At 41.2% G+C, this 60,948-nt stretch overlaps 2 protein-coding genes and 1 long non-coding RNA gene across 3 annotated transcripts; 2 read left to right on the top strand and 1 right to left on the bottom strand.

The window, feature by feature from the left end:
- Positions 1 to 691: 691 nt before the first annotated feature.
- On the bottom strand, positions 692 to 14,527 carry LOC124263582. The gene is made up of 3 exons (XR_006894893.1): positions 14,414 to 14,527; positions 13,188 to 13,196; positions 692 to 703 (listed from the first exon to the last, which is right to left on the bottom strand). It is a non-coding gene; the product is annotated as an uncharacterized LOC124263582 (long non-coding RNA).
- A 4,900-nt stretch (positions 14,528 to 19,427) lies between these two features.
- On the top strand, positions 19,428 to 34,556 carry LOC124263601. The gene is made up of 3 exons (XM_046698252.1): positions 19,428 to 19,914; positions 32,072 to 32,230; positions 32,416 to 34,556. The coding sequence occupies exons 1-3, from the start codon at positions 19,428 to 19,430 to the stop codon at positions 34,554 to 34,556; spliced, it is 2,787 nt and encodes a 928-aa protein (XP_046554208.1).
- A 1,225-nt stretch (positions 34,557 to 35,781) lies between these two features.
- Positions 35,782 to 38,899, top strand: LOC124263600 (ankyrin repeat domain-containing protein 6-like). The gene is made up of 5 exons (XM_046698251.1): positions 35,782 to 36,038; positions 36,939 to 37,037; positions 37,143 to 37,176; positions 37,768 to 38,008; positions 38,884 to 38,899. The coding sequence occupies exons 1-5, from the start codon at positions 35,802 to 35,804 to the stop codon at positions 38,897 to 38,899; spliced, it is 627 nt and encodes a 208-aa protein (XP_046554207.1). The 5' UTR covers positions 35,782 to 35,801.
- The last annotated feature ends 22,049 nt before the right edge of the window (positions 38,900 to 60,948 follow it).

Genomic DNA, 60,948 nt, shown 5'->3' with positions numbered 1-60,948 from the left:
AGTGGCATACTTATAGAATTCTATAAATACACTCCAGGAATATACAGTCGAGCACCGTTGTCTCGATATTCATTGGACAAAGAAAAAATATCGAGTTATCCGAACTTCGAGACATCTGACCAGGGCAAATCATCTCATATCGCTATGAAAGGAAACAATTCCGCAATTTAGAAACAACTCCGCAATTTAGAAACAACTCAACAATCACATGCTAGTCAATCACACACTGAAAGGGGGCCAGCACTTGTTTTATGACAAGAAGTGTTTGAGCTGTGTAGTCGCCAGTAGTGTACCACAGCACCCTGGCGGGATTTTCAAGATGGCGGCACATCCGGGCCAAGATGGCCATGACGTTCAAGATGGCGGCCCATCCGGTGGATCTCGTGGGATCCCGCGAGAGTAGACGCATGGCGATGGGCGGACAAGCGTCGGACGGGAAGGAGAGAGATGGAGGGAGGGAGAGGGGGAGGGAGAGTGGTGAGGACGATGGCGTTCAAGTGTGTGGTTCAAGCTTTTTTTTTGTAACCCAGCTTTCTTTCGAGCGAGATTGGTGGCCCTGAAAAGGGCCGTTGGCATTGGCTGGTGAGACATCATGGCATTTATTGTCGGGGTGGTGATGGTGGTCCACTGGAGGTGGTGCTGCTGGAATCGTCCATGGGTTCAACAAACTCCAAGACGCGTTGAAGAACAGAGTGCATGGTGTCTATACGGTCTTGAACGAGGATGGCCTTGTCATGGAGTAGAGCCACTTGTTTTGGCGGTTGAGCTGACTGGTTGACGGGAACTGCACGTTTCTGGGCCTTGTTGGTGCAGTTCATACTCTTATGGTCCTCTTTACCACAGTGACGGCAGGGATGTGGGCAGTCGTAACTGAGATGGCCTTCGTTTTTTCCACAGTTGTAGCAGGTGTTGTTATCATGCTTGTTGTTGCTATCCTTGGCCTTCTTTGGGCATATGTAATGGCGATGGCCTTGAGCACCACACTCGGTACAGGTCACCTTGGGACAGTGCAGATAACTGTGGTCATCTGTTTCGCACAGGTGGCAACGGAAAAAGGCGAAGGCGGGAGGCGTCTGCATGCTTCCAGTTTCAGTGAACAACTGATGGGGAGAGCTGGAAAACCTTGAGTTTTTTATAGCTCGAGTCGATGACGTCACTTTGGCGCGAGTCGCCTCACATTGACGCTTGACGTCTCATAAGTGGGCAGACTAGTGTGTCGTGACGGCATAGGATGTGATGTCATGGGCATACCCATGGGCATGCACATGGACAAAATTCATGGGCATACCCATGGGCATGCCCATGGAGAAAATCCTTTGGCATGCCCATGAGAAAAAAATTGTGATGCCATTCAACACCAAATGAGCTCGTGGTGCGCACTGTCTTTCTTAGGACGACCTATTGTGATGTCATAAGGTGACGTTGCCTATATAAACCAGGCTCAGCGTGGGTCTTGGCAGAATGTACGAAGCAGAGGAAGAAGAAGAAGAACTTGAAGAGGCGCCCGTGCCGTACTGGTTGGAGCCGACGTCCCTACTAACACGCAAGAACTTTCGGACCAACACTCATCGCTATAAGCTGAAGTTCAATCCAGCTTGGTTGCAGACCTCCCCGTCGTTCTCAGAGAGCAGTTTGATGCTGTCTTGCTAGACCTGAGAAACAATGTGAATGGCCAAGATGGTTATCGCGTGGGATTGGCCTTGAAACATCCAGCCCTGGATTCAGACATCCCAATCACATTTCAGCAGATGGTTGACCTCCAGGGGGAACACATCATGGCCAAATTGGAAAAAGTACAGCAAAGCAACCACGACTTGTATATCGATGAGACCGTGGATATATACTTACTGCATGTAGAAGATCCTGCTCTTTTAGGTCAGGGACACGGGCGGCCAAGGCACATTGTCGGCTTAAACACTTTTCTGGAAAAGAAACAATGCATCGTACAAATCAAGAATGATGATCAACTCTGCTTTGCCCGTGCCCTGGTCGTGGCCAGTCACCATGAACACAAAGCCGATCCTGTGACCAAGGAATGGACCAAGGAATGGAAACGACTTTGCAAAAGTCGCAGTCCAGTCCAACTGAAAGCTGCCAAGGGCTTATTTCGCCAACTCAAGATCTCAGAAGGACCTTGTACAGGCCATGCCACGTGGGAGCTGTTCAGTCAACGTTTGGCGCCCTACTACCAACTCAAAATCTACTCCCAAGATGTCATGAATCGGCTCCTGTACAAGAGTGAAGTGCCTCAACCCACCAAGATTCTTCACTTGTATCATCAGCAGCAGCATTACAATGTCATTACATCCATGCCAGCTTTTACAGGCTATACCTACTATTGTGAAACCTGTGATCAAAGATATGACCACACTGAGGAACATCGCTGCACCCGAGAATTTCAATGCCACTGGTGCCGAGGTCCTGGATTCTGTGGTGATGTGGACAATGGAGGGCTCTCCTGTTTCCAATGTGGCGGGTGGTTCCGAAACCCTTACTGTTTTCAACGGCATCTGACGGCCCTCCACCAAGCATCCCAGCACCTGTTCGACCATCCATACTTGTCATCGATGCCTGGACAAAGTCAACGTGAGAAAAATCCAGGCCATGGGCTACCACCAGTGCGGCACAAATCGTAACTGCAAGATCTGCAACGAACCCTTGGAACCCAACCACCAGTGCTACATGACTGTCATCAAACCGCCCAAACAAGATGAAGACGGTAAAAACAGGGATGAAGACAAAGAACGACAACAGCGTCAGTTCATCTTCTACGATTTTGAATGTACCAAAGATCAAGGTACTAATGGTCCCAAAAGTGTCCCTGGCGTAAGGAAGGAGAAGGGCCTAGCTGCAACAAAGTGTTTCGGGGATCTAAGACCTTGAAGGACATGGGCAACTGGCTGATGCGTCTGGCGGAAAAGAAACAAAATAAACAGAAACGTTAGGCACCACACCAGCCGTCAGGCAGCGCCTCAAAACAACCCCAACCATCACAAGAACCAGATGATGATGATGATGTAGAAGAACAAGAACAAACAGACGATGAAGACGATGAGGACATTTCCAGTACCATTGACGATGATGACGTTTTGGTCATTAAACACAACTACCGTGACTCTGATGGACATTTGCTCCAACAGTACTTCCATCAACATTGTGTGAAAGCACCCCAGATCATACTTCGATGGAATCGCATCTTGCAGATGAATGTGGGGCGTCTCGTCTCCAAAGATTCATTCAATTTCTTCACGATGGCTCTGAAGCAGTTTCCAAAAACGTTTGCCTTGATGGAACTCAAGAAAGGTTACTTCCCTCACTTCTTCAACACCGAAGCTCACCAAGGCTATGTGGGTCCTTATCCTCCCGTTTCTACCCACGACCCTGACGGCATGCTTTCTTGGCCTGGTATTATGCACACACGGCTGAAGGGGCTGTCTTTGTTCTGGATGAGGAATTGTTGAGCTACTGTCAGAGTGATGTGGACATTTTGCGTCGAGGCTGTGCTGCATTCTGCAACATGTTCATCGAACAAAACAACGTGGACCCTTTCTATGAAGCAGTGACTCTACCCATGGCTTGCATGCTCACCTTCCGAAAACTGTTTTTGGAACCCTGCCCCATCGCCATCATACCTCCTCAAGGTTATCGCCCCCAGTGCCACTACTGGTCTCCACTGGCTCAACTGGGTCATGCACCAACACCCCGACCGCCACATCCAACATGCCCGGAACGGCGGAGAAGTAGGCTTTGGCTGTGCTGATGGCAGTCACTACATGGTGGACGGCTATGACACTGAGACACGCACCATGTACGAATACTTGGGCTGTTTCTGGCACGGATGTATTCGCTGTTACAAGACGGGTCGATGTGAACCCCACAGTACTATGGGTACAGCAGCTTGGGAACGATACCCTCATATGATGTACCGACTGGCTGTGTTACGTCAACATCCCTACATCGACCAAGTGGTGACCCTGTGGGAATCCGATTTTCGGAAAGAATAGAAAGACAAAGCTGATCTGAGAGCATTCCTGACCACACTGCAAGGACCCCATGCCTACATGCCTGAACCTTTGGATCCCAGAGATGCCTTCTTTGGAGCACACACAAACGCCACCAAGTTGTACTATGAAGCCAAAGAAGATGAAGAAATCAAATATGTGGACGTTTGTTCGCTGTACCCTTACATGTGCAAGTATGGCACTTACCTCGTGTTGCATCCTGAGATCAAAGATCATCCTCCCGTGGCTGACTTGTTCGAGTTATGGCCTCATCCAGTGCCGAGTCTTGCCACCCACTGACCTCTATCATCCTGTTCTTCCTTACCGCATCAAGGGCAAGTTGTTATTTCCTCTGTGTCGTGCTTGTGCTGAAGCACAGTTGGCTGGTTTCTGCCCCCACGGTGATGAAGACCGGGCAAGGATTGGCACGTACGTCAGCAAGGAGCTTCAGTTTGATGTTCAAGAGTGTGGCTATCAAGTGCTTCACATCTTTGAGGCTTGGCACTTTGACACGCTCACCACCTACGACCTTGACACTCAAAAGGGAGGCCTGTTTGCCAAGTATGTGAACAATTTCTTCAAGATCAAGCAAGAGGCCAACGGATATCCAGGAGGCTGTTCAGACCCAGATGCCTACATCAGGGAGATTCAGCAAAAAGGAGTCACCTTGGATCCTGCTCACATCCGCAAAAACCCAGGACTACGTGCCCTGGCTAAAGCTTGACTGAACAACCACTGGGGCAAGTTTGATCAACACATCGGGTTTGACAAGACCGAATACATCAGTTCCCCTCAGAGGTACTTTGCCCTCCTCCCTGATGAACGCTGTGTGGTGAAGGACGTGCACATCGTTAACGAGGAACTTGTGTGTGTCACTTACGAACCTCAGCAAGAATTTCACGACACTCATCCAGCACACAATGTGGTCATTGCAGCCTCGGTGACAGCACAAACCCGTCTCAAAACTGTATTCCTATTTGAAACCCATGGATCGGCGAGTACTCTATTTTGATACAGACAGCATCATCTACATTCACCGTCCACTAAGCTACAATCCTCCACTGGGGGATACTTTGGTGGAGCTGACTGATGAACTGGGAGGGGGCAACAGCATTCAGACTTTTGTCTCGGCAGGACCCAAAAACTATGGCTACAAGCTATGTCATCCTCGACCTGGCGGCAGTGTGGGCACCAGCAAAGTCCGAGGACTTACTCTGAATCACAGGGTGAGCCAACATGTCCACTTTGACAACATAAAGAACCTCATCTGTCAGAGGGATCAAGCCAGCATCAGTGTCCCATACCCACACAAAATCATTCGCGGAGGGCAACGCGCTGCTGTCCAAAAACACCACCAAAGAGTATCGCATGGTTTTCACCAAACGGTGAGTTCAGTACGACCCACAAGGCGTCCCCGTGGAAACACTCCCCTATGGGTACAAAGACTGAACATAAATCGTAACGGGATGCACACCACAGTGACGTCATAGCTCGCACTGCTGTTGCTGCCTATAAAAACGCAGGATCAGTCGAATGGGTCATCAGTCGCACCAGCTGAGCCGTCGTAGATGGCATCTCCAGGCAACCTCCCTTCTTCCTTCTTCAACTTGGCTTCACAGGCAAAGAACCTAGCTGCTGACATTGCCAATCTCCACAACAACATGATGGCTCAAAACCAGTTGTACAAGACCAACTACATGGATCTCCAGGACCGGATGCGTGTGAAGGAACAAAAGTTGCAGTCGATCATCCGCAAGCTGGCGGGCATTTATCCGAAAGGAGAGACACTGTATGGGATGATGGGTCGCTTCTGTGAGCTGACTGAGGAAGACTATTACTGGATGGCATATCACCAAGACCACTTAGAGCTCCTCTCCGACAGCGCCAACAACTCTGTTCGCTTGTTACTCATAGTTATCAACGATGCGCATGCCAAGGAAAATGCAGGGGAGGCATTCCTCAGCAAGCGGTTACACATCGTGTTCAAGTTGAGGAATGGTCGTCCTATGGCCTTGAGCAATGCTGTACTGTACATCAAGGTGCTTGACAAACTCCAGGTGAAACTCTGGGCTCACCCGCCGAGCTATGATCTTCGGCATGGCACCTGCACTCTACCCTTGTTCTCCAAAGATCCAGAGGTCACAGACATGACGCCAATACCCGTCCGTCGAAAAAGAATACCTCCCAAGGCCACTCCTGCCAAGACTTCTCCAAAGAAGAATAAGAAGCCGAAGAAGGAGGCCACCAACAAGGTCTCCACCAAGAAGGCACCCCTTCCCAAGACACTCACCAAGAAGACGTCACCTCCCGAGACACCCAATAAAACAATCGCCAGGCACCCCAAAAGCCTAAGAGTCTAAAAACACCCAGGACTCCCAAGAAACAGTTGGAGAATAGTGATTTGTGGGAGAACTATCAACAAGCCAGCCATGCTATTGAAGAGAGCAAGAAGGGTCAAGGGATCAGTCTTGCTAGCCCCAAATAGATACCCATGAAGAGTTACCTCCAGATCTTCAACAAATGTATGATCTACTCCAGATGCCTGTCACAACGGAAGCAGAGCAGTCGGCCTCACAGAGGACTCCAGAGATGACTCCAGTGATGGCTCCAGAGACGACTCCAGTGATGACTCTGCAGACGGATCCAGTGATGGCTTCAGTGATGGCTCCAGAGGAGCCAGATGCCATCATCGACATCCCCATGTTTAACAATGAAAATCACTTTCATCCAGGACAAATGGACTTTTTGCGTTGTTCTACGTGCAATCCCGATGATCACCTGAACTGGTGGTGATCTGTTGATGTATTGTTGATCTGTTCGTCAAGTTTTGTTCATCAATAAAATGTTCATTCAATTTAAATGTGTTGTGTCGTCTATATCTTCAGGAATCTTAGATCCTGGAGGTCATTTCCGGTGTAACCTGCATGGTGGTAAGACGTGTGTCATGGACTATGTCAGGGACTATGTCAATCACAGGGACAGACCTGTTGGATGCCATTGTCACCCCACTCAAGTTACGTCATCCCTTTACCACGTTGATTGCAGGCCCTACAGGGTCGAGTAAAACATCGTTTGTCAAAGCCTTCATGGAACATGTGTTTCAACCGGGCATCCTTGATCTTCCACCTCGGGGCATCGTTTGGGTGTATAGTGAATTGTAGCCCATGCATGAGGACTTGGAAGTTCTTACATCGAGGTTAGGGATACCCCTGACGTTTGTGCAAACCATGGGGGAAGCCAACACTCAGTTACCTGCAGGGTCTGGTGGTAAGGCAGATGGTTTGCCTGCGCCCCACTGGTTGATCATTGATGATTTTCTGGGCGACAATACCAAAGAGGAAGAGGCTGATATCCTCCGATGGTTTACAAAGAAAAGCCATCATCGCAACACGTCCGTGTTGTACTTGACGCAAAACCTCTTTGCTACGTCACCTCATCATCCACCATTAGTTTAAATGCCCACTACATGGTGCAGTTTAAAAACCCGAGGGACGCCTCTCAAATGGATCACTTGGCCAGACAAATCTTTCCAGGCAAGACGGCCTTCCTTTGGGAAGCCTATGAGGATGCCACCTTGGCTCTTTATTCCTACATGTATTTGTTTCAGGACTTGAAACCTACCACGGCCAAAGAGCACCGTGTACGTACCAATCTCTTTCGCAACCCCACCACCCTTTACATTCCTAAGTGATAAATAGAGCCGACCATCTACCCTACTGCCAGATGACCCAGAGCTGCCATGGGTGACAGACGGAAACAGGCCCGGCCCCGCAAACATGTTGTTGCCACAGGGGTGTTTAAACCAATCTGTAAAACACTCCTGACCACCTTGGGTCGTGATCCGAACCGAACAACATCGATCGGGTGTGCAACGGTTGTACGAAAGTCTAAGTGCTCCTCACTTGCTCTGCTTCCTCCTCCAAACAAAGACCTTCCTTAAAGCAGTTGTACCCTACAGCACCCTACAGACTGAATGTCAAGCGTCAGGTTGCTGTTCACTGGAAGTGTGTCTACACAGGTTGCAATGGTAGGTGCAACACTATTGCAGAACACATCGTGTGTACAACTCCTCACTGCCACCCCTCTGTAGAGAATGAAGAACACACCACACTCCCTGGTCGACTCAAGCAGCGTGTCCAAACCGACAGTTGCCTGTACAGCAAATATACAACGCAGAACTTGATTAACTTGATGAAGAAGTAGGTGCAACCGCCCCTGCTTTTGCCAGCGTTCAAGCAGAAACAGAGGCAAGACCATTCCACAATTTAATTTTATCTTGAAGATCGCTACTGACCACATGACATGTAAACAAAATGGCGTCTGTTTCTCGACTGGAATTATGAAATCAGTGAAACATATTCTGACAAGCTAACTCGGTAGAATAAATGTGTACATAGTGAGCTCAAAACAGTCAATCGAACGGTTTTCGAACTCCGTGCACTGCATGCGTCATATTATGACGTCATACGATTGTTAGCAATACAGCTTTTCGGCGCAGAGTTTGGCGGATACCGTGGCAGCAGCTAATATTTTTCCAGTTCCAGGAAACTTGTTAAAGCATCATTGACCAATGGAAGTATTTTACATGAAGGTGAGATAAGAAAGTTTTTTGACCATTATGTCAGTGGTTTCATACAAGGGCCGACGTATGTTATCATATTAACACACTGATGACATGATGACATCATGAAGGATTTATAGTGAACTTTCCTCTCCGGTTGGGTTGGGCATTAGGGGAATGGGTGCGGGAGTTTGTGGTGGAGGGACAATACCACCCCTGACCTTCCGCTTCTTATGCCCTTCAGTTTCCCTTAAGTACTTCAAAATGAGTTGTACGCTCACGAGAAGAAACCTATCTTTCACATCTATCCATTCATAATGTTAGTCCCTCACAGTTGTAAAGTCCACACAGTCGAGCAGAATATGCTTGATGGTGAACACTCCATCGCAAGAGACACACTTAGGAGGCCATTTCCATCAGTTTTGAGCAGAAAGTCACAAATAAACCGACTGTGGCAAATAAAATGATGTCATCACGTATTGATTGACAACCCAAATAGGTTCTATATATGATATTCTTTTTCAGCATTTTCCCTCCCTCATCCTCTATAACTTCCTTCCTAAGCTAATGGTACTCTCCAAGCTGGTGATTTGATAAGCTTTGCCACTCCTATGCCAATGCTATGTGTGATAACATCTGTCTGAACAAAGATACCATCCTCGCTGACAAATATATCTTCAAACTCCTTCACTTAGTTCCTTACAGTTCTACACTACAGAAAGCTGTCAGTCAGTCAGTCAGTCAGTCGTCACTAGCACAACACATTGTGTTTTCGGCAATCACAAGGAGAAATAACATCAGCGCCTCAGCAACGAGAGCAGTTTCAACCTTTTACTGGTGAAGTTGATCAAAGTCAATTACTGCTACAACGCCAAGTCTACAGGTACAAGTACATGAAGTGTACAGGTCCCAGGAACATTCATCCCAGACTCCATCGTCAACGAGTACAGCTTGTGTAGTCCAGAAAACACTAGTTTACAGGTTCTGGGAACATCAGCCATGACACCAGTGTCCACGAGTACAGCTTGTGTAGTCCAGAAAACACTAGTTTACAGGTTCTGGGAACATCAGCCATGACACCACTGTCAACGAGTACAGCTTGTGTAGTCCAGAAAACACTAGTTTACAGGTTCTGGGAACATCAGCCATGACACCAGTGTCCACGAGTACAGCTTGTGTAGTCCAGAAAACACTAGTTTACAGGTTCTGGGAACATCAGCCATGACACCAGTGTCCACGAGTACAGCTTGTGTAGTCCAGAAAACACTAGTTTACAGGTTCTGGGAACATCAGCCATACACCAGTGTGTGTAGTCCAGGTTCTGGGAAAACACTAGTTTCCACAGGTTCTGGTAGTCCAGAACATCAGCCATTCTGACACCAGTGTCCACGAGTACAGCTTGTGTAGTCCAGAAAACACTAGTTTACAGGTTCTGGGAACATCAGCCATGACACCAGTGTCCACGAGTACAGCTTGTGTAGTCCAGAAAACACTAGTTTACAGGTTCTGGGAACATCAGCCATGACACCAGTGTCCACGAGTACAGCTTGTGTAGTCCAGAAAACACTAGTTTACAGGTTCTGGGAACATCAAACATGACACCAGTGTCCACGAGTACAGCTTGTGTAGTCCAGAAAACACTAGTTTACAGGTTCTGGGAACATCAGCCATGACACCAGTGTCCACGAGTACAGCTTGTGTAGTCCAGAAAACACTAGTTTACAGGTTCTGGGACATCAGCCATGACACCAGTGTCCACTGAGTACAGCTTGGAACACAGTTTACATGACATCAGCCATGACACCAGTGTCCACGAGTACAGTTCCAGAAAAACACTAGTTTACAGGTTCTGGGAACATCAGCCATGACATCCACGAGTACAGCTTGTGTAGTCCAGAAAACACTAGTTTACAGGTTCTGGGAACATCAGCCATGACACCAGTGTCCACGAGTACAGCTTGTGTAGGTCAGAAAACACTAGTTTACAGGTTCTGGGAACATCAGCCATGACACCAGTGTCCACGAGTACAGCAAACTTCAGCCATGACACCAGTGTCTGTGTAGTCCAGAAAACACTAGTTTTTCTTAGTACAGCTTGTGTAGTCAGAAAACACTAGTTTATAGGTTCTGGAACATCAGCCTTGTCCACGAGTACAGCTTGTGTAGTCCAGAAAACACTAACAGATGGTTGGATGTTGTGTAATCCAGAAAACACTAGTTGTCAGGTTCTGGGAACATCATTCACCAGTGTCCAATATGCCGTTCTGCGGTATGCCACAGTAAGATGGTTGGATGTTGTTCAATATCGACTCTATTCCAACAATCCAGTGATATGTATATAATCGACTCTGGAGCAGACAATCCAGTGATCAACATCATGAGCATGTACGTAATTTGGATACGATAACATGTGTCAACCAAGTCAGCGAACCTGACAACCCAATCCCCTTAGTCGCCTCTTACAACAAGCATAGGTTACTGAAGACCAATTCTAACCTGGATCTCACGGGTGGAGACAACCATAGGGTGGCTGGAGACCAATTCTAACCCGGATCTTCACGGGTGGAGACAACCATAGGTTGCTGGAGACCAATTCTAACCCGGATCTTCACGGGTGGAGACAACCATAGGTTGCTGGAGACCAATTCTAACCTGGATCTCTCGGGTGGAGTCAACCATAGGTTGCTGGAGACCAATTCTAACCTGGATCTTCACGGGTGGAGACAACAATAGGTTACTGGAGACCAATTCTAACCTGGATCTTCACGGGTGGAGACAACCATAGGTTGCTGGAGACCAATTCTAACCTGGATCTTCACGACTTTAATCATCTGTAAAACAGCACTAGGGGTAATTAGCTCATGTAACATACATAACTTTGCACACTAACTGAATGATCACATAATCATAGCAGTAGCTGTGCTAAAGGTGTTCAACTAGGAAATGACAATTGGCATTATAACCAGGCAGTTACAGCATTTGTTCTGAGAGAAGCTTCCGGTGACGTTATAACGAGGACGACATTATATCCATATGGCTTCCGCCTTGCCGAGCAGAACACCTTTGAACATAACCTATTTTAATACGTGGCTACAATGGTGGCGACGTCAGCTGTCCATACCAATCCCCCTTGAACTGACCGTCCAACTTACGTTTCGTATAAAGACACTTCCCCACTCAATCATAAGTTGGCCACACAAGGGAAGACATTTCGGTACAAGCAGGCACATTGACAATTGTGTGTATTATGAATAAGTGCGCACCTCACATGATCTATGTATCTTATGATCTGCTTTATTGATGTTTGATACCGATCTTCTCTGAAAATATGTCAGGACATTTGTTACATGTTACTAATGAAATGCATAAGAGACACATCGTCCTCCTTCAAACAACACTGTCATGTGCCAATATTTGCCTGACTCTAATCCTTGCTCTTGATATCACATGTTCATGGCAATACTCACTGCAAAATATACACGCGGCCCTAAGTAAATTAAAAATCCACGGATAAGCACCATTTCGAGACAGACGTGGAATCCTAGAGTTCCCCTATCAACATTGTCTGTTCGAAGACCTTGTAGAGCTGATGGTTATCGATCACATCTGACAGCATCTGACAAATATCCTTAACGCCCCATTTAGATAACACCCGCTACGTCCTCGCCCAGTCTGTATGGATGGCAATGCTTGACTCCATATAAGCCGAGTTCTAATTCACCATCTGCATCGAAATGTCATTGACACTTTGAACCGTGATTATGAAAATACGATCAATCCAACTTAGCACCCATGGGACCTGTCGGGACGACCAGTGAGCACCACCAGGAACGCCCCCGTTCAAACCATTCAAACACTTTATCTTACCATTTTTCCGTAAACAATTTGTTACTCAATTAACCCCTCCGTTTAATTCCAGTACAGTCATAAACGACTGTTGCTTAACTTTTGTGCATGTGTATACAATTTTGCACACGTCACTCTATACTCTCGGCTACTACTCTGTGCAGCTGCTTGGACGGGCACACTCCAGTTCAGCCATGACAGCATGGAACTCTGGGTAGGAGAGTGTGAAGCGACGTAAACCAACGACAGGATTCGGACAACCATTAAACGCTAACGCTGTGGAGAAGCATACCCTGCTATCACTGTTAGACATCGCTGTGAGGAACTTGAATATTGTGTCGCAAACGGTCGTCACCACTTCCGACTGTTTCACCACCATGTTTTCCGGCTGCATTGAAGATTGTCTCGACTCTGGCCTCGTACGCGCATTTCCCAATGATACAGACTAATAAGTGAGTGTTGTTGTTTATGCTTATTTCTAATCACCATTATATCACTTTGAAACGTCTGGATATCTCGAGAAGGCTTAAGACTGAGGGTATTTTAATATAAATGCACAGAAGGTGACTGTGTTAAAGAACCAGTCGGACAGGGAACAAAGTCAGGAATAACTGACAGGATGTTGATAAGGTCGCGTTTTTTACCAAATGACGAGATTCAACAGAATAAATAAATTAAGGAACAATGCATATAGAATTGTTCTTACAAATTTTCACATGTATTTATAATCGTTCTCACACGATGCTTAGTACAAGTGAAATAGGCCTGTACAATTGAACTTGAAAACTCTTCTTTATTAATCATAGTGTGTGATATCAATGGATAACATATTTCCCAACGACATTTCTGACGACGTTTGCGCTATAACGAGGTGTGCTGCGGCACAATAGAGGATATTTCTTTAAGGTTCAAAAAGCAATAAAGCAAGGAAAATGATTAAAGTTCATTGTAAAATCATTTGGCACAGTTTCTTTCATGAGCTCTTTCATCGCGGGGACTTTAATATTACCTTACTGCATGTATTATACAAATGCTTAAAAAAATGTCTTTGCTAAAAACACCCTCGAAAATTATTTCATGTTTGTTTCCAGTAGAAATATTTCACAGCAAACAGATGTACCGAATTAATGCTTGTTTAAAACTAAGTATACAAGGGCAACTTTACACTATATTTCACCATCTTTATGGGTTAAGAATAATTCGTTTCCTATTGATACACGAGGCAGTAACTACAAGACGTAATGACGACAGGAAACTAACATTGTGAGATCACCTTCACAACAACTACTCTGTTGTATTCTCCTGTTAAACGTTATACTCAGGACCTCATGCAAAAAGGTGGGACACGCAGGTGGGAACATATAAATTTCACGAACTGAAATCATCAATCTATTTGGGTTGTCAGTCAATACGTGATGAGATCATTTTATTGGCCACAGTCGGTTAACTTGTGACTTTCTGCTCAAAACTGATGGAGATGACCTCCTAAGTGTGTCTCTTGCGATCAAGTGTTCACCATCAAGCATATTCTGCTCGACTGTGTGGACTTTACAACTGTGAGGGACTAACATTATGAATGGATAGATGTGAAAGATAGGTTTCTTCTCGTGAGCGCACAACTCATTTTAAAGTAATTGACCGGCAGAAGAAGCGGGGGTCAGGGGTGGTATTGTCCCTCCAACACAAACTCCCCCATCCCCCAATGCCCAACCCAACCGGAGAGGAAAGTTCACTATAAATCCTTCATGTCATCAGTGTGTTAATATGATAACATATGTCGGCCTTATTATGAAACCACTTACATAAAGGTCCATAAACTTTCCAATCTTACCTTCATGTAATATACTTTAATTTCATTGGTCAATGACGCTTTAACAAGTTTCCTGGAAATGGAAAAAATATTAGCTGCTGCCACGGTATCCGCCAAACTCTGTGCCGAGAAGCTGTATCGCTAACAATCGTATGACGTCATAATATGAGTCAGACACATGCAGTGCAGAAAAACGTTCGATTAGCTGTTCTTGAGCTCACTATGTACACATTAGTTCTACCGACTTTCACTGCTTTATTTAAACTGTTTTAAACATTAAATCGTTTGCACACTCAACTTAAATATAATTAACCATTTTTATAGCAGTTTTAAGTTTGTCAGAATATGTTTCACTGATTCTATAAACCCAGTTGAGAAACAGACGCCATTTTGTTTACATGTCATATAGTTGGTAGCGATATTTTGTACATTTAACATGGCGGTAAGATAAATGAACACAATGTCACCGAGTTCAGACTTAGCTATTGCAGACCTTGTCCCCAGTGAACTGACGTAATGGGTGTCGAGGGCGTTTCTGGAGCACATATGAGTGGTAGTGTAACCTTCACGGAATCCGTCCTAACTACATCCCCCTTGAGTTCATGCAGGAAGCAAATGTACTGTAAGTCCCCATGGTCCCTAGTATGGTGATCTACCTTAAGTCGTTTGCAATATACAGCCTGTTTTTATATTGTATTGTCATTTATAGTTCCAAATTTAGATTTAATTGCTAGTTTTAAATGGATATCTGTGATACACTAGTAGTTTTACTGTTCTTCGTCAACAGGTTCTTTAATTTCTCACTTTATTCATCTTTAATTTAATTATCAAATGTTCTCGTACCGATATGGCTGCAATATTGCCAATGTGACGTTAAAAAATAACTCACTCACTCACATCCCCCCGTGACTCAAAAGAGAACTTATGCGGTACAGGGAGATAGTCTTGACAACTAAAATGGAGAGAACTCTTCTGTTATTGTATGCCTTGCCTAATTAATGTGCTTAATAGGCCCGGCACGTTTGCAAAGCTCAATCAATGTTGTCGCCTCGCCCTTTGACTTTGTCATGGTGAGTGACTAAACTGGATTTTCTGGTCTAAGCTGCTTGCGCTCCTCGCGGCACAACAAATTTCAGTACAGAGGTGAGAGCACAACAGGCCACTTTGAACTCTAGGTAGGAGAGTGTGAAGGCCGGGAACCAGGATTAAAATCCACACAACCAATCTGTGGAGGAGTTTCCCTGTTACAAAAGTGTGCGCAGTGAGGCATCACTGTGTGGAGTCTGAATACTGCGTCGCAAACACAGTTAAATGTAAGACCAGTTATTCCAGCTGCATCGTATCTAGTCTCGATTGTGGGCCCGTCCATACATTTGCCGAAGATACACGACAAGGAGGACTGACTGACTGACTGACTGACTAAGTTTGGTTTTACGCCGCTTTTAGCAATATTCCAGCTACATCACGGCTGGGGAACACCAGAAATGGGCTTGACACCTTGTACCCATTTTGGGATTCGAACCCGGGTCTTCGGCGTGACGAGCCAACGCTTTACCCACTAGACTACCCCACCGCCCCACGACAAGGAGGAAGCGTCCAAGTAGAAAATGTCGACGGATGTATGCTGGTGTGTTATCCTCACTAAATCACGATTACCGACAAATGTCAGCCTGACCTCGAGAGGGCCTGGGACTGAATGTATTTCAATGTACTTGATGTGATGGTGACTGCGATAACGAAGTTAGAACAATGTGAGGAAGTAGAACTGTGAGGAAGTAGAAGGATGTTTCTTGGGTCTGGGTTTGTTGGAGCAATTTCACATAAGAATTCTGAAATATAGATTTCACTCACAGGAATCGTAATACATTATTTATATTCGTTTTCACCTTCGCGGCTTGTGTTGGATACAAGTAAAATCGGAATAGTTTGAGTTAAAACGCCCCATAAATGAATGACTTTATTGCAGTATAGGGGCCACAGGTCCATTATACAGTGCATTGTACAAATATATAAATGCTGATGGAGCGCCGCACAGTTGACAGGTGGTATAATAATAGTCATGGTTAAGTTGGTGACACAAACGATTTACGTTTTTTCATTGCAAGTAATACGTACTTTTCTAGACATTCAATGGTACATACATTATCTGATGTTAAAAGTAAATATAACTTATGTTCTGATGGAAATTGCCAATAATATCTTGATAATAGTGATTGTCTTCTATTCTGTTTCTACAGCTGGAAACAATACATAAAGGACATGGCCGTTCCTCTCTCTTTAACCCCAGTTTCCGCCCATTTCAATCATTAAGCAATGAGTAGAACATCTGAGAAAACAAAGTGCAGAGCGATAGATCTTTACTGATATACTAGACAGATCACTTTCAAAAACCACAGCAGTTTTAACTGACCGATACTAAGATAATTTAGAGTACTGATTTAAACTTTCGAACCACCGCTGGTTATCAATATCAACACACCTCTGCTTAAAAGATTGAATAAAGGAAGGTATACTGTTAACCCTTTGATCGGTCCACACGGACCCAAATCCATATTCAAAGAGGAGAGTTTTAACTCGAAAAGCCCAACAATAAATACCCTTGTTCGCTATGCATTTTTCATACTGATGAACATGATGTAGTATAACATTATTTTTTTGATAGAGTGATCTAACCCAAAACTTGATAATCTTGACATAGTGAATAACCTTGATGGAATATCGCCCAAGCTCTCCACGAGCTACAGTATTGGGAGTTGATCTACTGAGATGTAGTAGGCCTTTACATAATCTATTATGGAAAGCCTCAATATCTGGTGCCGGATGGAATCCCAAAATTCCACTGCCATATGTAAGCACAGGTAAGATTTTCACATCAAAAATATGAAATAAAACATCAAACGGTAGTATATCAAACTGAGAGATCTTAGACTTCAGACACTGCAAGACTTTGAGGCCTTGTTGAGCAAGAGTTTTCTGAGTCATATACAAGAACCCGAGCTAGCCAAATGGACACCGAGATATTTGTATGTACTAACTACTTCTAGGGATTTACCATTAAACCTGAACCACTCATAACATCTTAGACGCCCCCCTTTCCTGAAAACAATTACTTTACTTTTATTATTATTGACGAGAAGTTGCCACTTATTACAATACAAACACAACTTGTCTAGTCTCCTTTGTAATCCTTTAACGGTCCTATCAATAATAGCAATGTCATCTGCAAAAAGCAACATAAATAGCTGAACAACACCTATGGATATGCACCACTGATTGTCTTCACTCAGGAACTGAACAATATCGTTAATAAAGAATGAGAACAGAAACGGCGAGAGCTGGCATCCCTGACGAACCCCATATGCACAATCAAAGAAGTCTGTATATCCACTACCAAGAGAGACACAAGCTTTAACATGTGTATACATATTACTTATTAACCTGTACATTCGACCTTTAATATTGCCAACCCAAAGCTTATATAGAGACCTGTACGTGAGACAGAATCAAAAGCAGACTTGAAATCGATGAAGGCGCAATATAGCCTACCCCGATATAACGACAAGTACTTTGTTATGACAGCATTAATTATGAAAATATTATCGACAGTTTGGTAGCCTTTCCTAAACCCAGCCTGTTAAAACGCCCCATAAATATCATTACTTCATATTATACTGGTTCGACCGTGATTGGTCCTGCTGTGTTGAACAGACAACTCGTCTTCTCATGATCTACGTATATGGCATCAACTTGCATATTTCAACATGAGGAGACTGTTGCAGCTAATGACTAACGTCAGCTTATAGAGAATTGTCATGCGCAAAACCAGTCAATCAAGTAGTCGGATTACATGTTTTCCAGCAAAGTCCGTATTATTCGGACGGCCGTGTTTACTCGCACTATAACGAGGTGTGTTGCGCGGCACAGATATTGTGCATCCTCGGATTATGGCTTATGGTTAAGATAAACTTGTTTTGATAAGTAAGTAGGGAGTTTCACAGATGTACCCGTGGTTAACAAAAAAAGGACAAATATTTCTTAAACATAAAAAGCTCCATAGTACGAGGATATAAAATTCGTTTAAAAAGCAACTGGTGCAATTCTGTAATGTGACCTTTCCTTCTTTGTGTTTCCATATGTTTCCTTGATCAACAGGATACAAACCCGCAAAACCTGACATCTTTTACATCAGACACGTGAAGATCCGGGTTAGAATTGATCCTCAGCGACTAAAGGGATCGGATAGTGAGGCTCGCTGACCTGGTTGACACATCCCAATTGCGCAGGTCGATGGTCATGCTGGATTATCTGGTCCAGACTCGATTGTTTACAGACCGCCGCCATATAACTGGAACATTGCTGAGTACGGCAATAAAAAAAACCCCAACCCATCCCCCAATCCAATTTTGAATTAGGATAGCCGCCTTCTTCCTTTCATTTCCTTCCTTTTTGTTTGGTTACAGTGTTGCTGTTATGTGGCAGTGGCAGTGATGTTTATTATGTAACAATGATTCATGTGTAGTACATTTGTGGGTTTTTTTGTCGTATTTTCATAGACAGGAGCTGAAATTATCGATAATCGGAACTAGAAATCATGTGGAACCTGGAGGGTCGCATCATCTCCACTAATATTTTATCAATCAGCAATAGCTATTGGCCACCACAATCAGGCTGACGTGTCATTGTATTGTAGTAGCATGGGATTTGGGGTTCTTCAGTAATGGAAACCACAAGGCTTCAGTGTGTAAGGTGTGAGTTTATTATTCTGAGCTAAATCCATCAGGGTACAATTTCCTCCGTATAAATCAAACCCTGAAACATATGGTGAACAGTGTTAAAACCCCGCAACATATGGAAAACAGTGTAAATCATACACTAGGTTGAGACACATGGTGCACCACAGTTATCAACTCCTACTTCAAGTACCTGCCTCACATCATACAGTGCAAATCAATTCAAACCAATTTAAATCAATACAAATCACAATATTGAATTTACTTGTCCTTGGGTATCCAATTGCAATCTTTGTGTTCACTTCGTAGATACCACGTCACTAGCACCACACATTGTGGGACGTTGTCGGCAACCACAAGGAGAAATGTCATCAGCACCTCAGCAACAAGAGCAGCTCCAGCCTTCAGCTGGTGAAGTTGATCAAAGTCAAGGACCGCTATCTGCAACTACAAGTCTACAGGTTCCGGGAACATCAGCTATGACAACAGCGTCCACAATTACAAATTGTGTTGTTCCGAAAACAACAAATCTACAGGTTCCGGGAACATCAGCCCTGACACAAGCCTCCACAAGTACAGCTTCTGTTGTTCCGAAAACAACAAATCTGCAGGTTCCGGGAACAACAGCTATGACAACAGCGCCCACAATTACAGATTGTGTTGTTCCGAAAACAACAAATCTACAGGTTCCGGGAACATCAGCCCTGACACAAGCCTACACAAGTACAGCTTCTGTTGTTCCGAAAACAACAAGTCTGCAGGTTCCGGGAACAACAGCTATGACAACAGCGTCCACAATTACAGATTGTGTTGTTCCGAAAACAACAAATCTACAGGTTCCGGGAACATCAGCCCTGACACCAGCCTCCACGTCGTCTCTTAACCCCAGAATACCAGGATCTATTGTATCAGAGAGACACTCAGCCGAGTTGCCTGTTGTACCAGTGACTGCTGATTCTTCTACAGGTGTGTACTGTTCTATATACTTCAGGTGTGTACTGTTCTATATACTTCAGGTTTCTTGTACAGTTCTGCAGGTGAGTGTTGTGACGCGATAAAGTAGGTTCAGTTATGGAATACCTTCAATAAGATAATTTCAAAAGAGGTGGTTTGTTCAAAGGTGGGACTCCAGTAATATATGCATGTGCCTGGACATGAAAACAAAGGATTTATGTATCGAGAGCAAGAGGATTGTGTGAATATGGTTTGACGTCACTTTTAGCGATATCCCAGCAATATCACGACGAAGGACACCAGATATGGGTTCCACAGATTGTACCCATTGGGGAACTCGAACCCGGATCTTCAGCGTGAGTGCGTTGACCACAGCGCCACTCTATCGCCCCTATTTCTCGCTGGCCTGGTTCACACGTGTCATCGTATCCCAGAAGCGTAGGTCAATGCTCGTGGAGAGTCTGTTCCAGACTCGATTACTTATAGATCGCCGTTATACAGCTGGAATAATGCTGAGTGTGCGATAAACGAGAAACAAACAAATAAACACATAAGAACGATGGCCGATTTATTGCATTTACTTATCCTTGCAGTTAGCATTTACCTGAAGTGCACTTAGCACTCACTTGTCCGTACAGTTACCATTTACTTGTCCGTACAGTTAGCATCTACTTGTCCGTACACTTAGCATTTACTTGTCCGTACACTTAGCATTTACTTGTCCCTACAGTTAGCATTTACTTGTCCGTACAGTTAGCATTTACTTGCCCACACAGTTAGCATTTACTTGATCATACACTTAGCACTTACTTATCCGAACATGTAAGGATCTACTTGTCTGTACACTTAGCATTTACTTCACTGTACACTTAGCATTTACTTGTCTGTACACTTAGCATTTACTTGTCCGTGCAGTTAGCATTTACTTGACCGTACAGTTAGCATCAACTTGTCCGTGCAGTTAGCATTTACTTGATCGTACACTTAGCATTTACTTGTCCGTACAGTTAGCATTTACTTGTCCGTGCAGTTAGCATTTACTTGTCCGTGCAGTTAGCATTTACTTGTCTGTACACTTAGCATTTACTTCTCCGTGCACTTAGCATTTACTTGTCCGTCCAGTTAGCATTTACTTGTCCGTGCAGTTAGCATTTACTTGTCCGTGCACTTAGCATCAACTTGTCCGTGCACTTAGCATTTACTTATCCATACACTTAGCATTTACTTGACCGTACAATTAGCATTTACTTGTCTGTACACTTAGCATTTACTTGTCCATACAGTTAGGCATCTACTTGTCCATACACTTAGCATTTACTTATCCATACACTTAGCATTTACTTGTCCGTAGACTTAGCATTTACTTGTCCGTACAGTACACTTAGCATTTACTTGTCCGTACACTTAGCATTTACTTGCCCGTACAGTTAGCATTTACTTGTCCGTACAGTTAGCATTTACTTGTCCGTACAATTAGCATTTACTTCATCATACACTTAGCATTTACTTGTCCGTAGAGTTAGCATTTACTTGTCCGTACAATTAGCATTTACTTGTCCGTACACTTAGCATTTACTTGTCCGTACAGTTAGCATATTATTTGTCCGTACAGTTAGCATTTACCTGTTCGTACACTTAGCATTTACTTGTCCATACAGTTAGCATTTACTTGTCCGTACAGTTAGCATTTACTTGTCCGTACAGTTAGCATTTACTTGTCCGTGCAGTTAGCATTTACTTGATCGTACACTTAGAATTTACTTCTCCGTACACTTAGCATTTACTTGTCCGTACAGTTAGCATCTACTTGTCCATACACTTAGCATTTACTTGTCCATACACAGTTAGCATCTACTTGTCCGTACAGTTAGCATTTACTTGTCCGTACACTTAGCATTTACTTGTCCGTACACTTAGCATTTACTTGTCCGTACAGTTAGCATCTACTTGTCCGTACACTTAGCATTTACTTGTCCGTACACTTAGCATTTACTTGTCCGTGCACTTAGCATTTATTTACTTGTCCGTACAGTTAGCATTTACTTGTCCATACAGTTAGCATTTACTTGTCCGTACAGTTAGCATTTACTTGTCCGTGCAGTTAGCATTTACTTGATCCGTACACTTAGCATTTACTTGTCCGTACAGTTAGCATTTACTTGTCCGTACAGTTAGCATCTACTTGTCCGTACAGTTAGCATTTACTTGTCCGTACAGTTAGCATCTACTTGTCCGTACAGTTAGCATTTACTTGTCCGTACAGTTAGCATTTACTTGTCCGTACAGTTAGCATTTACTTGTCCGTACACTTAGCATTTACTTGTCCGTACAGTTAGCATTTACTTGTCCGTACAGTTAGCATTACTTGTCCGTACAGTTAGCATTTACTTGTCCGTACAGTTAGCATTTACTTGTCCGTACACTTAGCATTTACTTGTCCGTACAGTTAGCATCTACTTGTCCGTACACTTAGCATTACTTGTCCGTACAGTTAGCATTTACTTGTCCGTACAGTTAGCATTTACTTGTCCGTACACTTAGCATTTACTTGTCCGTACAGTTAGCATCTACTTGTCCGTACACTTAGCATTTACTTGTCCAGCTAGCTTTCCGTACTACTTAGTACACACGTAGCATTTACTTGTCCGTACAGTTAGCATTTACTTGTCCGTACACTTAGCATTTACTTATCCATACACTTAGCACTTACTTATCCGTACACTTAGCATTTACTTGACCGTACAGTTAGCATTTACTTGTCCGTATACAGTTAGCATTTACTTGTCCGTACAATTAGCATTTACTTGATCATACACTTAGCATTTACTTGTCCGTACAGTTAGCATTTACTTGTCCGTACAGTTAGCATTTACTTGTCCGTGCAGTTAGGATTTACTTGATCGTACACTTAGAATTTACTTCTCCGTACAATTACCATTTACTTAGTCTGTACACTTAGCATCTACTTGTCCATACACTTAGCATTTACTTGACCGTGCAGTTAGCATTTACTTGACCATACACAGTTAGCATTTACTTCTCCATACACTTAGCATTTACTTCTCCATACACTTAGCATTTACTTGTCCGTGCAGTTAGCATTTACTTGTCCATACACTTAAGCATTTACTTCTCCATACACTTAGCATTTACTTGACCGTACAGTTAGTATTTACTTCTCCATACACTTAGCATTTACTTGACCATACAGCTAGCATTTAGTTGACTGTACACTTAGCATTTACTTGACGTACAGTTAGCATTTACTTGTCTGTACAGTTAGCATCTACTTCTCCATACACTAAGCATTTACTTGACCGTACAGTTAGCATTTACTTGTCTGTACTGTTAGCATTTACTTGTCCGTACAGTTAGTATTTACTTGACCGTACAGTTAGCATTTACTTGTCCGTAGAGTTAGCATTTACATGTCCGTACAGAAAGCATTTACTTATCCTTCCAGTTAGCATTTACTTGACTGAACACTTAGCACTCACTTGTCCGTACAGTTAGCATTTACTTGTACGTACAGTTAGCATTACTTGTCCGTACAGTTAGCATTTACTTGACCGTACACTTAGCATTTACTTTTCCGAACAGTTACCATTTACTTGTCCTTGCAGTTAGCATCTACTTGTCCGTACACTTAGCATTTACTTGACCGTACACTTAGCATTTACTTGTCTGTACAGTTAGCATTTACTTGTCCATACACTTAGCATTTACTTGTCCGTGCAGGTAGCACTTACTTTCCCGTACAGTTAGCATTTACTTGTCCGTACACTTAGCATTTACTTATCCATACACTTAGCATTTACTTGTCCGTACACATAGCATTTACTTGTCTGTACACTTAGCATTTACTTGTCCATACAGTTAGCATCTACTTGTCCGTACACTAAGCATTTACTTGTCCGTGCACTTAGCATCTAATTGTCCGTACACTCAGCATTTACTTCACCGTACACTTAGCATTTACTTGTCCGTACACATAGCATTTACTTGTCTGTACACTTAGCATTTACTTGTCCATACAGTTAGCATCTACTTGTCCGTACACTTAGCATTTACTTGTCCGTGCACTTAGCATCTAATTGTCCGTACACTCAGCATTTACTTGTCTGTACACTTAGCATTTACTTGTCCATACAGTCAGCATCTACTTATCTGTACACTTAGCATTTACTTGACCGTAGAGTTAGCATTTACTTGTCCGTACAGTTAGCATTTACTTGTCTGTACAGTTAGCATTTACTTTACCGAACACTTAGCAATTACATGTCCGTACAGTTAGCATTTACTTGTCCGTACAGTTAGCATTTACTTGTCCATACAGTTATCATTTACTTGACTGAACACTGAGCATTTACTTGTCCATACACTTAGCATTTACTTGTCCGTCCAGTTAGCAATTACTTGTCCGTGCAGTTAGGATTTACTTGATCGTACACTTAGAATTTACTTCTCCGTACACTTAGCATTTTCTCGTCCGTACAGTAAGCATCTATTTCTCCATACACTTAGCATTTACTTATCCATACACTTAGCACTTACTTCTCCGTACACTTACCATTTACTTGACCGTACAGTTAGCATTTTTTGTCCGTAGAGTTAGCATTTACATGTCCGTACAGAAAGCAGTTACTTGATCATGCACTTAGAATTTACATTCTACACTTAGCATTTACTTGTCCGTACACCTAGCATTTACTTGTCTGTACAGTTACCATCTACTTCTCCATACACTTAGCATTTACTTGTCCGTACAGTTAGCATCTACTTCTCCGTACACTTAGCATTTACTTATCCATACACTTAGCACTTACTTATCCGTACACTTACCATTTACTTGACCGTACAGTTAGCATTTACTTGTCCCTGTAGTCAGCAGTTTCTAGACTGAACACTTAGCATTCACTTGTCCGTACAGTTAGCATTTACTTGTACGTACAGTTAGCATTACTTGTCCGTACAGTTAGCATTTACTTGACCGTACACTTAGCACTTACTTTTCCAGAACAGTAACAACTTACTTGTTCGTGCAGTTAGCATTTACTTTCTCCGTTCACTTTAGCATTTACTTGATCGTACACTTAGCATTTACTTCTCCGTTACAGTACAGTTACCATTTCCTTATCCATACACTTGCATTTACTTGACCGTACTTTTAGCATTTACTTGTCTGCACACAGTTAGCATTTACTTGTCCACACAGTTAGCATTTACTTATCCATACACTTCGCATTTACTTGACCGTACAGTTAGCATTTACTTGTCTGTACAGTTACCATTTCCTTGTCCATACACTTAGCATTTCCTTGACCGTACAGTTAGCATTTACTTGTCCGTACACTTAGCATTGACTTGTCCACACAGTTAGCATTTACTTATCCATACACTTCACATTTACTTGACCGTACAGTTAGCATTTACTTGTCTGTACAGTTACCATTTTCTAATCCATACACTTAGCATTTACTTGACCGTACAGTTAGCATTTACTTGTCTGTACACTTTAGCATTTACTTGTCCGCACAGTTAGCATCTACTTGTCCGTACACTCAGCATTTACTTGTCCGGGCACTTAGCAATCTTAATTGTCCGTACACTTAGCATTTACTTGACCGTACACTTAGCATTTACTTGTCCGTACACATAGCATTTACTTGTCTGTACACTTAGCATTTACTTGTCCATACAGTTAGCATCTACTTGTCCGTACACTTAGCATTTACTTGTCCGTACACTTAGCATTTACTTGTCCGTACACATAGCATTTACTTGTCTGTACACTTAGCATTTACTTGTCCATACAGTTAGCATCTACTTGTCCGTACACTAAGCATTTACTTGTCCGTGCACTTAGCATCTAATTGTCCGTACACTCAGCATTTACTTCACCGTACACTTAGCATTTACTTGTCCGTACACATAGCATTTACTTGTCTGTACACTTAGCATTTACTTGTCCATACAGTTAGCATCTACTTGTCCGTACACTTAGCATTTACTTGTCCGTACACTTAGCATCTAATTGTCCGTACACTCAGCATTTACTTGTCCGTACACTTAGCATTTACCTGTCCATACAGTCAGCATCTACTTATCTGTACACTTAGCATTTACTTGACCGTAGAGTTAGCATTTACTTGTCCGTACAGTTAGCATTTACTTGTCTGTACAGTTAGCATTTACTTTACCGAACACTTAGCAATTACATGTCCGTACATTTAGCATTACTTGTCCGTACACTTAGCATTTACTTGACCGAACACTGAGCATTTACTTGTCCGTACACTTAGCATTTACTTGTCCGTACAGTTAGCATTTACTTGTCCGTACAGTTACGATTTACTTCTTGATCGTACACTTAGCATTTACATCTCCGTACACTTCTGCATTTGTCCGTACAGTTAGCATCTACTTCTCCAAACACTTAGCATTTACTTCTATCCATACACTTAGCACTTACTTGTCCGTACACTCAGCATTTACTTGACAGAACATTTAGCATTTTTTGTCTGTACAGTTAGCATTTACTTGATCATACACTTAGAATTTACTTGATCCTACACTTAGCATTTACTTGTCCGTACACTTAGCATTTACTTGTCCGTACACCTAGCATTTACTTGTCCGTACACCTAGCATTTTTGTCTGTACAGTTAGCACTTACTTGATCATTAGAATTTACTTTTGATCCGTACACTTAGCATTTACTTGTCCGTACACCTAGCATTTACTTGTCTGTTACAGTTACCATCCTACTTCTCCAAACACTCAGCATTTACTTGTCCATACAGTTAGCATTTACTTATTCGTACACTTAGCATTTACTTATTAATACACTTAGCATTTACTTATCCGTACACTTAGCATTTTCTTCTCCATACATAGCATTTACTTGTCCGTACAGTAGCATTTACTTCTCCATACACTAGCATTTACTTGTCCATACACTTAGCATTTACTTCTCCGGCCGTGCAGTTAGCATTTACTTGTCCATACACTAAGCATTTACTTCTCCATACACTTAGCATTTACTTGACCGTACAGTTAGCATTTACTTCTCCATACACTAAGCATTTACTTGTCCGTACAGCTAGCATTTACTTGACCATTACACTTAGCATTTCTCTTACTTAGACGTACAGTTAGCATTTACTTGTCTGTACAGTTAGCATCTACTTCTCCATACCCTTTTACTTGACCGTACAGTTAGCATTTACTTGTCCGTACAGTTAGCATTTACTTGTCTGTACACTTAGGCATTCCACTTTTGTCCGTACAGTTACCATTTACTTGTCCCGAGTTAGCATTTACTTGTCCATCCATTCCTTCCATTGTCCACTTAGCACTCCTTGTCCTTTCATGTATCCACCATTCGCATTCATTTCCACCTTGTCCTTGTCCATTCCATTCCATTCCATCCACTTGTTCCATTTCATTTACTTCCTTCCATTCCATCGTCCTTCCATTCCATCCATTCCATTTACCATCCATCCTTCCATTCCATGCAGGTCCATTCCTCCATTAGTACTTTATTGTCCATACACTCCTTATCATTCCTTGTCCATACCATTCCATTTATTGACCTTCCTTCACATCTTGTACCTTTCTTCCTTGTCCATTCCTCCATTCACTTGTCCGTGCATCCATTTACTGTCCAGGCACTGCATCCGTGTCCATTCCACTCAGCATTTGCTTACCGTACAGCACATCTGTCCATTCCTTTACTTGTCTGTATTAGCATTTACTTGTCCATACATCAGCATCCTTGTCCATTAGCCTTGTCCGTCCACTTTAGTCTAATTGTCCACACTGTTTACTTGCCTGTACACCATTTACTTGTCCATACTCAGCATCTACTATCCGTACACACTTTTTTACTTGTGGGGTTTTCTTGCCCGTCAGCTAGCATTTTTTTGTCTATACAGTCTTTATTCCTCTGTCCGTACATTTAGCATTTACTGTCCGTCCATTACATACAGTTATCATTCCTTGACCGAACACTGAGCATTTACCATCCAGGATTTACTTCCGTGTTAGCAATTACTTGTCCGTTCAGTTAGGTCCTGTCCATTGGTCACTTCATATTTGGGATTCCTCCATACACTTAGCATTTATTATCCATACACTTACCACTTACTTTATCCGTCTTTAGTTTTACTCTGATACCATTTTTTTGTCCAGTGCATTTTGGTCCGTACAGTGTCCAGCTTGATCATGGTCCTACACTTAGATCATTTGTCCGGGTTGTAGCATTCTTGTCTGTACAGTTACCTCTACTTCCTCCAAACACTCAGTCTTGTGTGGGTCCTTATCCACTTAGTCTTATCCATACACTTAGCACTTACTTATTGCATTTTCTTTGACTGCACACGTTTCACTTGTCCCTGTCCATTTCTAGACTGAACACTTAGCATTTACTTCTGTACAGCTAGCATTTCACTTGTGGTTAGCATTTTGTCTGTCCATTACTTCATTTACTTGCCTGGGTCACACTGTTCTATTTTCCTAACAACTTACTCCGTGCAGTTAAGCATTCTTTTCCGTTCACTTAGCATTTACTGATCGCACTCCTAGCATTTGCATCCTCTGTACAGTTACCATTCTTATCCATACACTCCTGGCATTGCCTTGGCCCTGCATTCATTGACTTGTCCACACAGTTAGTCTGTCCATACACTTCGCGTTTACTTCCATTCTGTGGTCCATTCCTTATCCATAGCACCTTGTTTCCTTGGACTCCTTAGCATTTACTTGTGGTACACTTAGTGACTTGTCCATTAGCATTTCTGTCCATGTTTATTTTGACCGTGTTAAGGTCCAGTTACCATTTTCTACCATACACTTGGCATTTACTTGACCGTACAGTTAGCATTTACTTGTCTGTACCTTAGCGATTGACTTGTCCGCACAGTTTAGCGTCTCCTTGTCCGTACCTCCAGCATTCTTGTCTCGGGCACCTAATTGTCCGTACACTCCATTTACTTTACCGTCCAGTTAGTTCTTATATGTCCGTTCACATAGCATTTACTGGGTACACTTAGCATTTACTTGTCCATACATTTAGCACTACTTGTCCACATAGCGTTTACTTGTCCGTCCACACTTGGCAGTTAGTTTTGCTTGTCCAAAATACGTACATTGACTTGTCCGCATTAGCATCTTACTCTGTCCGTTGCATTTACTTGTCGTTGTCCACTTCCGCCATTTTACGTACAGTTAGTTTACCCGTGGCATTTACTTGTCTGTACACTTAGCATTTACTTGTTTTTAGCATCTACTTGGCGTTTACTTGTCCATTACATCTAATTGTCCTTACACGCGTCTGCCGTACACTTAGCATCTGTCCATACAGTCGCTGGGCATTTACTTGACTGTGGGGTTAGCCCATTTTACTTGACCGAACACTGAGCATTTACTTGTCCGTACAGTTAGGATTTACTTGTCCGTCCAGTTAGCAATTACTTGTCCGTACAGTTAGCGTTTACTTGTCGATACAGTTAGCATTTACTTGTCCGTACACTTAGCATTTACTTGTCCGTACAGTTAGCATCTACTTCTCTCCGTTCACTTAGCATTTACTTATCCATACACATAGCACTTACTTGTCCGTACACTTAGCATTTACTTTGACAGGAGCATACACTTTTAGCATTTACTTGTCTGTACAGTTAGCATTTACTTGATCGTATACACTTAGCATTTACTTGATCGTACACTTAGCATTTACTTGTCCGTACACTTAGCATTTACTTGTCCGTACACTTAGCATTTACTTGTCCGTACACCTAGCATTTACTTGTCCGTACAGTTAGCATTTACTTGATCATACACTTTTAGAATTTTACTTGATCCTACACTTAGCATTTACTTGTCCGTACACCTAGCATTTTACTTGTCCGTACAGTTACCATCTACTTCCGTACACTTAGCATTTACTTGTCCATCCCATACAGTTAGCATCTACTTGTCCGTACACTTAGCATTTACTTATTACCTTACACTTAGCAGCATTGCAGTTTACTTATCCGTACACTTAGCATTTACTTTCTTGACGGTACACGTAGCATTTACTTGTCCGTACAGTTAGCATTTACTTGTCCGTACAGTTAGCATTTACTTGATCGTACACTTAGCATTTACTTGTCCGTACAGTTAGCATTTACTTGTCCTTGCAGTTAGCATTTTTTCTAGACTGAACACTTAGCATTTACTTGTCCGTACAGTTAGCATTTACTTGTCCGTACAGTTAGCATTACTTGTCCGTGCAGTTAGCATTTACTTGTCAGTGCACTTAGCATATACTTGTCCGTACTGTTAGCATTCACTTGTCTGTGCAGGTAGCATTTACTTGTCCGTACACTTAGCATTTCCTTATCAGTACACTTAGCATTTACTTGTCCATGCAGTTAGAATTTACTTGTCCGTACAGTTAGCATTACTTGATCCTACACTTAGCATTTACTTGTCCAGCATTACTTGTCGTAGTAGCATTTACTTGCCTGTACAGTTAGCATCTACTTCTCTCCGTACACTTAGCATTTACTTGTCCGTACAGTTAGCATTTTCTCCGTACTTGACCGTACAGTTAGCCTTTACTTATCCGTATAGTAAGCACTTACTTATCCGTATAGTTTAACCATTTACTTACCTGTACACTTACCATTTACTTGTCCATCCAGGGAGAATGTACTTGTCCGTGTATACAGTTAACATTTACTTGCAATTGTCCGTGCAGTTAGAATTTACTTGACCGTACAGTTAGCATCTACTTGTCCGTACACTTAGCATTTACTTACCCGTACACTTAGCATATACTTGCCCATACAGTTAGCATTTACTTGTCTGTGCAGTTACCATTTACTTGTCCGTGCACGTAGCATTTACTTGTCCGTACTGTTAGCATTTACTTGTCTTTGCAGGTAGCATTTACTTGTCCGTACACTTAGCATTCACTTATCCGTACACTTAGAATTTACTTGTCCGTAAAGGTATCATTTACTTGTCCATGCAGTTAGAATTTACTTGTCCGTGCACTTCGCATTTATTTGTTCGTGCACTTAGCATTAACTTGTCCGTACAGGTAGCATTTACTTGTCCGTGCTCTAAGCATGTTCTTTACCGTACAGTTAGCATCTACTTATCTGTACAGTTAGCATCTCCTTGTCGTACAGTTAGCCTCTACTTGTCTGTACAGTTAGCATCTACTTGCCGGTGGTTAGCATCTACTTTTCGTACAGTTAGCATCTACTTGTCCGTAAAATTAGCATCTACTTGTCCTTACAGTTAGCATCTACTTGTACGTACAGTTAGCATCTACTTGTCCGTACAGTTAGCATCTACTTGTCCTTGCAATTAGCATTTACTAGTCATCATGCCAAGATTGTGGCACAAGTCATACAAAGCAAAACATCCAACACTATGTCCTGACTTCTCCGCCACTAAATACGCCTGGGTTTGTACGTCATAGTGCACCCAACTCTCAATGAACATATGCTGCCCTCATTCACTCGATCTTCGTAAATAATTGTCCTCCTGAGGATTCGTCCCAAAACTTTCAAAGTGAATTTCGACCTACAAAATTTTAATGGTAGAATAGTTGTTGTTTTAAATAATGGCTAAAATTCACTACAATCACCGGTGGCTGAAGGGAAGATGTAAATCCAGCTAGAGTCCATGCAGGTAGCAAAGGTACTGTAAGTCCCCATGGTCCCTAGTATGGTGATCAGTCTTCAGTTGCTGGTGATCTATAGCCCGGTTTTATAGTGTATTGTTCTCTATAGTGATATATTTTTTTATGATAGCGTACTCGTTTTAAAATTATGAGCTGTGATACTCAAATAGTTTTACTGTCCTTCGATGACAGGTTCTTATGTTCTCAATTTATTGTTTTTAATACTGATATCTTAGGGACCCTATCACAAATCTTTGTCACCCCTGCTCAATGTTACCCAAGCCAGTTATAAACAAACGTAACTGGGGAGTCACCTTATGTAAAAACATTATTACTATTATTGCTCATTAAAAACACTATTACAACATACAGCTGTGTACAAATAATATACAGTGTTAGTTCATGTACAGGTTTTCAGAATCACTTACGACATTCAAACATGGAACACATCTTATGACAACTTCAGTCAAATGGTCTCTGTTACAGTCACTCAGTACAACCTTATACAAGTACAGCAGCAGTTTGGAGATGTGACAGTGAAGGGCGCTGAGAATCTGAACATTGGCGGAACCCAGAATGTCGGTACAACTCCGACCAAACAGGATGAAGAGGAGGTACCACTGACTGCAGCACAGAAGATCAGGAGTGAGTTATTTGACAGATTATTCATCCACTGGAAGCCTGACTGATTTTGTCGCCACTGAACAAGACAGCTTGTAAACATAGTAGAATTTCCAATTAGGGTGTAATATGTCAAAATCTAACATTTGTTCTCTTTTACTCAGATTTTATGCATAGTTAAATGTGTTAAATGTGCCTTGTTTCCACAGAAAGGACGGCGTCCAGGATACAGTCGTGGACTAAAGACATGGTGGAGACAAAAGCCTTCAAGAAAGTGAAAGAGAAGCTGGACAGAGGAGCCACATGGGTAACAATTAAAGGAAGACCAGGAGAGGGGAAGTCCACAATAGCCTACATGACCCTCAAAGACCAGCAGAGTCAGGGGAGACAAGTATACCAAGTGGTGTCACCAGCAGAGTTCAATGAGATCATAATGGCCTGCACTAATCCTGTCATTCTGTTAGATGACATATTTGGTGATTTGGAATTTGACACAGCTGAGTGGGCTAAGTGGAGACCAAGTCTACGACCTATCCTGGATGTGAAACATCCTGACAAATATGCTGAAAAGGTTCCAGAGAGACAAAAAATTGATCAAACACAGCTAAAACAAACAAGTCCAAACAAAGACAAAACTATCATTATCCTCGTAGGCCGTGACTATGTGCTGAAATCCTCATTGGCAGACTTGGGAAGGATGGCAGATTACATTTCCAGTCCCCAGTACGTAGTGGAAGTTTCCTCACAGAGAGACTCTTATGAGCGAAAGAAGATATGGCGTGTTCATGCTGAAGCAAACAATATAGACTTTGAAGAGTCAGTTGTGTCTCAGATATGTAAGGCAGACTGTCCACACGGCTTCCCCCATGTCTGTAAAATGTTTTCCACAGCATATGAAAAGGACTGGACTCACCTTCAAATGCAAATGTTTTTTCAAGCACCACTTGATTTCCTCAGACAGACTTTGGATAAATCTATCCAAGACATGAGAAAGCGTTCACTGTTCATGGCCATGATTAAAAGAGATGGGAAGATTAGTGGACAAGAGCTGGAAGAGGATGATAGTCTGGGATATGAATGCATACAAGCTGCTGATGATTTGGTTGGATCTTACCTCAAGAAGGAAGATGACACTTACATGTTTGATCATCCGTCTATATATGACAGTGTTTCCTTTATTCTCAGTACAAAACTGTCGAAGTTTGTCATCGAAAATTGTAGTTTGTCATTTATCCGCCAGCGCCTTCGTCTTGCATCCTCCAAAGAAAGAGAGAACAACGTTCCTGGTGAGACAGGTATTGTTGCAAATATCTCGTGGACTTATGCTGGACATTTAGCTGGAAGATTTGCAAGTGAAATTAAAAAGAGCAATTTTTTGAATGTTTTATCCCACCAGGCATTTTGTAATTCAGGCTTTGTTGACTTGCTAATGGGCTGCCTGAAGAACCGATTTCACATGCGTATATCTGATATTGTGAAACTAAGTGATAGCAACTACAAAACATCATTTTGTGAATTACTTTCCAGCAGCAAGTCACATCATCTCATTCAAATTCTTATGGAGAAAGAAAATATATCATTCAACCGGAGGGAAGAAAGGGATATTTTAAGGGGTGTTTGCCGGAATGCTGCGTCCAATGTACTGAAATACATCAGTGGACATATGAAACTACGTATAAATACGAAATGTAAGGGGCAGACGCCACTAGTGTTAGCAGCAGAAACCAAAGACAGTGCGTTTGTCAATCAGATGTTATCCCTTAAGCCTGACCTGAATGCCAGAGACGATGATGATCGAAGTGTTTTTCATTATCTTTGCAAAAATGGCCTTACATCAGCCGTGGAACATGCGATTGACAAAGGTGTGAACGTTAATATGTATCATGGGCCAAATGAACACCCCATATACCTTGCGATAGAGAAAGGTCACTTAGAGGTCGTGAAACTGTTGGTTAACAGAGGTTGTGATATAGACAGCAAGAGGGGTTTCAGACGTGCTCTTCGGAATCGGAACGAGAAAATGGTGCAGTTCTTTTTACACAGAGGAGTAGAGGTTGACGCTTTTGCAGTGCACACAGCATGTGAGATCGGGGAGCTGAATGTCGTCAAGATGTTGTTTGAGAAGGGTGCTACTATGAACATGAAGGCATCTGATGGAAGTACTCCTCTTCTGAGAGCATGCAGAGGAAACCCTAATGTTGTCTCGTATTTGCTGAAGAAAGAAGCCAGTGTGAACCAAGCCTCAACATTTACGGGAGACACAGCACTTCATATAGCAGCAGAACGTGAATCTGCAGAGTGTGTTGATATGTTATTGAAGGCTAGCTTGAAGGCTGAAGGCTGGAGCTGATGTTAATGTACAAGAATAATACAGGTGTAACACGCCACGGACTTCATAGAGCAGCAAAATGGGGCTCTGCAGAGTGTGTTGATATGTTACTGAAGGCTGGAGCTGATGTTAATGTACAAGATAATACAGGTGTAACACCCTTACAGAGAGCAACAGCAGACCAGGAATCTACAGATTGTGTTGATTTGTTACTGAAGGCTGGAGCTGATGTTAATGTACAGAATAATACAGGTGAAACACCACTTCTTCAGTATGCAGATCTACGGACAAGGCTGGAGGACTAATGTCAATGTACAACAATGCAGGGGACACACCACTTCATAGAGCTGTGAAATGTATCTACATTGCACTGAAGTGTGTTGTGGGTGTATTACAGGAGACACATATCCTCTTGACGGAACTGGCCATGGTTCTACAGAGTGAATGAGTTATTGAAGGCTGGAGCTGATGTGTAAAACAATGTACAGAACAGCTATAATATGGATCTGAAGGTGTGCTAAATGTTACACCATATTAACTTCTGCAGCAGGTGACAACTACTTCAGTAACAGCAGGATCTACAAACAGTGTTGATGTGTTACTTGGAGCGAATGTTAATGTACAAAATAACACAGGCGAGGCAAAAAGCGGACGGGGATCTACAGAGTGCGTTGATGTGTTACAAGGTTGGAGCTGATGTTAATGACAAAATAATACAGGTGACACACCACTATTGAAGGCTGGAGCTGATGTTAATGTACAGAATAATGCTAATACAGGTGTATTGATGTGTTACTGAAGGCTGGAGCTGACCCTAATGTACAGCAGAGCAGCAGACCAGGAATCTGACAGATTGTGTTGATCTTTGTTACTGAAGGCTGGAGCTGATGTTAATGTACAGAATAATACAGGTGAAACACCACTTGTTAATGTACTAATAACACCACTTCATAGAGCAGCATTGTCATGCCGTAGATCTACGGAGTGTGTTAATGTGTTACTGAAGGCTGGAGCTAATGTCAATGTACAGGACAATGCAGGGGACACAGCACTTCATAGAGCTGTATTGAAGTATGTATCTACATTGCGTTTTAATGTGGCACTGAAGGCTGAAGCTGTTGTGGGTGTAAAGAATAATACAGGAGACACATATCCTCTTGACGGAACTGACCATGGTTCTACAAAGTGTGTTGATGAGTTATTGAAGGCTGGAGCTGATGTGAATGTAAAAACAATAGAGGTTGTACGCCACTTTATACAGCTGTAATGTATGGATCTGAAGAGTGTGCTACTATGTTACTGAAGGCTGGAGCTGATATTAACCTTCAGAATGCAGCAGGTGACACACTACTTCATGTAACAGCAGCGTGGGGATCTACAAACAGTGTTGATGTGTTACTGAAAGCTGGAGCGAATGTTAATGTACAAAATAACACAGGCGACACGGCAATTCATCAAGCAACAGGACGGGGATCTACAGAGTGCGTTGATGTGTTACTGAAGGTTGGAGCTGATGTTAATGTACAAAATAATACAGGTGACACACCACTTCTTCAAGCAACAGGACAGGGATCTGTAGAGTGTGTTGATATGTTACTGAAGGCTGGAGCTGATGTCAATGTACAGAATAATGCAGGTGACACACCACTTCTTCAAGCAACAGGACGGGCATCTGCAGAGTGCATTGATGTGTTACTGAAGGCAGGAGTTGATGTTAATGCACAAAATAATACAGGTGACACACCACTTCTTCAAGCCGCAGGACAGGGATCTACAGAGTGTGTTGATATGTTACTGAAGGCTGGAGCTCATATTAACGTACAGAATAATACAGGTGACACACCACTTCTTCAAGCAACAGGACGGGCATCTGTAGAGTGCATTGATGTGTTATTGAAGGCTGGAGCTGATGTTAATGTACAGAATAATGCAGGTGACACACCACTTCTTCAAGCAATAGAACAGGGATCTACAGTTTGTGTTGATATGTTACTGAAGGCTGGAGCTGATGTTAATGTACAACATAAAACAGGTGTAACACCACTTCTTCAAGCAATAGAACAGGGATCTACAGAGTGTGTTGATACGTTACTGAAGGCTGGAGCTCATGTTAACATACAGAATAATACAGGTGACACACCCCTTCTTCAAGCAATAGAACAGGGATCTACAGATTGTGTTGATATGTTATTGAAGGCTGGAGATGATGTTTATGTGCGGAATAATACAGGTGACACACCACTTCATAGAGCAGCAGGAAAGGGATCCACAGTGTGTGTTAATTTGTTACTGAAGGCTGGGGCTGATGTTAATGTACAGAATAATACAGGTGACACACCACTTCACATTGCAGCAGAAACAGCAATGTTTGAATCTACAAAGTGTGTTCATGTGTTACTGAAGGCTGGAGCTCATGTTGATGTACAGAATGATACAGGTGACACGCCACTTCACATTGCAGCAGAGTGGGGATCTGCAGAGTGTGTTGATGTGTTACTGAAGGCTGGAGCTGATGTTAATGTACGGAATAATACAGGTGACACACCACTTCACGCAGCAGAAGCAGCAGTGCTGGGATCCGAAGAATCTGTTTACGTGTTACTGAAGTCTGGAGCTGATGTGAATGTACGGAATAATACAGGTGACACAGCTCTTCATACAGCAGCTGGACGGGGATCTACAGAGTGTGTTGATGTGTTACAGAAGGCTGGAGCTGATGTTAATGCACAGAATGACACAGGTGACACAGTGCTTCATGTAGCAACAGGAGGGCGGGGATCTGTTGCAGAGCACCTGGAGCTGATGTGTGTACTGAAGGCTGGAGCTGGCTGTTAAGCAGGGCGGGGATCTACAGAACACCTTGAGCAGGGCTGAGCTGATGTTAATGTACACCACTTTCATACAGCATCAACAGTGATGGCATCTGAAGACGTGTCACTACAGGATTTAGTATTTGACACACCTCTTTCTACAGAAGGGTGTGTCGATGTGTTACTGAAGGCTGGAGCTGGTGTTAATGTACAGAATAAAACAGGTGACACACCACTTCATAAAGCAGCAGGATTTAGTTCTTCAGAATGCGTGGATGTGTTACTGAACGCTGGAGCTGATGTTAATGCGCAGAATAATGCAGGTAGCACACCACTTCATATGGCATCGGTGTGGGAATCTACAGTATGGATTCATGTCTTACTGGAGGCTGGAGCTGATGTTAATGTACTGAATACAACAGGTGACACACCACTTCATACAGCAGCAGGACGGGGATCTACAGAGGGCGTTGCTGTGTTACTGAAGGCTGGAGCTGATGTTAATGTACTCAACAGTTCAGGTCGCACACCACTTGATAAAGCTGCAGGGTGGGGATCTACAGAGTGTGTTGCTGTGTTACTGAAGGCTGGGGCTGATGTTAATGTACTGAATACAACAGGTGACACACCACTTGATAAAGCTGCAGTGCGGGGATCTACAGAGTGTGTTGATGCATTACTGAAGGCTGGGGCTGATGTTAATGTACTGAATACAATAGGTGACACACAACTTCATATAGAGCAGCAGCAGGATGGGGATCTACAGAGTGTGTTGATTCATTACTGAAAGCTGGGACTGATGTTATTGTACTGAATACAACAGGTGACACACAACTTCATATAGAGCAGCAGCAGGACGGGGATCTACAGAGTGTGTTGATTCATTACTGAAGGCTGGGGCTGGTGTGAATGTACTGAATAGTACAGGTGACACACCACTTGATAAAGAAGCAGCAGGACGGCGATCTTCAGACTGTGCCTAGTTGGTGTTGATGAACAGAATAATACAGATACTTACTATTTTATATAACAGTTGAGATCTGCAGATTGTGTCCATGTGTTAGTGAGGGCTGGAGTAGTTGGTAATGTACAGGATGATACTTCATGCTAATGTACAGATGGAATCTACATTTTACCAGTCCACAACGACGTATACTATGAAGCACATGCAGTGTATGTGTGTGTGCGCGCTCTTCCTCCTGTTGGGCCCTTCACCGTTATAGAAAGGGGGTACTTAGTTCGATTTGATGCCGTTTTTAGTAATATTCCAGCAATATCAGGGCGAGGAACACCAGAAATGGGCTTCACACATTTTACTCATGTGAGGAATCGAACACGGTGTTGGGAATACAGAGTATAGCATTTGACTCGCTAAGTCAAGAAACTCTCAGGAGTCCAGCTGCCAAACTCGGTCACCCATCCAAGGAGTGTCTGACAGACTGCAGCACACACTCCATTAGATGTGATATGGTGTAGACAGTAGTAGTCCTGTATATTCAGGTCTTAGTATTATACATGTTGTTTTATAAATGTTTCAGTGTTGGTAAAGATTAGGGTAAAAATGATTATTTGTAATGTAGATTATTGTACATTTAATTTGTTTGCTTTTGTAATGATGACATGTTACTATATGTTACCGTGGTTTTCTTGTATGTGCTTTAATACTAGAGTTTGTAGGTATTGTTGCACACAGTGTGCACAGTGTCGCTTTGTCCCACGTTGGAATGACACAGTTTTCAGTGAATTTATGAAACGTAAAGGGAGGGCAGAAAGTTGATGGCTGAAAAAGTGTTAGTGGTTCTGGGATATCCTAGGTATGTACGTTTCAGTGGAATATATGTCAGTAGCCAATTGACATATTGCAATGCATTTTCTCAATCAATATGTTGATCTCACTACTATGATATGGATATGCATATGACGTGACGCCCTCCGTTAAAGATGTCAACTTTAACAAATAACAACACCAATTTTGCTTATTTCCAGTGATAGGTATAAACATGTTTAAATAACAAACAACAAATGTGTGCGTTAGCATGTTTTGTCTGTTCGTAGACGTAAGAGTACAACTGCCTTCAGTAGACATTATGCAAGTACTGTCTCTGTAGAGTGGGTACATGTTATGAGGCAAGGCTGCACAATTAGCCCCATACTGTTTACTTTGATTTTTAATGATCGTGAGATATTTGTAAATGTGTCAGTGGAAAATATCACCAAACTGACTGAAATATCTGCAATTGAAAAGAGAAGCTTATCGCTTCCTGCAAACTCGTGCTGTTTTAACATAAACAGCAGGTCAAGTAAGGGCGTCTCGATACTTCCATGTTAGGTCTTCTTCTCTCATGAAGAACGCAAGATAGATGTTTGTCAGTTTGCTGAAACAGAATGAGCGTGTAGCAGATTTTATGATAAACATGGTATGAAAGCAAATGTAGCAAAAGGCAAAGTATAGTCAAGCGAACTGAAAACATACGATTTATAGGTGAACAAATTTGAAATTGTATCACCACTATGTGGTAATATTTTTACTCCCATCAGGTGGTTTGGCTGTAAATATGCACAAGGGGCTGAAAATGTTATGAATTTTGCATGTTCTTGTATATACTATGAAAATCACTATCAAAATTCTGTTTCCCAGATTGATTGTACTGAATACATTAGGTTCCTGAGAAAGTTTTGTTATATGTGAGGCACACGTTGTTGCCATGGATACAAGATGGAATGAAAATCCTTTCATCAAGGGTTCTGACAGATAAGCACATGGTAGATGTGAGTAATCAATTTTTTATTTAATCTGCAAGGACCAAAAAAATAAAGAATGTACCTAAAGGGAGGTAACTCATACATTGTACACGCTATGCAGTGTATCAGATGGGCCTTGTGAAGAAATATAACTTTGTGAGTGCATTTGTCATTCCACGGTTGTTATGGAGTCTTGATGTGTTTGTATTCTGTAAAATGTCTGTGGGTAGGTGAAGATGGAAGACTGTAACTGTATAGACATTCTTTCGTTTTAAGGTTTGTCTACGTTGCCTGTGACAATTCAGGTTTTGGTGTATGTGTTTTACACGTTACCGTTAAGTTGTTAGTTGTTCAGTTACATTTAAAACGAAACCCCTAAATTCATAGAATCTGTCTAAATACGTGTTACAAGAATGAAAGGGAGACCCTGAAGTGTCTATCATACTTTTTCCACAGGGCTCCAAACGAACAAATATACTCAGTAGGGGAGGTAACCGCACGTGGCCTGAATAGGCTGCTTCATCCATTTACTGCGGAGATACTGGGTTTATCAAATTCAGCATGTAATGTGTAAAATCTCATATTAGGAAAACAACGTGTAGCTGATAAAACAGAGAATAATTGGAAACAAGAATTATTCATGTTCGTTTGAAAGATCTTGAGTGTGGATGAAACAATTAGGGGAAAGCTGATTACTTGTATTTGTAATGAGGGTTATTGTACGTTAAAATGATTTGTTATTGTAAAGAAGACACGCCGCCAAGGTGTTATTGCATGTATTTTGATAGTTAAATATTTGAGATTTTTATATTAGTGTTGTATATCGTAAATTAATATCATGCTATAAGCCTGTATTTTGGGACTTGAATAGTAAATTTTGACTTTTGCAATGAAGACATGTTACTACATGTTACCATGGGTTTCTTGCATGCACTTTAATACTAGAATTTGAATTTATTGTTGCACACAGTGTACATTTTAGATGTATATTACAGTGTTGGTTCATCGTGTATCATATGTATAAGTACCAGCATTTACTTTGGGCCAGAGACCTTGAACATGGGATTTTGATTTGAAAGTACTTCTCACGCACAGAAGAAATGTTCAAACATAAAACTTTTTGTGTTTTTATAATTGAAATGATAAATACATACACATAAGCCCGTATCTATTTTATAGGAATACCAATGAATGTTTACAATTGCTTATTGATCTTAAGTTGGGAGATGGAAGTGAAGTTGTTTAACCAACCTGACTGCAGCTCACACTCCATTAGATGTGACATGTAGACAGTGGTAGTCCTGTATTGGTCAGGTCTTAGGTCATCCAACATGGAGTGGTTACCCAGTCACGTTGGCATTTCTGGGAACACAATGACTGATCTTGCTTCCAAGGCAGCACTAAATAAATCTTTGACACCACTTCTTATTCCATATTCTGATTACAAAGCTGGCATTAGTACTTACATCCGTGATCTGATGCAGAAGAAGTGGGACACCCAAGTAGGTATTAATAAACTACATGAAATAAAACCTTATATTGGTTACACTCACTTGGGTTGTCAGTCCAGATTTGAGGAGGTCATTATGCGACGATGTCGCATTGGCCAAAGAAGGTATACTCACAAATACTTGTTGAAAGGTGAAGATCCTCCGTTTTGTATCCCTTGTGATGAGAGAGTCACAGTCAAGCATCTCCTGCTTGACTGTGTCGAATTCTCCATCATAAGGGATAAATATTTCAATGTTAAAACTGTTAAGGATCTTTTTAACACTGTTCATGTTCATTTAATTCTTGTTTTTTTAAAAGAAATTGATTTGATTAATGATTTTTGATTAATATGTTCTGTAAATAGATGTATTTTAATGATTGGTAGTTTAGATTGTTGACTTAGATTGTTAGTGGCTGTACCCTCAAAGGGGGTTAAAGTACCATAAAATTATTGTCCTCCTGAGAGGGTACGTAAGTCCCAAAACTTTCAAAGTAAAATATAAATTATCACATTTTAAACGTAGTATTTTTGTTATTTTAACTGTTGGCTAAATATTCCTACAATCGCCAGCGGCTGAAGGGATGGTGTAAATCCAGCTAGGATCCATGCAGGTAGCAAAAGTAATGTAAGTCCCCATGGCTCCTAGTATGGTGATCTACCTTCAGTTGTTGGCGATCTGTGGCCCATTTTTATACTGTGTTGTCCCCTATAGTTAAAATGTTTTAGATTCAATTACTAGTTTTACATATATATCTGTGATGCTCTAGTTGCTTTACTGTCCTATGTCGGCAGGTTTTATAATTTCTATATATATTCTATTTCAATGTCAAGTGTTCTCGTCACGATATGGCTGGAATATTGCCGATGTGACGTGAAATAATGACTCATTTACTCACTCACTCCAACATGGAGGGTCGCTTTGTCCCACGTTGAAATGACACAGCTTTCTTTAGTAAATTTATCAAATGAAAAGAGATGGCAGTTCAGTTGTTGGCTGAAAAGTGTTAATGGTTCTGGGATATCCTAGGTATTTATGTTTGACTGGAATATATGTTAATAAGCAATTGACATATTGCAATGCATTTTCTCAATAAATATGTTGATCTCTCTCCTCTGATATGGATATGATATGGATATGTACATGTAATGATGACGATGAGGGGGGTCAAATAGCCTGGCCTTTTCTATCCTGAATAAACTTCTTTCTAATCACTTTTCTTCTTTTCTTCTTTTCATACAGGATATTGGATACTATTACCTCGGTCTGGTGGTTGGATGGTTGGTTGGATGGTTGGATGGTTGGTTGGATGGTTGGTTGGTTGGTTGTTTTGCAATACTGTCAGCAGTATTCCAGCTATATAGCGTCGGTCTGTATAGAATCGAATCTGGACCAGACACTCCAGTGATCAATATCATGAGCGTCGATCTGCACAATCGATCATCGTTAGATGAATATCAATTGCTTATTGATAAATATCGGAGAAGTAACTTTGAGCAAAAATGACTTAAAAAACACATTTCACATCAGTGATAAGCGTCGACATACCTGGCCTGGGCATACCCAAGGACAGCCAGCCAGCGTGTCAGGCAGTGAGTCAATTACCGATTTAATACGGTCGGCCAGTCAGCGTGTCAGGCAGTGAGTCAGTTACCGATTTACTACGGTCAGCCAGTCAGCGTGTCAGGCAGTAACATTGTCTGCTCAAAACTGATGGAGATGGACCTGCTAAGTGTGTCTCTTGCGATGAAGTGTTCACCGGCAAGCATACTCTGCTCAACTGTGTGGACTTTTCAACTGTGAGGGAATAACATCTCACTCTCAAGGACTTAAGGGAAATTTACTGCATAAATAAAATTGACCTGGGTCAGGTGTAGCATTCTCCTTCCATCACCACTCCAACTCACCAATCATTCCCTAGTCTCAAACATACGGAAAATAAGCTATAATACCACATTTCATGGGAATACTGAAAGGAATACTGAAAGCTCAAAAATCTGGTTGGGATTGAGTTTTGACTTAAGTTACTTTTTCAGAGGTTGACACAGTTTTTAAACCCACTTCATGTGTCCTCAGTGAGGCGTTATGGAGGTGGTAGTTGTTCTTGAGCGTGCTGCGTCACAAATCATGTGTGGACTTGAACACAATGTCACCGAGTTCAGACTTAGCTGTTGTGGACCTTGTCTCCAGTGAACAGGAGTAATGGGTGTTGAGGGCGTTTCTGGAGCACATATGAGTGGCAGTGTAACCATCGTGGAATCCATTATAACCACATTCTCCGTCAACTCAAAAGAGAATTATGGGGTACAGGAAGGTAGTCTTGAAAACTACTGAAAATGGAGAGTACTCTTCTCTTGTTGTATGCCTTGCCTAATGTACTTAATAGGCCCGGTCTGTACATCAAGTTCAGAATGTTGCTGTCAGTAGATCTGTCCTCAAGTCACTAACACGCCCATGGGCAATGTCGATCCTGTGTATGACTTGAAGACTGCCTGCATTCAGAGCAGATTCCTTGACCACCGCCCGACACATGTCCCAATTCAGCTAACGTCAATGGCTGATTCTGGGACTGACGTAAACGTCGCTCCATATTTCATCGCAAGCGTGACCCCGTTGGGGACAGGTCCGGAGAACCAGCTGACAATCTCAGGAAATCTGACACAACACGAGCGACATGTGGACGGGCATTATCTTGCTGAACGGGTGAAAATAGGTCTCTGACTTGAAAGAACGGCTGCACATGAGGCCAAATGATCTCATCCCTAATTTGTGTACCTGTCAGATTGTTCGAGGAATCTCTCGTGTTCCAATTATGTTGAAAGGGCTCGATGTCGTCTTTCTATGGACACCAAAATGTCTGGCCACTTCATTTTGGGTCATTCCAGTCTCCAGCATACCCACAGCGCGGAGAACTTTATTTTCTGTAAGCCTTTGCATGACCTGCGTGCAGTTCAGATTGAAATTAACGTGTTTTCCACCACATTCAGAGGCTGGAGAATAATCAACCGTTCTTCAATTTTCAATATCAGATGTGTGAACATTTGCTGTTCAAAAGCACGCAAAAAGTGTGTAAGTACATAGTGGTCCTGCGATACATGACATCAAATTAAGTGCTTTGCTACATGATTATTTAGTGGTTTTTGTAACTTTTCAAATTACTTTAATGTTATGCAATTATGTGTTATGTAAAGATGATTTTTCCGTTCGTATAGTTAGCTAGTCAAACATTTCGAAACTTTTTCCTACCCAACATGTCTGGATGTCACTAGTATACAAGTGTTTGTAAGAAGGTATTTCTGACCCGTGAAGATCCGGGGTAGAATAGGTCTTCAGCAACCCATGCTTGTCACAGAAGGCGACTATACTTGTCGTAAGAGGCGACTTACGGGATCGGGTGGTGAGGCTGGTTAACTTGGTTGACACATGTCATCGGTTCCCAGTTGCGCAGATCGATGCTCATGATGTTGATCACTGGACTGTCTGGTTCAGACTCGATTATTTACAGACCGCCGCCATATAGCTGGGATATTGGTGAGTGCGGCGTATAAACTAAACTCGCTCACTCAGAAGGTATTTCTGTATTAGGAAAGGCATTTCTATGATCAGACACAGGCCATGGTATTAGTATTTTATGTAAGAAGAAGGTAAGTTCTGTGCAGGACTGAGTCTGCCTAGATTACATCTCTCTCTCTCTCTCTCTCTCTCTCTCTCTCTCTCTCTCTCTCTCTCACACACACACACACACACACACACACACGTTTATAATGATTACATTTACACCTGACTCCCACGACAGACCAGCAGACACATTGACAACTCGGGGCATTTACAACATATGCCTATATATACTTCAAGCATCTTACGGTGTAATGGATATTTCATGCATAATTTCTCAGCAATACTTATTTCGTTCTTCAGGAACTGTTAAGAACTAATGCATGAGATAAACCGTCCTCCCTTCAAACCACACTGCCTTCTGTCAATATTTGCCTGACTCTAGTCCTCGTCCAATCTGTATGGATGACAGTGCTACACTCCATATACGTAGAGCTCCCATCTGTGAGGTATGAAGGGCCGGAAACCAGCAACAGGATTCGGACAACGCTAGCGCTGTGGACAGTTTCCCCTGATATTATGCTGCTGGCAATATACAGATTTACTACAAAAGACACTTTTGAAAAGCTCACTCTATATTCTCGCCTCACCAACTGACTTTGTCAGGGTAAGTGACAGGATGGCCTAAAACTCGAGCCGGTCCGAGCCAAGGCGGTAATAAATCCAAGGTTACGTCCAAGTGGATTTAAAACGCGATGACAGCACAACAGACCGCTTGGAACTCTGGGTGGGAGATCGCGAAGGGCCGGGGAAACAGGATGATGTGCGTGGAGCTTAAATACTGCGTCGCAAAAACCGCTAAATGTAAAGGCACTGTTTCACACAACGTTTCTCTAAAAATGAAGGATTTCTCTCGGTAATACTAGCTATCATCCCTCAGGGAAGCTACCATATAATGTATTCCCCCCAAAACTCACGTATATAGGTTACAATATTAGATTAAAAAATTCGAATGAATTAAATGCACAACTTGTGATTGAAACCAATTCGGCAAACACCGGCAAACACCGTTTGCTTCAGCAACAATTGCCAACAAATAGAAAAGCTGCTCTTTCATTGCTATTGCAAGCATGTTTCACGTGCAGTTCATGGATGTGTTTGGGTGGCATGGTTAGCATGTGGCCGCGTTTTGGTCAATTTTGCATGTTCTTCTCTGAACAGTTCTGAAGGAAATTTCCATCTCATCGGAAATAGTATTTTGTACCGAAAACACTACGTCTCCCAAAACTTAACCATAAACATCATGTAGAATACTATTTCTATATTCGTTTTATTTGATTTGCGTTTCTTGTGTGGGGCAGTATATTACACTGGATCGTCCATGGTCGGTCCTGTAGTGCTGAACAAACAAATCGAATTCTCATGATCTACGTATATGACATCATCTTGCATATTTCAACATGAGGAGGCTGTTGCAGCTAATGATTAACGTCAGCTAACAGAGAAGTGTCATGCGCAAAACCAGCCAATCAAGTAGTCGAATTACATGTTTTCCAGTATTATTCGTACGGCAGTGTTTACTCGCGCTTTAACGAGGTGTGTTGCGTCACACAGACATTGTGCATTCTCGGATAATGGCTTGTGGGAAGGATAAAGTTGTTTTTATGTACGTTTGTAAGAAGTTCCACAGTTGAGCCCGTGGTTGACAAGAAAAAAACAAATATTTCATGAATATCCAAAGGCCCACAATACGAGGATATAAAATTCATTTTTAAATCAGATGGTGCTATTCTGTATTTTTTGTGTTTCCAATTGTTTCGTTGATAAATATGATACTTGATATACATGTTTCCGCCAAGCCCACAAACGCTGACATCTTTTACCACAACGAATTGTCGGGGAATCCCATTCTCAGTATCAGAGGATACTATAAGTTGTTCACTGGTCTCGAGGGGGGTATGGGCTAAGGGCGAAGGGAACATAAAGAAACGCCGAGGGTAAAAGAAAAACAAATTTAGAGTTATCTCCCTTCCATCGATTTGCATTCGCAAAACATCGGTAATTTCCGTACATCATACGTCATTCAATGTTATTCGAGATACAGAATTACTATTACGAAGTACCAAATGAGTTCGGCATTCCCATCGGGTTACATAGAAAATGTTACTCGCTTGTAAGTGGGGTACACTGAAAATATTAGAAGAGCACCCAGCCAATCAGAAAACGCATCATAATACGCATTCAGGATCGTTCAAACCGCCTTTCGTAACCAAAAGCCGAGTAGGACTGAAGCAACTTATTTGCGTGGCCTACAGATGAAACAACATACCTACATGGCCTAAAGATGAAACAACATACCTACATGGCCTACAGATGAAACAACATACCTACTAGGCCTACAGATGAAACAACATACCTACTTGGCCTACAGATGAAACAACATACCTACTTGGCCTACAGACGAAACAACATGCCTGCATGACCTTAGTATTGACCTACAGAAGCAACATACCTACACGACCTGCAAGGTTACTATTGTCTTGTATTGTTTTGGGTTGTTTTTGTTTTAGCTTGCACGTGGGCTGCTTAGATGACGTGTGTTCCGGTTTCACCCCCAGCTCGCACTTTTAATCTGTGTCTACCAATTCTCAGGAAACCAATGCTTCAACTTTGAATTAAAACCGCTGCCGTCTTCAAGTGATATGCATTTTACATGTGATATTGTCAGGCAATGGGATTGAATAGGGGCATCCTAGTAATCCGTATTATGTACAAACTGCCTAAATAACTATCGCAAAATAATTAAGCGAGTTCCATAAGAATGTACCTCTGAATATGTACATGTGCACATTCTCTGTATACGGGCCAGTGGTCTCATACTTCATGTACTGATACCATATGATAGAATATTGGATAATGCATTTTGTTGTTGGAGAGGTGGGTGAGGAGGGGGTGAGTGAGAGGGAGAGAGGACGGGGGTCAGAGTGGGAGGGAAAGAGAGGGGAGGTAAAGGGAGAAGCATGACAGAGGGAGATGGAGAGAACATGGGGGAGAGCTAGGGAGCGATATAGAGTAGTAGGGAAAGAGAGATGGAGATGAAGAGGGAAGCAAGAGAGAGGAATGAGAAGACATGAGGGAGAGATAGGGGAGCGGTACAGAGTAGGGGGAAAGAGGGAGGAGATGAAGGGGAATGGGGAGAGATGAAGAGGAAGGGGGAGAGGGGAGAAGATGGGCATAGAAGAGGGATTAAAGAGGAGAGAGACAGGTACAGAAAGAAGGATTGAGGAGGAGGGGAAGGAGAGTTCTCACTTGGGTACTCTGATACCCAAAGACCAAGTGTAGGACGTTGTACACAGTGAAGCGTTTCTGTTTTAGGATGATGCTGGCGAAAAGTTCATATTAAAGACACTGGTGGGTGACAAGTGAAAGGGGAAGGATGTGTGAAAATTTTAATTTGAACAATATTCTTCGGAGCTGAATATAGGCATAATGGAAGAAGGTCAAGGACAGACGGATGATTGTGATACGGATGATAGTACACCAGCAGGATGCAGAACAGACAGTGATGGAGACACGTCATCAGACGGGGAACACGTCGAACCTGCAGGTGTTGCCATGGGCAACCTACAAGGGGCAACTGAAGGGGCAGGCACGGAGGATGTAGAAAACAGGGATTGCACAAGAAGAAAATGGTGATGTCCAAACATTTCCAATTTGGAAATATCAGATTTCAAAAGAATTCCAAAATTGTAAAAATGATATTTCCAAGGGTTGGAAATATTTTGAAATTTAGGAAGGATTTTAACACTACTTCTTTCGGTTTCTTCTTTACCCAAGGATCCCAATGAGTGTATAGACGTAACTATTTCGCGCATGTTTTGTTCTGTTAGTGTTCTTACGGTTGATATACATAATGCATCTTGCATGTGACATATTTATTCATGAGAACTACAGGAATAAGCCATATTTTGATATTATCCATTTGTGATTTATATTAATGTAACTGCATCTGACACGTGAAGAGATACATTTTTGAAAGTTGGGATCATTTTTAAAGTAAGTGTTTTCTATTCGTCGTCCTATGCGATCAACTAGGAACCAATTCTATATATTAGTATAAATTCAATCATCTGCATCCTTCTTGTTCTAAGTGTCTAAAATTGATACTGACTGTTATATTTGACCCCAGTATGGCTAGCATTTTCCAAAATACCGTTTTAAGTGTATGTTTTACTTGTTATCCACAGAAGCGCAAACATTTTTTCCCCTGTCACGGTTTGTATAAACAAAAATTACATAGACCTACGTTACATCATGGATTAAATAAAAGTTTACCGGACCCACTGACTGACTGGACAGGGTTTATTACATGTCATAAAAGAGAACGCTTGCCAGGGAATAATAGGCTTATTATAGTAGAATACATTCTCTAATTGGTACCCTCTAATTAACACCTGTCGTAAGGCATGGACCGTTTGGGTGGTTTATCATTGCGTAATCAACAGTCAACAGAAATGTTGCTTTAACACTGTAGGCGAATTGGGATGTAGGCGAACAGAGAACAACCCGTTTGGGTTTGTGGTCAGAGACGGCGTTATGCAATTTTTGTATTCACGAAATATCATAAACTTGTTAATAGATAATTGGTTATGTGGTCCACACACGGGCGGACTGAGGAAAAAACAACCCAAAGGAATTCCTTCTTAAAAACTTCATAGAATAACTAATTGATTTGGTCATTTACAATAAAAGGAGACTAAATGTTTAATACATTATTCATTTTAGATCATGTTAAATAATTTCTACACAAATCAGTACACAAGTTCATATTACAGATGATTCCAGAGATAAATAGTTTATGAGATTCTAGTTTATGAAAGGCATTAAATTCCAAAATAAGCAAGCCAATATGATCTCTAATGCTCAGGAATAATTACCACTTACATGACAATAGTTTGAGAAGGTGTCGACTCAGGAAGCCGACCTTTCGATTTTTATAAGGCTCAGGACGTTGACAAGCGGTACGCTTTGAAGTTTGGGTGTTATTTTAGCACATGGCTCATCTCATGTGACGTGTTATTTCAAGCTGGTGGTTGATGGAAGTGAACACATCGCACACGGAAGCCGAACGTGTCAAAACATGATCAAAACAATCATAATGATGTCAGTGTACGTCTTTATATTTTGTCTTATAATCCTAATTATTTTATTGTCATATTTGTATGAATTTTGTGGACAACTGTACATCGGGGAAACGCTGCGACCTGTCAACACAAGACTCAAGGAACACCAAGCCTCCGTCAACAAGTTCGACCAGAAGTCTGCCATATCAGAACATATACTAAAGAACAAGGACCACACCATCAAATGGGAAGCCACCAAGATCTTGTCCACAAACAACAACTGAAGCCAAAGGAAGCTTCAGGAAGTCATAGACATACGGAGATGTCAGCCAGCAATCAACCGTGACCAAGGAATCTACCTACCATGTGCTTGGTACTCACTCATCTAATTACATGTACATCACTATTGCTTATCACCACCTCATCAGCCCACTGGCCTCTTCTTTGTAGTGCTCACTGCCCTCCCTTACCTCGTGTTTGTACGGTATCACTGGCTTCCTTGTGTTATTCTACACCCTATCAATTACCGTGTTGTTTAGCGTATCACTGGCCTCCTCGTGTTTGTATTACATCCCATCAATCTATTATCATGTTGTTTTAATGTATCACTGGCCTCATGTTGTTATTACATATTCTTTCCTCAACATTGTCAAAATTGTTAGACATGTTTTCTTTGTAAGTGTCCATGTATGTATGTATATATATATATACCCCCCTTATACTCCCTACCATTCACCTGATGAAGGAGCAAGCATACACTCCGAAACGTCATGTTATTCACAATAAAGAAGTTGACATCCATAAATCTTGCTTTTCCTATGTATTCGACTTCTAAATGCCCTTCAGAGATATGAATTTTGAAGCTTAATAAAAAGCATACAATCTGCTTATACTTATAGTGAATTTATAATATGACTGTAATATCTAGAGATTTTTTGGTATGTTGTCTGCCTCATGGGTCCGTGACCTTTACTGCGCCACTGCATGCGCAATTGATCGTATAGGTATAGATTGATCAAGAAAAATGAAATCTTTTTTACTCGATAATATTTCGAATTCCATCTTCATTTTTATTATAACAAATCAAAACAGTTTGAAGTTTAATCATCTGCCAGTGGTAAACAACGTCAGGACTGAAAAATACCGAAGTCAAAGTTTGTCTTATATTTTGTCTTATAATCCTAATTATTTTATTGTCATATTTGTATGCATTCTGAAACTTAATAAAAAGCATACGATCTGCTTATACTTATAGCGTATTTATAACATGTCTGTAATATCTAGACATTTTATAGAATGCCTACATGAATCATATTTCACACACGCCCTAGGTATGACCTAGTGAATGTTGTCTGTCTCATTACACTTCACGGCGAAAACAAATGATTCTGTTGAATGCTACAATCAATAAAAACAAAATGCAAATATTAGAAATGAAACAGACTAAAGTTTGCAACAATGTCAGGCTATTACCTTGTTCGAAGAATGTATCCATCAATATCTACATACGTTCGGTCCCGATTTTGACAGTCCCAAATTTGACAGTGAAGTTTCACACTTCTGTAATTGATCTAGCCAGTTGTCCCAATTTTGACAGTGAACTTTGGTACACTTGTCAGCTCTTCTCGTGCCCGTTTTTTTCACACTGGTAAGGGTATAGGAACCAACAGAGCTTTGGTCAGGTGGAATGCTGTTTGTCCCCTCTTCTGACAAGTCCCATCTGCTGTTGTAGTGACTAAGGCTGGACACTTTGTTTTCAGGAACTGGCATCTCCATATACATGTAATGGTACCATTCCTGTTGGCAGGTCGTCTCAGATACCTATATCCATCCAGCAACAATTCTCCACCTGGTCTCCTACCATCTCAAATTTACCTTCTCAGCCATGAAGAAATACGATAAGAAAATGTGATGCATATGTGGGCATATATACTTTGCAAGTATTATTGGTAAAGCTACTTCTCCCATCGTGCTCATGAATAACCTTTTTCAAATAGTGTATTCATACATCTCAACGGATAATGCTGCTTCTCGCATCCTTTTCTCTCAGTTGATTGCGGTATTAGTGTTCATAACTTGTGTTGCAGCCTGTGCTGGTCCAGTCAAAAATGACCAAGGCGGCGGGTCGTGAGAAATGTGTTTATTTGCTGTGTTGCTGTGTCGCTATGGATGTGACGCTCTGTAATAATAACAACAAAATATACAGTCAATATTTCCAAACACATTCACATATATACACACGGGTAAATTAAATATTGCACAGAACAATTAAGATATCATTATCAAACCAATGCATACATATGATATGCAGTAATATAATTACATAAGAGGTTCATAAACATAATCTCATACTCAAACACCTATTAGTTGATTGTCACTGATAGTTAAACACATACTAAATCTGCATTGATTGATCATATATGCATATACATGCAATATAACATTTGCATCTTGGCATATCAAGATGAGAAACTATAAAAACGCATACCCTGTGGGTGACACAAAAGTGTAGCCTCTGACCTGGGTGGTCGCCAATGCTCAGAACACTGAGCAGTACTCGGAAGGTGTAACCTACAGTGTAAATAATAAAAATACCATAACATTGCTAATAGTGAGTACACAATGCAGTCAACATATACACAATCTAAATATCATAACTTCCATATTTACAATTTCCTGATTATTACACCTTGGACAATAATCATACAGATAAATCTTACAATATGCATTTAGATTAAAATAGTACACAACCATTACAGTGAGATCTGACACATTCATCCATGACTCCATTCATAACATTCATGCACATAAATTCCTAACTATTTACAATATCACACATTAGATTACTTAAAGGTATTTAATACAATCAATAAGATTAATATATTTCATACAGTATACTTAGTTTAGTAAGTAATAATTTTAACTAACCTGTGGACTGATCTGTATGGTGGATGCAGTGCAGTGATTGTGAAAGTGCTGAGAGGTGTTAAAATGGCTGGTGACATAGATATTCAAAATCACCAATCAAGACAAAGAATCAGGCTTCAGTCCTTTGATCAAGACAATAGAGTAAATACACTAAAATGGAAAAACCTGACTACCCTTAAATTAGGAGATAAACCTAGTGTGTTTGAAAATCAGAGACATCCTTTACTGAATTGATGGCGACTAAATATTTCAATTGAAATCTCACGCTACGCGTTCGGTTCCAATTGAAATTTGATCATGATTTCACGTACTGCCTCCACCCCGGCATGCGACAAAAGAGTAACAGTGCTGCTGCTTAGTGTACATGCGACTAACTTGTGATTTCTTGGAACTTTGTTTTCATCGTTTGGGACTGGACTGTGTCCAAGCGTTTTTTAAAGTAGATGAACATAACAGTGGCAACCTTGGGGGGAAGCTGGCAGAGAGCAGAATTAGTTTGTGAGCGATGCAACGGGATATGATGCAGTATGACTATGAGTGGCATAAATGTGGTGTTTCGCCAGACCGTTAGATCTATCTTGCAAATTTCCCTTTCTAAACGGAATTAAATATACCATTTACCAGGTAGGTAAATGTTTACTAATGTTTTGATGCATATTTTGTATAGATAGGGATGTATGTTTACAAGGCTTTCTTATTTATATGTTAGATATTGTTTTGTTTATGTTTGGGGCTGTGTATTGTGTAATTGAGTTTGAATATTTTTATAATAGAAGGTAAGATTTAACAATATGGTTGGTATGTATCCGGTATTCTGTAAGTGTACCGAAGGTAATATAATAGTAAGGTTCCCTCATAATTGTGAGGGGGAAATCATATAATTGTATTTTTCGAGTTTAAATAAATGTTTCATCAGCATTTCCATCACGTCTGTTGTGTTGATATTAGTCATGTTGGTGGTCAAGCTGAAGTAGTGCGGCAGTGTTCTATACGTGCGCAGTGAAGCGCAATGAAATCAAACGCATTTTTAATCCAAACATTTCCAATTGCCTATGTGGAAAATTCGAAAGTCAGCGTCAAAATCCATGGAGTTGTTGTTATGATCCGCCATCATTGTGGTCAAACGGAAGTAGTTCTCACAATAAGATTTGTTAATGCGCGGTGAAGCGGCCTTACAATCAGATGAGCGTCAATCCACAATTGATGCCGTCTGAGTGTTCTGAACAACCAATCAGAATCTAGTATTTTCTTGATTCATGGTAGAATCAAGAATGAACTGACCCTATAAGCTGATTGAGCTCTAAAAGTATATACATGAGGTGAAGATAGACAAACAACTAATTAGATTAATTATTGTAAACAAGCGGTAGTCTGTTGAACAATCCTATACACTATATAATGATAAAACCTGATTGGTACAAGTAAACAAATATAAAATATGTTTGATTTCATTCCTGTTACACTTGTTCTGTACTTCTCTCAGGTGATTGCATTTACATAACTATCCTAAATGTATACAGCTAATTATCCCAGTTTTGACAGCGAAACTTCACACCTTAACAAATCAGTGACCAAGACGCTGTCAAAAATGGGACACTACCTCCACATAAAGGAACGATATGCCATTCATCTGCAGCTGACATAGAATCGAATCCACATCTTTATTTGGTACAGTGGTGTGGGCCATCAGCCCTATGTACAACATGGTCCATACATTGTAAAGGAATTTATGCAGGTACAGCAAGGCTATGTGACGATAAAATCGATTTTGCATAGTACTTGTATAGTGTATCCAGAAAGATATAGCATTCCACGAACAATGATGCATAATTTTACAAGGTAATCATGGTAATTAAGACAAAGTCGTGAGGCCTAGAGGATATAGCAGACTATATCCAATGCTACATGTTATAACGATACCCATACATGGGTTTAACAAAGTACCAAAAGTATCTGGGTATGAAGAAAGTAGTTTTACACAGTAAAGCAACAAGTACTTAAAGGCGGAGATTTGCAGCATGGAAAATAAAACAGACTATATACAAGTGTATCAAGGCATGTGAGATGTAACAGCATGTACAGTGATGCATAGCTTTACAGGGCACTATATGAGTGCCTCAGAGCATGGAAGATATGCCAATCCATATACAGTGCTATAGTTTTGCAACGTAATTATGCTAGAGATTTAAGGCAAAGTCTTAAGGTCTAAAGTATATAACAGTCCATATCCAATGCTACCTGTTACAATGATACCTATACAAGAACATCAAGACATGGAGAATAGATAGGTCCATATCCAGTAACCCATGGGTTTAACAAAGTACAGATGTATCATGCTATGGAGATATTAGTTTTACCCAGTATATAACCAAGTGCTTGAAGGTCGGAGCTTTGGAGCATGGAAGATATATCAGACCACTTTTAATGATACGTAGTTATGCCGAGCGCTTATACAAGTGCATCATGACATGGAAGACCTAGCATTCCATATATGCTTAAACTTAAATATACCTGTCTTAATAATGTGATACATAATACGAGTACAGCAAGGAACAAGGATCATATACCAGTCCCCGTACAGTAATATATACCTTTACAAGGTACTTATACTATACCAGAGCTTTGAGGCGAAGATTTGGGGCATGAAATATGTAGCATGCCAGATTGCTAAGGTCCGATTCTTTTTGAGAAGACATGAGTAAATTAAACTTTGCCAGAGTTGGAAATTCAGAATATTTAAGGGGTATACATCTCTGGCGAAGATTATCATAGACTTCACAAGTCAGAAAAAAGTGGTTTTCAGTCTCCACGTGTCCAGTGTTACAAACTTTGCATAGTCTTTCATTCCTTGGGATATCGTGATATCTGCCAGTTTCAATGGCTAGTTTATGGGAGCTGCAGCGAAACTGTGCAAGTGCAATTCTAAATTTATTCATGGTTATAGCAGAGAGATAAAGCTCAGGTTGGAAAACAGTCTTAAACAAAAAATAGTTATAATATTTGTGGCTATTAACAATATTGTCGTGCTACTCCTGTTCATAGGTGCATTTTAACCTGTGTGAAAACTCAGCAATAAAAGAGGGAACACAGTCTATTTGTTGTCTTTCCCAAATATAGCCAAAACCATGATTATAAAGTAAAGGATCTTATTTGAGACAGACAGGTTGTCTTCCCATTCAACGTCAATTGCAAAAGCATGTCATAACTCTTTTTAGGATAGCGGTGATCTGGAATACTGATAAGTTTTACCCAATACCTGATGCAGCGTGAATAGGCTGTGATATAGAGAGGGTATCTGCCACATTCCCCTCGCGCAACTTCATTAGATGTTCCTGTTTTTACACCCAAGACACGTTTACAGGCCAGAACATGGACTGATTCAATTTCTTTACTCACAGATAATCCCCAAACTTCAACACCAAATATTAGGATTGGAAGAACCTTGGAGTCGAAAAAAATAAAAAGAATCTCAAAGGCAATGGTTTAATTTGTGAAAAAGAGCGTAAGATACCAAAGAGAGCCCGCTTTGCTTGTTCCATGTCAGGTGTCTTTTAACAGTCTAATATGCGAAAAAGGGATATATCGTTTCAGGTTTTTTCACATTGGTGTAAAATCTCATTGGTCACCCATGATCGCACACCTGGCAACTAATTGCACGATGTCCGCCATTATTTAAAAAAGTAATTTAATTAGCCAATAATGAGCAATCAATCATCCTTTGAAGGAAGGATGTTGTTTTTACACAGGTACTTTACGACAGGGTGTAATCGGTATAGATTAGTAAATCTACATACATAAACACTACCTTTTGACAAATCCGCTGTGCAAGATAAAAGTAATTAATCAATCAGCGTGTTATCGGTTAATCCTTTGATTGATGTTTGTTTTTGTATCTCAGCTGATAATTCGTGTAACTGCACTTCCATGCGCATATTACATAACATGTAATACATTTGTCACATCAGACCTTAATTCATAATGCTGAGTATTTACACCAGACACACGAAATGCGAAATGGGAACCTTTGTCGGTTAATCTGAGTGGTATTACCACTTATCATACTTGTTATAAATTCATTAACTGACCATCAATGTACATAACTAATAACATGCTTGACAATCTTCTTGATACATATGATTTACAGCAACTTATCACAGAACCAACAAGGATCACCCAAACGACTAGTACGTTAATTGATTTAATCTTAGTTTCAAGCCCTAATTGTATTCGCCCCTCGGATGTGCTTGATCCTTTTTGCAGTGATCATTGTCCAGTTTTTGTCTCTGTTGGGGGCTCTAATTCAACTCCTTTAAAATTTAAAAGGAAAGTGTTTTACTATGATTTAGCTAATACTTAGGGAATGAATCGAGGCCTCAGCAACGTTGACTGGGATACCATCTTTAGATGTAATGATATTGATATTCTAACACATGAATTTGTTGATGTCTTGAGAAATATATGTGATATTTATGTCCCAAACACTGTGGTAACTATAAGACCTCGGGACAATCCATGGATGAATAGTGCTATAAGAATACGTATCAGGAAAAGAAACAGACAACATAAGAAAGCAAAGACTCGAAATTATGATAAAGACTGGCAAAAGTTTAGGCTTCTACAGAACAAAGTAACAGCAGCTGTGAGAGCAGCGAAATTGAACTATATTTCTGATTTAGATTATAAGATCAATCAGGGCAGTAATTCTAAATTTTGGTGGGCTTTAGTGAACAAGTATATAAAATCCAAAAATGGAGATTATAAGAAATTTCCTTTGATTATTCATAACAATAATCTGATCAATGATAGTAAATATAAAGCAAATATATTTAATGAATATTTTGCTAACCATACACAAGTTGATTATCCTGATAAGGAGACTCCGACACTTGAATGTACAGTAGAGACTTCACTTGAGTCTATTGTATTGACTACGCAAGAAGTAAGAGACATCTTATTATCAGTTGATATTTTCAAAGCCAGTGGACCAGACAAAATAGGTAACAGATTTATCAAAATGATTGTGTCATCTCTTTTTACTCCTCTTACTAATCTATTCAATTTATCCCTAGAATATTGTAAATTCCCAACAATATGGAAGGAAGCTATTGTCATTCCTATTCATAAAAAAGGTAGTTTTAAGGAACGTAAAAACTACAGACCAGTAGCTCTTATCAGCTGTTTATCAAAGGTATTTGAGAAATGTATTTTTAAACCTGTGTTTAACTTTTTTATAGATAATAACGTATTGACCAAGTTGCAGTCAGGATTCATGCCTGGGGATAGTACTGTATACCAACTGACATACTTGTATGATTTTATACTACATGCATTAGACAATGGCAAATGAGGTAGGGGAGTTTTCTGTGACATAAGCAGGGCTTTAGACAAGGTTTGGCATGAGGGAATCATGGTGAAATTATAAGCTTATGGTATTAAAGGTAAGTTACTTGATTGGTTTTCCAGTTATCTTGACAATAGGTTGCTGGGGACCAATTCTAACCTGGATCTTCACGAGTTTAATCATCTGTAAAACAGCACTAGGGGTAATTATGTAACATACTTAACTTTGCACACTAACTGAATGATCACATAATCATAGCAGTAGCTGTGCTAAAGGTGTTCAACTAGGAAATAAAAAAATTGCATTATAACCAGGCAATGACAGCATTTGTTCTGAGAGAAGCTTCCGGTGACGTTATAACGAGGACCACATTATATCCATATGGCTTCCGCCTTGCCGAGCAGAACGCCTTTGAACATAACCTATTTTAATACATGGCCACAATGGTGGCGACGTCAGCTGTCCACACCAATCCCCCTTGAACTGACCGTCCAACTTACGTTTCGTATAAAGACACTGCCCCACTCAATCATAAGTTGGGAACACAAGGGACGACAACTCGGTACAAGCAGGCACATTGACAATTGAGTGTATTATGAATAAGTGCGCGCCTCACATGATATCGTATGATCTGCTTTGTTGATGTTTGATATTTTTCGCTGAAAATATTTCAGGACATTTGTTACATGTTAATAAAGAGACACATCGTCCTCCTTCAAACAACACTGCCATGTGCCAATATTTGCCTGACTCTAATCTGACTTATGGCCTGGTATTACGTCTGCAAATGTTGCTTATTTCTGTTTCATTAAAAAGTGGAACACTTTATCTTACCATTTTTCCGTAAACAATTTTTTACTCAAAAGTGTTCTCAATTAACCCCTCCGTTTAATTCCAGTACAGTCATAAATGGCCGTTGCTTAACTTTTGTGCATGTGTATACACTTTTGCACACGTCACACTATACTCTCGGCTACACCTCTGTGCTTGGACGGGCACACTCCAGTTCAGCCATGACAGCATGGAACTCTGGGTAGGAGAGCGGGAAGCGCCGAAAACCAGCGACAGGATTCGGACAACCATTTAACGCTAGCGCTGTGGAGAAGTATCCCCTGCTATCACAAGGAGAGCTCTTGGTTAGACATCGCTGTAAGGAACTTGAATATTGTGTCGAAAACCGTCTTTCGTCACCTCTTCCGACTGTTTCACCACCATGTTTTCCGGCTGCATTGAAGATTGTCTCGACTGTGGAATCATCCACGCATTTCCCAATGTGAAAGACTAATAAGTGAGTGTTGTTGTTTATGCTTATTTCTAATTACCATTATATCACTATGAAACGTCTGGATAATCTCGAGAAGGCTTAAGACTGAAGGTATTTTAATATACATGCAGAGAAGGTGACTGTGTTAAAGAAACCAGTCGACAGGGAACAGAGTCAGGAATAAGACAGGATGTTTATTATGTCGCGTTTGTTACCAAATGACGAAATTCAACAGAATAAATGAATTAAGGAACACTGCATATAGAATTGTTCTTACAAATTTTCACATGTATTTATAATCGTTCTCACACGATCCTTAGTACAAGTGAAATAGGCCTGTACAATTGAACTTGAAAACTCTTCTTTAGTAATCATAGTATGTGATATCAATGGATTACATATTTCCCAACGACATTTCTGACGACGTTTGCGCTATAACGAGGTATGCTGCGGCACGATAAAGGATATTTCTTTAAGGTTCTCAAAACAATATAGCAAGGAAAATTATTAAAGTTCATTGTAAAATCATTTGGCACAGTTTCTTTCATGAGCTCTTTCACGGCGGGGACTTTACTATTACCTTACTTCATGTATTGTACAAATGCTTAAATAATATCTTTGCTAAAAACACCCTCGAAAGTTATTTCATGTTTGTTTTCAGTAGTAATATTTGACAGCAAACAGATGTACCGAATTTATGTTTGTTTAAAACTAACAATACAAGGGCAACTTTACACTATATTTCACCATCTTTATGGGTTAAGAATAATTCGTTTCCTGTTGATACACGCGGCTGTAACTACAAGACGTAATGACGACAGGAAACTAACATTGTGAGATCACCTTCATTGTATGCTCCTATTAAACGTTATACTCAGGACCTCATGTAAAAAGGTGGGACACGCAGGTGGAAAAAGAAATAAACTTCACGAACTGAAACCATCAATCTATTTGGGTTGTCAGTCAATACGTGATGAGATAATTGTATTTGCCACAGTCGGTTCACTTGTGACTTTCTGCCCAAATCTGATGGAGATGACCTCCTAAGTGTGTCTCTTGCGATCAAGTGTTCACCATCAAGCATATTCTGCTCGACTGTGTTGACTTTACAACTGTGAGTACCTAACATTATGAAGGGATAGATGTGAAAGATAGGTTTT

The sequence above is a fragment of the Haliotis rubra genome, unplaced genomic scaffold (genome assembly GCF_003918875.1).
Source record: "Haliotis rubra isolate DU_JTF1 unplaced genomic scaffold, ASM391887v1 Scf89, whole genome shotgun sequence".
NCBI lineage: Eukaryota > Metazoa > Mollusca > Gastropoda > Lepetellida > Haliotidae > Haliotis > Haliotis rubra.
This window is presented reverse-complemented; position numbering and strand designations above follow the sequence as displayed.

Excerpts from the sequence above, each read along its gene's own strand:
- LOC124263601 (XM_046698252.1), top strand. The coding sequence starts at position 19,428 with ATGACAACAGCGTCCACAATTACAAATTGTGTTGTTCCGAAAACAACA. Across the intron at positions 19,915-32,071 it reads GACTGCTGATTCTTCTACAG|TCACTCAGTACAACCTTATA; the intron begins GTGTGTACTGTT and ends TCTCTGTTACAG. Across the intron at positions 32,231-32,415 it reads TGCAGCACAGAAGATCAGGA|AAAGGACGGCGTCCAGGATA; the intron begins GTGAGTTATTTG and ends TTGTTTCCACAG.
- LOC124263600 (XM_046698251.1), top strand. The coding sequence starts at position 35,802 with ATGTATGGATCTGAAGAGTGTGCTACTATGTTACTGAAGGCTGGAGCT. Across the intron at positions 36,039-36,938 it reads GCGTTGATGTGTTACTGAAG|GCTGGAGCTCATGTTGATGT; the intron begins GTTGGAGCTGAT and ends GTGTTACTGAAG. Across the intron at positions 37,038-37,142 it reads GTGTTGATGTGTTACTGAAG|TCTGGAGCTGATGTGAATGT; the intron begins GCTGGAGCTGAT and ends GTGTTACTGAAG.